Source organism: Cyrtonyx montezumae, unplaced genomic scaffold, assembly GCF_038088225.1.
Source record: "Cyrtonyx montezumae isolate F1298 unplaced genomic scaffold, pur_monq_1.0 scaffold_8, whole genome shotgun sequence".
In the NCBI taxonomy this organism is placed as follows: domain Eukaryota; kingdom Metazoa; phylum Chordata; class Aves; order Galliformes; family Odontophoridae; genus Cyrtonyx; species Cyrtonyx montezumae.
Window position 1 is genome coordinate 40,697,081 of NW_027072089.1, and position 72,089 is coordinate 40,769,169.

Genomic DNA, 72,089 nt, shown 5'->3' on the forward strand with positions numbered 1-72,089 from the left:
ATGACGTTCATTTATGAGTTTTTAGATGGTTCCCAAAAAAGTTGAAAAATATCATAATTCTCTCCTTATATAGATAAATCTATGTGTTCAGCTCAGCTTGTTTTGTGCGAATTTGTGAGTGGACACTGAAAGGGAGAATTCAGAAAACAGCAGAAAAATCCAACCATCATATGAAGTAGTCTGTCCCATTCTTTCCTCTGCAGTCCTCAGCAGGAGAGAGAGACTGAGCTTGCATTGGTTCGCTCCTGCTGTGGGTGGGGGAGGATGCATACAGTAAAACTCCAATAAGAAAGTCCAGTAAGGGGGCATCCCCAGAAAAAGGCCTACAAAAAAGAGTGGAGAAAAAACAGGGTGGTGAAGCAGTGCTGCCCTTTCTGGAGCCTCCACACAATCACTGAGCTGCTCTATTGAGACAGCTCTATTGAGTCTCCTCCTGTATCTCCCCTAGAAATGGTCCCAGATCCTATGAGGTGAACTGTGTCTGCTCCCAGTGACACTTCTTCAGCATCCTCTGCTGATGTGCCTATAAAGCTGGCAGACCAGACACAGTTACCCAGTGTTTGCAGCTGAAAGGCTGTCTTCTGGCTGATTTGAGGCAGGTCCAGGGAAAGATACAGAAATAAAGCATGAGAAGGTTCTAGCAAGTGATAGCTTGAAGGTACTGATGTTTGCCTGATAGGATGACATCAGCCATGGTTATCAAAGCCAAGAAATTTACAGAATGTAGTCTCTTGTGAAGATATATGAGCATAATCTTGAAAGAGAAGGACTAGAAACATCACAACACAGGGCTGTGTGAAAAAAAAAAGACACATTTTTCCCTCTTGGCCCTTAAATGTGGCTGGCTTCATGAGTCTCTTTAGTCAAGGACAAGCATACTTCACTCAGCCTATGATCACAGATTGTCTGACTAAAATTGCATTAAGGAAAGTGGGATATCAGAAGGAGACTGGATACAGAGAGAATGTTCCAGAGCAAAGGCTCTGGGATAAATTTTCCGTTGTATATCTTGAACATGCATATAATGAATATTGCTCCTGAACTACAGCACATTTTCCCACCCTCACATATACCATGGGTTTGCAGTTGAAAATACTTTTTCAAGAGCAAATATTTGTTGACAGGCCTAAGAAGAGCCCACTGAGCTGCCTTTCCTTCTTGTTCCCTGTCACTATTTGAGAAAGTAATCTCCAACAATGATATTATTTAGCATAGACTTCAAAAACATTAACCTTTGCTATAGTCAGTCATAAAATAAAGTAATTGATTAAGATCAATTAGACAAAACCTGCTGGGTGACATGTATTGTCATTACGCTTGTTTTGTAAAATAGCTTTGCAATCTCTAATATGTACTTGTGCCTTGAAGAACTACAGAGTTTCCCCAGGAAAAACCCTGCTACATATATTGTAATTGCTAGCATTTTAAGAGAAAGAATAAAATCTTCTTGTTAGTTCATGAGATTTCTTAATTTCCATGCTTCTTTCAAGGAGGAGCAGCAATGAAAAAAAACAGTACCTAAAATTTATTTTTCATTGTCAACATACAGAAAAATAATCTATTGAAAGCCAAATAACTTTAAAAACCTCATTTAGTATAAAAATATATCTTAGTTCCTTTTGTCTGATGCAGAATGTATGTGAGGCTTCCTTGTAGAACAACCAAACCTTCTGCCAGAGCCACAAGGTCTTACCATCCTGTTTAATCTTTCTACCCTGAAACCATTATTGTGCCCTGTTCATCTAATTGGAGATTTGGATCCAATGCTTTTTCCTGACAGTACTGCCCTTCCAGATGCAGATTTGTACATTTTGTTGTTTTTGTTTTCCTTGGTGTTTCTTTGTAAACTGGTAATTCATGCCAGTTTATCTTCCTACATTGCCTCATACTGTTTTATTTATGCACTATTGCCTCATCAGTAACAATCGCTGCTTTCCTGATCAATCTGAAGAATTAGAGAATCACAGAACTGTAGGGATTGGAAAGGACCTCTAGAGATCATCTAGTCCAACCCCCTGCCAAAGCAGCTCCCTAGCCCAGGTTGCACAGGTAGGCGTCCAGGTGGGTCTTGAACGTCTCCAGAGAAGGAGACTCCACCACCTTTCTGTGCAGCTGTGCCACTGCTCTGTCACTGCACTGAGAAGAAGTTCCCACGCACATTTGTGCGGGACTTCCTATGCTTCAGGAAGAAGAAATGATTTGTAACAAATCATTTGGTTTTCTTTTGGACTTCACTTTGTCAAGTCTGGTACAAAAAACAAGAAGTGGAAGAGATTATATCCCTTAGTCATGATTTTCTAGTTTAGGAACCAACACTATCAGACTCCATCTAACGTACTTTTTCTTCCTATATTTCCCTTCCTTCCCAAATAGAAAAATTATATGTTCAGTTCTAGTTCCTAACAGTGTAGATGACTCTCTTGTAAGTACAGTGCTATCTGGAAGCTCCTGAAAGAGGATTCTGAATCTTTCTCCTTGCCTTCTATCTCTTCCCAACCTGAGGCTTACATCCCTACAAATACCAGAGACGAAATAATTCAGATCAGAGTTAATTTCTTTATGCTTCAGGTGATAGTGCATCTCCAGAACTTGAAAAATATAGCAGAATGTAAGTAATATTTCTTTCATTCACCAGGAAGACTTATGGGGAAAAATAAATATTATTAAACAGAGTTACACATACTCTGTTTCTCTGTTGTCAGCTTTTTGACTGAGGAAAAACATTAGCAGTGCTTTCAGTGCACCAGAAATGACTGAAGTTACCCCCAGAGAGGAAGGCATAGCTGTGTCTGTATTTGCAATTAGTGCAGCCTGGGAGTAAATTCTGTAGATTGGATCAGCTGATGTTTTTTGACTTGGGGGCTGAGTGAACACAATGATTGCACCCATAGAAAGCACATTATAGTTCAGTTCATTCCTTCATATGAACCCAAAACATGCATACTTCTTATCCAAACCAAAACACTGACAAAGTTATATCCCGTGTGTTGTCCCTGCATGCCCATTTCGTGCCAAGGAAGGTTTCCTCAGCTCCCTGGTGTTTCTGCAGATGGCTGAGGTCGCTCACAGCCCTGGTTTGCTTTGCAAGGCCTGGTCCCAGCTCCTGCCCTGAGCCACTGCTTTCTTCTGTTGGTGCAACTCTGGGCAATTTTTTAAAAACAGTGTTAATTTTTGGATGTCTTAGATCTTTTCTCCAGACTATGGAGCATTGTACATCTGCTTGAGAAGCAGCGCCGGATTTATGGAGGTACAAAGAGGACATCAGGTTTTGTTGTTGTTGTTTTTAGTCAGTGAATGAGGATTAAGTTGGCTTGAATGTCTTTGTGAATCTACTCCTTAAGTAGATATGCACATGGTTGCTTCTAAGATAAACAGGAACGCCCTGTAGTTAATTTTATTGTTTATTTGATTCAGCTACAAATAGGGTTGAAAGAATTATTAAACTGGTTATAGCTCAAAGGTGTTACATGCGATTTGAACTGTTTCAAGCTTTCCACGCACTCTCCAAACACACAAAATGCAGGGAACATGGAACTTAAAATAATTTTTTTTCCAAGAGAAATGGGCTCATGCTCTAAATCTGAAAAATCTGTGTTTCTCTTTCCCCTTTCTCATTTAAATTTTTTTCCCAAAAGCAATGATCTACTCTCACAGAGAAAGTCTAAACGGAGTACTTTCAGGGAATAGTGTGAACTCAAACAACAAAAAGTTGATTTGAAAATATTACTTGTCGCATCTTTTTGCATACAACGGAGGCTGGCTTTGGCTTTTTTTTTCTTCTCAATTTGCATGTCTTCCTCCTCAGTTGGCCTGAGTTGAAACGACCTTTCTATGGCTCTTTAATTGTTTGCAATGTATTAAGATATGTTTTGCAGTCAAAAATTCCACCATTGCTTTAAATACATATTTATTTATTTATTTATTTATTATGATAAGGAAATGTTGTTTAATCTGCTTGCTTGGTTTGGCCTATTTTATTAATTGATTGATTGATATGTATGTAATGTTGTGAAAAATAATATGTTTGTGGAAAGACAGGAGATTCTTATCATGCAAAACAAAGGAAATCTCAAATTGATTTTATCCTCAGGAGTATTATCTGGTGAACAATAGAAAACAGCCAGTATTGTTCTGAGGCATTTATTATTATTGTAGGATTTTGCACTATATAGAGCATTATTTATGTAACTAAATAACTAGGAAAAACACCCTTTGTGATCCAGGAAATAGTTGTTAAGTGAGAATCTACTGTTTGAATCATTTTTGTCTTCTTCTAATGCCACCAACAGTAATTACTTAAATATGTATAAAAGGAGAATTAGAAAATCCGTTTTGATAAAACAATAGTTTTATGCTATTCCCTTTTTAGAGAAAGATTACTGTTAAGAAATCTTTGTGAATTCCTCTGTATTAAGCACATTGCTGACTCAGAATATTAAAATTTAACTGAATAGAAAAAAATATAACAAAATAGAAAAATAGAAAAAGCATGTAACTTAAGGGAATTATTTCTTCTGCTGACTGTCAGTACTAGACACAACGTGTCAAAACTTAATTTTTGTGTGACTAGCACAATTCCAGGATATTGTATATGTATGTTGCTACCTTCCTAAAGAGAAACTAAGGCTGCAGTGCTGTTTCTTAAATTCATCCCCACTGAGATACATCGATAGGACTGCTTCCTTTCCCACAGTGGGCAGCAGGCTTATTGATGTTGGTTGCTCCAGTCTGGCTGAGGTTTGTAGTTCTACTTTGTCTTGGAGTAATAAACAAAACAAAATCAAAACAAACCCCGACCAGCCAACCCACCTCCACATAAACTAGCGACAAACTTTACCTCTTCTGCTATCTCACCTATATGCCTGCATAAGCTGTATCTGTTTCTTACACAAATACATATAGGACATATATTGTCCATTCTTGTCCCATCTCTAAATCTACAATTCAGATAAATAATCCAGACAGCTAGCGCTTGGATTTAGGACTTCTTATCAGCCCCTCTCTAATTCTGTCAACTGTTTATCTTATTTATTAACAGGCTGGCTTTAAAAGCAAGAATTTGCACCCAAATTGGCAGGCTTGGGAATTATGTAAGTAATTAAAGATAATATATTACATTTGTTCTGATGTACCTTCTGCCTTGTAAATAATGTTATTTGAATCTCCTGACAGTGCTATTTTTAGCAAACAAATATCATATACAACACCCTGAGCTACTATGTTCCTTAAAGTTGGGGTTGTTTTTCTCTCGTTGATAGAGCAAACAAGTCAGAGGCTGAATCAAAAGTCCTAAGCCATGGGAAAACATGGGAAGTGAAACTGAACCTCTGCTAAAAAGGCGTCGGATGTTCAGCATTTAAAAATTGCTTTTAATGTCAAACCAGTTGTGGTTAGGATTGGGACTTTTTTGTTCCATGCCAATCTACCAGCTGTAATCTGTATGATGTTCTGAAGCACACGATTAAGTGGGATAATGGGAAAAGCACTGTTGTTTCCATATGCCAGGTGGAGGTCCCACTTCATCTCTGGAAACGTTATTTTGGACTCTCTTTGGAGAGCTTCCAAACCAGGAAAAAGCATAAATATTTGCACAAAGCTGGCCTTTGACTTGTTCTAGTGTCTATCAAAACCAAAATATATTTTATGCCATCTTGAGTAGCTTTTGGATAATATTTCCGAGATTAGCTGTTGAAGTGCACCTAAAGGAGGGCCATGACTGGAAGGCTGGAGCACCTCTACTATGAAGGTAGGTTGAGGGAGCTGAGGTTGACCAGTCTGGAGAAGAGAAGGCGCTGGGGGAGACCTCACTGCACTCAGGAGGCGCCGCCCCCGCCGGAACGCACTGTGCGCCCCACGGCCACCGTCGCCTCCCCCGCCTCGGCCCCGCCCCTCGCGGCCAATCACATGAGCGAGCGCGGAGGCCGCCGGGACGGGCGCTACCCGAGGGGCTCGGCGGAGGCGCGACATGGCGGCTGGGTCCGCTTGCTGAGCGCTCGGCCGACTGCGGCCTCGGCGGGAGAAGCGGAACGAGGTGACGGGTCCGGCTCGGGCTCCCCGACGGCGGCGGCCATGGCCCAGTGCGTGCAGTCGGTGCAGGAGTTCATCCAGGACTCGTTCGTGCCCTTGGTGGCCGCGCTGTGCAGCGAGGAGGCGGAGCGGCTGACCCGCAGGAACAACCTGAGTTTCGCCGAGCTGGTGAAGCCCTTCTGCCGCCTCACCTCGGAAGGTCGGTGCCGGCCGTGGGGGCAGGGAAGGCGGTGTCGTTGCTCCCTTCTTCCCGCGGGGGCGACGGGCAGGGCGGGGACGAGCAGCCTTCCCCCGGCAGTACCGGGCTGGCCTTTGGCTGGGCTGCTGCCGTTCGTTTGGCTTCTGTTTTTGCTCTGTATACCCTCGGGAGCTGAGCTTTTCTTGCAGACATCGCAAAGGACGGCAGGGTCAAGGGGAAGTGTGCTTTTAAAGCGAGCTCGCCCGAAGCTGCTGTCTGCATCGTGCTATAGCTATGTGCTTTCTTGCTGCCCGGCTTTCTCTTACAGCTGAAATCGCAACCAGCGTTCTGGGAGGTGTTTACATGGGTAGGTAATGATAAGACAAGGGGGAATGGCTTGAAACTAAAGGAAGGGTTGTCAGGGTGGAGCTTTTTACTGAGAGAGTGGTGAGGTGCTGGAGCATGCTGCCTAGAGAGGCTGAGGTTGCCTCGTATCTAGAGGTGTTTAAGGCTGGGTTGGATGGGGCCCTGGACAATTAGATCTGATAGTTGGTGTAGCAGCTGGCAACCCTGCCTGTTACTAAAGGGTTGGAACTTATGGTCTTTGGGGTCCCTTCTATGGTTCTCACACCTGATGTTTTGTCATATGTACTTTGTTGATGCACCTGTGAATGGGAGCTGTGCCGACAGAATGGGAGAACTGTACTGGTTACATGTCATAGATAAAAACAGCCATAAAGAATCCCAGTTAAACTAGGAGTTGGCCTCTTTGAAGAGTAAATCAGGTTCTTTAATGTGTAAAACAGGCAATAACTTAATTAACTTAATATAAGCTATGCTTCTCAGTCCACTCTTTATCAGAAAAGAACTGCAGAGCCGCTCACCAGTGTGGCAATGCAGTGGCTTTTTTTCAGATTAGGTTTTTGGCAGACACTTGGCTCAGAGAGACTTCAGCTTTGCATCTTGTATAGAGAAAACAGCAAAAAGATGAGTCTTGAGCTGTCTCTCAAGCTAGGTGTTTGCGTTGTTGCTCAAGTGAGTGACAACAACTTGAAAGCTAGTTTGTGTGAAAGTTTACCTTTATTTTGTGGCAAGTCTAGAAACCATAATGATCATATTCAATATTTATAGAGAAGTTTTTTTTGTCTATCAACACTCGTGAGCTATGTGGAATGCAGCACAGATTAAATAAAAACAAAACCACAAAGGCAAAAGCTTAGACCCTTGGAGTTTCTAAGTTTCTAAAATTACTTAGACATCTGTTTTGGTTCTTTAGTTAAAAGTAGTGCATATAGAAAACAAAACCAGACAGACTGTTCAAAGTGGAGTGCTCATTTTGAGGAACACTTAGTTTTCTTGTTGCTCACTTGTAACTATTTTTGTTCTGACTGTTGTAGCAGTTAAGGAACTCTCAAACCTGGATCATCCCCAGTGTTCCAGTGTAAGTGCAGATCTCTGTGCCATATCAGTGCTTATAAACTGAACTGTTGTTCCCCCAATTTTTGCTCCCTAAAGGCATTGGTTGTGGCTGAAGTTTAAATTCCCTCAATGTGCTGTAAGACTTTGATCTTGTTAGTTGGGGTACTGATTCTGTTTTTCTGTATTCCTCTGAAAACTTGCGTAGGGAAGCTCTACTGTTTGCATGTTATCAACTCATACCTTTTGATACTTCTGTGATAGGTGTTCTGTAGGTCCTATAGTGTAATTGTATAAATAAACGTGCTTATTGTTACCTTAATCGCCATGATACAGTTTTCATTTCTTAATCTCACACTTGTGCCTATCATGAGGAACGTTTGGGAACAGGCATCCTTATTGTTCTCTCTAAGCTGCCAAACTGACAGCGAGAACTACCCTTCAAGGCCTGACCCAGGCTGGGAGGATGGAGACATTAAAGCTAGGAGCAGTGGATTTGTGGCCACCCTACTGTATGTCACAGTCATGCAGTTATTCACTCCAAGTGTGACTTCCTCTGCCAGTTTCTTGGATAATGCATTGCTGTGTGCAGTAAGAAGCTTCTTGAGATGAAAGCTGGTATGCATGTGAGGGTGGGGAGATTAGTACTTGGTGCTGACTTCAGGCAGAAAACTAGTTATGTGCAGTAAAATTGTTGGCACAATAGTATAAACAGTTTCTCTATCTTCCAAATACAAGGAGGTCAGTGACAGGAAAGAATGCTTGTTGCAGTCTGCACAGTCACTGTTGCATGAATTCTGCTAACTGTATCCCATGTATGAGACTCTGGGAACTGTAGAAGTTGTTGAATTGCTGTGTGGTAATAGGCTTGACCAGGCATTAAAGCTTTTCCGTGGTGTTTTTCATTTCCAGTTGAGAGAGAGGCATCATATAGCACAGCAGATTGTGTGCTTGTGCACTTGCCTCCAGTGTCTATGTTTTACTACTTAAGGTTGCTTTGCTGTCTTCAGTTTTAAGCCCTGATTTTCTTAATAGAGAGAAGGAAATATGGTATAGTTTTCTTACTTTTCTTTACCTAGCGCTGACTTCACTGAATTTATAATGTAAACTCTTTGTGCACCTTGTTAGAGCACATGTGTTCTTGAACTCTGCAATTTGATGAGGTAATTCACTGGTTTGCTACTGTGTTCTTGGTCCAGTTAGAATATAGATTTTTCCCTGCAGTCTAGGATTTCTGTAATGTAACAAAGGCTGCATGTTCATCAGTGCTGTCTCCCTTAGAATAGGAAATGAAACTCCTGATCCATGTGCAAAACTGTTTTGATGACACTCATTCTATAGTCGTTAAGAGATGTGAAGGCCCAGACTGCTGCTTGGCTCTTGGTGGTACTGAACCAGCAACCTGCTGTTGCTGAGGCTGAGGTCAGATTACAGCTGATTTCAAACAAGCCCAAACAGGGAGTTAGATGCAGTGGGCCTCTGCACTAAGTACTGGTCAGTCCTAATCTACTGATGAACTTCTGCCCCTGAATGACTTGATAGATTGCAAGGGTATTTTTGGCTACTACATCAGCATACGCCAGTAGTGATGTTAGGAAATCCTGAGTGCAAGCTAAGAGTGCTTCTTAGTGTAGTAGTGTAGATGTTGACAATTAAATTACATTTCTTATTGAATGATAAGTTATTAAAAAAAAAAAAGGCAAGAGAATAACTTTATCCTTCCAGTTAAGTTTTGACTTTAAACAAAAACAAAATACCAAACTTTCTTAAAATAAACAAGGTTATTACAGAGTTTATTGTAGATTTTATACCTTCACATTTCTTCTCAAAGCAGTGTTCTTTTTTGGCTGCTATGTTGGTGGTGTTCGCTGGCTAATTTAACAAATATATTTTGTGTAGGCAAATTTTAACAGCAGGTTTTTTTTTTTAAGGTGCTCTAAAAATGCTATGTGACCTAATGCTGTCTTGTTGAAGAAAGTAGCATATACTTCAGGGAGCAAGTGCTGTTTCAAGATAGCTTTGATTTCTCTTTAACTAGAGGGTTTTTTTTTTCCCTTGAAGTGTAAAGGGGTAACTTCTCATAGCTACCTGATTCTAAGCCTTAAATAAGGAAGTGTAGTGGGAAGACTGTTTATTTGGTGAGCTTAGTTTGATGTTAAAATTCTTTTTATGAGCGTTTTAGCCAGTGCTCGAGTTTTCTCAACTTGTGCATTAGAAAATCTTTCCTATCACGTTACTATTTGGGCAAAATATTTTCTTAGCTCTCATTATAATTTTTCCTTCAGAAGTCCACAATATATTGTAATAGATGAAAATATTATAGATGTAATATTGTAATAAATTTTCCTTAGGGTTTAAGGCAAGAATTCTGAACTTCCAGGTATGTTCTTTCTGTTAGTCCTTAGGACTGCATATAGACAATTATTTTTGGCATATATCTTGTATATACATTTGTATGCTTCCCACATTTATGGCTATTGTATTCTAGGAGCGACAGCAAGGATGAGTTTTCTTGGAGCTGCAATGGTGAAGACAAATTGATCTCTTTAGTTCTGTGTCCCTGCTGATTCCTCTTGCATTTAATCTTTCCAGTAATCATGTGTCTGTAGTGTTAGTAATTTGAGGATTAATAATTCATTTATCTGTTATGGTAGGGGGAAGAATGTAGAATTCCACAAGTGGAGCTCTGCATTTACAAATCATGTTATTGCACCTGGTAAAATGTATTGCTCTCTGTAAGATACAAAAGAGATTGTAGCCTGGATGCTTTTCAGGAAAGAATCAAAGAGCTAGACCTTGAACTGGAAGGTGGGCCAGCACAGATAAATGTAAAAACTAATTTTCTTGTTAAGGTTTTGCTTTTCAAGAGACCGAGAGGTCTTCTAATGCCCACTCTCATACTCTCCCCTCCCAAAAACAAATAAACAAAAAAAGCAAACGGAAAACCACAAAATGAGAGCAGGGAAGTGGGGATTAAAAGTAGTTTTATATTATTAAAGGAAGAAAGTATGATCTTTGCCTATGTTAGTTTAGCTTTTAATATATGGAGAACAAAGGAAACTACATATGTGCATTTGTGTGCTGTTTCAGCATTAACATTCTGTGAAATATTCTTAGTCATCTTTGTTGAACTTTGCTGACCTGTCCTTTAGACTTGGTTCTGGAATTCATATGTTTGGTTCCAGTGGGCTTGAGGCTGTTTCTTTCACAGTGTTCTCTGTTTGGTGGAGCTCTTAGAGAAGTACCTCTTAAAGAGAGGGAATTATTTTGGAGATGAGTAACACAGAACCCAAACAGTGTAAACTATGATGTGCTGTTAAACATGAAGCTCATTTTAATAATGAATCTGCTTATCTTTTGGAGTATGGTTTACTGGCAAGCATCTAGTTAACTTTCTTTAGACGAGCAGTCTCTCTGTACTAACTTAAACACTTGTCATCAGTTTGTGGTTCTTGCACAAACATTATTATGTCCATGGACTTGACCTGTGTTGTCAGGGTGGTGTTTTTGTGGCTGCATGCAATAACCCACTATTTCATGCAGAATTCTGCATAATTTTGAAACCAATATGCAATGTTCATATCATTTCTTTCTGGTTTTAAACAAACATTTGAAGGTGAGTCATGTTGTTGTTATTACTGTTTACTTTGTTTTAATTGATCTACCAAAAGTTTACCACTCAAGAAATGTAACTTTCAATAACACTTTTTAGAAGTTAATCAGTTATGTGATGTTACTTGGAGAATAGTAGAGTTCTGGAACTAGTATTTAAAAAAAGTAAATAACCCACAAGGTGATCACACTTTGGGCATATCCTTTAATTCCACTCCTTGGAACATGAGGTGTGTATTCCACATATATTTTAGAAGCTTTCAGTGCAAGTATATTCCACAAGGACGAGGGTGTACAGCAGTATAGGCTATTGGTTTTATGGATACCTTGTTTCTTGGAGTGGACATTCTTCTGAACTGAACTCTGCTTACATTTTTGTCAGCTTGTCTAAATGAACTTTATGCTGAATATTAAGTAAATTCTTCCTTCTCCCTAGTCCCTGCTCCATTTTTTGATACTCAGGTATTATGCATTGAGGTATTAAATTGATAGTGAGGTTCAATGGAGAACTGGAGAAATGCTTATTTATGATAATTATTGTAGTAACTATACTTTTTTCTTTTAGTTCACATGAGAGATCCTAATAACCAGCTTCACATAATTAAAAATCTGAAGATTGCTGTCAACAACATTATTACTCACCCACCTCAGCATGGTGCCATTCGAAAGCTTCTGAATGATGTTGTGTCTATCAGTCAGCCTGCTGAAGGACTAGTAGCTAACGTAATCACAGCTGGAGATTATGATCTGAACATTAGTGGTAAGTAATGATACCGTATTTTTCTGTAGTTCAAATTAGATGCTACTGTAAGTTTTCTAATCACGCTATCAAGTTTGTAGCATACATTAAAGTTCCTTTGAGGGTTGATCAGTTTTGATAATTGAAACTTCAGCATAAAAATTGACTCAGATAGCTTTGTTTTTTATATACTTCAAAAGAATAGTTGAAATCAATTAAAAATTCCTAAGTTAAATTTGTTTTCCAGTGTTGTTTCTGTGAACTTCGGTAGAAATATCATACTATAGAAAATGACCTCAGTTTGTTTTTTCTAATTAACTTATCAGATCAGAGGGCCTTTACTTTTTTTTTTGACAAATTTGAGATACTAACATTTTACCCTTGGTTGGTTGAATAACAATGAGGTATTACTGATGTATGGGCTTATTTTGTTTGTCCCTTCCTGCTTAGTGCTTTAGAGTTCATAAAGTCATCATAAACAGTTGAAGGATAAAAGGGTTTTGAGGAAAAATGAGTAAATCTTTGCCTCACACTTTTTTTGTTGAACTCAGTGTTTCATATTTCACTGTCAAAATGATTAGAAGAATGGTCTAACAATGTTTTTTCTTTTCCTCAGTCTCCAGGGGTAAGACATAGTGAATAATATCAATTGAGATCTGATCTTGAGAGCTGAGAAGATTAAGCTCCTCCCAGTTAAGACCCTAATCCATTAAGGCCTTTGAGTACATACTTAATTCAAAGCATATATGCAGTGCCCTATTTAAAGATAAGTCATTTGTTGTACATAATTTAGCTTAGTTGTACGTAGTTTGGCATGCAATGAGGAAGTTGAATCTGTTATAGGGGAAGACAGAGGGCTTTCATACTTTCTTTTTAGCAGAAAATTCATGAAGACTAGTAGCTGATATTTTTTTCAATGTTGATAATGAAAAAATGCATAATTCTACAACTTCAGTTCATAATGTGAGAAGCTATGTCTTCAACTCAGTTGGATATATCAACAGTAAGAGAAAAGACTTGGCTCTTGAAAACTTGAAAGCAGCTCTCAGAAATGTTTCCATGCCTCCTTATCTAAGAAGTTGGTCTGTTTGCATTCTGGAGATTGGAAGACTCCCAAGAAAGCAGAATTGTTTTAGTCCAGAGGATGTCTTAATATTTCTGTTAACCTCAGTTTAGATGCAGGGGGAGAGGGTGATAGTGAATTTGTCATTCCACTTATTTGTAGCGTTGGAAGAAAATACCTCTCCTTTTGTTGTTCGTATCACATCCGAGGCTTCAGCAGTAAATAATTCTCACTCATGGCCATATTGTCTCTCAATGATTAGGTTCTTATTTCCGTTTGGATTGACCATACGCAGAAGGTGGACAGGGAATAATCTGTTGAGTGTCATACAGAAATATAGAAGCACTTCTTGGCTTTTGTAGTTTTGTGGTCCACTTCCTTAGGGCTTTAGCACAAAACATGAGCACAGTACACTTGATCATGAAATCTGGTTCTCGTTACAATGTAGGAGGATGTATGGAAGTCTAGCTTGTCAGATAGTTGTTTTTCTACACAGGAAATGTCATGTTTCCTAAGAAACGTTTTTTTTCTATGTTGTTAGAGTATCTTATTAAAAATGGGTGAAGTGTTTAATTTCTGACCAGAAAACAAACATACATATATATATTTTTTCCCATGGAAGTGTGACATACTCTGATCAGATTTGCTTCTCTTTTTTTCTTTTGGTAAATTAGTTTTCTGGGATGGTAGTATTGAAACATATTTACTTGATCTTTAATGATGATGAAGTGTAACATATTATAAAGAGATGGTTCAACAAAGCCAGGTGTGAGTATTTCCTGGGATTGTAATACTGCTCTAAGCAAAAAAATAAAAGCTTGGAAACTGCTGTGGTGTATTGGTTTAATTGTTTACAACCCTTCTTTGTTACAATTGTTAATAGTTTCAATCATAAATCTGTGATCTTGTACTGATGGATCTGGTTCATTGCTGACAGCATTGCTGATGCTTGCCTTCAGTCATGCATGTCCCTCCCATATACTGGTGCATGTGGAGAATGAGGGAAAGTGAACCCACTAAAGGCTGAGTCTTTTTTCTTCTGAGTATGCTTTCAGCTGCATCACTTCCATGACTGTTTGTTTAGGGCTGCATGATGCTAACTCTGGCATTCAGCCCTTCAAGGATATGACAGATAGAAGTTAGAATGTTGAGGCAACCATCCAGCAGCAAGCCTCTTAATTGTGTTAATTGCAGGCTGAGAGATCTCAGAAATTGGTGGCTTACTCCTACTAGAAAAATAGAAATGTATTTACATATAACTCTGTTTCACATTGTGGAACGTGGAGAAGCCTGAAATGTTCATGACTTCTCCAGAGTTAAATGTCTTCAGTCCCTGATGGTCCTGAATGATATAGATTTTTCTCCTTCATGCTACCAGAGCGTAAAAACCATTATTGTGTTTGAACCTGACCTGTTTTAGTGTAATAATACCATGTTTTTTCTATCAGATCGCTCAGTTAAAGCTAGTGTCCCTTGGTACAGTAATTGGAAAAAGACATTGATGGAACTGAACACATCCACGGTTTATTCAGGTATCTTTTGTGGTTGGAGCCAATTTGCCAAATTGCCCTTTTTTCCTTTCTCTACATGCCCCATCCACCTCTTCTTACCATCTTCTACAACTGTTTAGCACTTATCTTGATGTAGATATGTGTACCTCCATTTTTTTCCATAAAATAAATAAAGTGCTGGGTGGTGGTTGATTTTTTCTCTTTTAGTTACATTTCTGCTGCTGATTTAACCTAAATCATTTGGCCTTTCCATAGCATTCTATGAGTGCATAGTGGTGATGGTGGTGAGGAAGTGATCTGATGCTGTAAAAGCACTGCCTTGTTTGGTCCTATGGAGATATGTACGATCACTGTTCTATATTTCAAACATGTTTTCTTGCTTCTCCATAGATTTCTTTTTTCCTCTTACTGAATAGTGGTGCTTTGCAAATTGGAACTGAACTATTAACTGTACCAGAGCACATGTGTCTGTTATGCTGATATTCTTTCTGGTGTATGACTTCCTTATAAACAAGAAGCCTTGTGACATGTGACTTGTTTCTGCCAAGATGCATTGGCTATTGTCCTCTGAACTTATGTGAAGCTTGATGTTGTGATGTATAAAATGGACAGTTTTTGGTGTTTTTCATTTTTTAACAGTAGCAAAGCTTGTGCCTTCAGTTAGTAATAGCTGTCATTTCAAAGGTGTCCAGTGGTGTGCTGCTAAATACTTTTTCTGGAATACTGGTATCCATGAAATCCATCTTACTTAGTGAAGTAGCTAAAAATACTGAGACTAAAAATGCTACTTCTAGTGAAGTAGACTTCTTAGTCTTAAGCTGATATATATGAAAAGGAACTACCAATTTTCTTTCTTAACAATTCTGAACAAATTAGCAAGCTGCTTAAATTCAGCTCCTCTTGTTTAACCTCCTGTAAACACACACTGGAAAACTGAAAAGCATACAGGTCTGTGTTTCTGAATGACAAGCATTACTGTGAATTGCTGAAATGTTAAATAATTATATATGAAATTTTTATTTAATACTGTTTTTATTTTGAATAGAATGCATGTTTATTTAGATGTCTAATGTAAATGGTTACAGCCCTGAGCAAATACTGTTTATTTTGGATGTGGTGAGGGAGTTCAGTTACGTTTACTGGGCTGATTGAAAGGCTGAGAAATAGGTGTAGTGCATTCCTGTTTGTGGATCTGTCAGATTTCTTAAACTTCTGTGCTTGAGTTCGACAGAAAGGGAAAACTGAAATTAGAGCTTGAAATGAAAATGGAGTTAACACTTGATTAACTTAGAATGTGAGTTAGAGAAGCTGTGGATGCCTCATCCCTGGAGGTGCTGAAGGCCAGGTTGGATGGGGCCCTGGACAGCTAATCTAGTAGGTGGCAGCCCTACCTGTGGCAGGAGATGGAACTGGATGGGCTTTTATGGTCCCTTCCAATCGAAGCTGTCCTATGATACTTATTTCTGCTATTTTTTACCCCAATAGTTTGTTTGATGTGAACCCTACAAGGCTGTATTATACTTCTGAAAAATATTCTTGAGTCATTTTCTCATGGCTTGTTCTAGTAACAAACCGTACTTTCTTTTATTCAAATACCTGGAAAATATACATATGTGATAGACTTAGTTAAACCAAAATTTTTTCATACCATCAATCAAAGAGCAGATACATAGAAAGATGATATGTGAATGCTAGAAATTTGCCTTCTATTGGTTTACTTATAATGTGAGATGTTCTGAGTAGTAGACTGAGTTCAGCTGTGCAGTGTGAATATGTCTGATTCCTCTGTGGATGAAGCTGATAGCAGATGGCTGGACAACAGAAGATGAAGTGAAAAGCATTAACTTAGTGCACTGGAGGAAAGTTGCAATGTATGAATTGAATTCAGTTTTTTGAAGTCAGCCAGTAGATTAAGGGCTTGAGAGGTGGCAGGAAGAAATCAGCTTTAGAGGGTCTTCACGTGAGTTGAATCAGGGAATGTTCTTGGTGCCCTATAAGGAGAACAAATACTTTCAGGAATTAGTGTGTATTTCTGTATCAGTTATTGTTTTCTAGTTTGCAGGTGAGTTTACTCTGGGTTCTAACCTTTCACTGTAAAGTCAGGTAATTAAAGATGGAATAATTTATATCTAGGGTCATTTTTTTCTGCATAGGTAAGGGAGATGCAGAATTATGATAGTAAAGCATTTCCTAAAGGAACAAGTGTTTCATGGCTGGATTGTGGGAAGAATCAGACAAAACTCTTGTTTACGTTCTTTGAATATCTCCAGACATGCTTCACTTCTTTCAAGCTGATGTTCTTAAACATTAAGGACCCCGTTGTAAAAGAGTGGGTGTACATGACAGGTTAATGTAATAAGGCACTAATGGCACAACATAGATCTGAACTTCTAGCTTTTTGTATCTCTGCATGGTCAGATGACAACTAAACTGTTGCTGTGGCTTTATCCAGAAGGAGGAAGAGGACTGCTGCGGAGCCAAGTAACAAAGCTTTCAGGAAGCTTCAGAAAAACTGTCAGGATAGGGTTTTGGTAATTCTTGGTTCCTTTACATAGTTAAAAATTAAATTTGCTTCTCAGTTGTTGCATTCCTACAGTAGGCAAATACAATGATAGAGGAATTTTGTAATTTTTATGTTCCCAAGCTTCTGTTTTTAGAGGGGTGGTAAGGAGTTAACTGAATAATGCTGAGGAAGTTGATACTTAAGATGCTGTTCAATATCACGAGATTTGATTGAGAGAGTTATTTTTTCCTCCTTGTATATATTTTGATGTTTCCTTTTTAGATTCTCTTCCTTTATTTGCCATGCAAACTTTGTCAGAGTTTGCAAGATTTACTTTTAGGTGTAGTATTTCATGTTTCCTTTTTATAAATGACTATTCAGAAGTATGGTTAAATAATTAAATTTCATATTACCTTATTGTGTATTTCAGCTACTACTCCTTGGTTTGAGTCTTACAGAGAGTGCTTTCTTCAGTCCATGCCCGCATCAGATCATGAGTTTCTAAACCACTATGTTGCATGTATCCTTCAAGTGTTACACACCTCTTTACTGCTGGCTGCAGTAATGCAGGAGACTTTGACATTTTAGAATTGTTTTCTTGCCACAGTGCTTTGAAGTATGTGCTTTTATGTTTGAGTGTACAAGATAATTTTGTTAAGAGGTCAGGTTTTTCTTTGTAGTAAAACCCATACCTGTTTGTGTCAAACTGAACACAAAGCTTGTACATGTAACTTAAACTTACTTATCCTAAATTATTTTCTGCTGTAGCTCTTTAGGTGTCTGCTAACTGTACCCTAAGCACTATAAAGATCTGTGTGCCTGGGATGAACCTGCAGACTTTTACAGCATTGCTAGCAGATTGAAGGTGGGGAGGTCAGAAAGTACGTGTCAAAGGAAAAAATCAAAAACAAAAAACCATACTTTTAACTGTTTGGGACAAAAAGAGGAAAAGAAGTCTGGAAAGATGCCTAAATGTGTTCATAGTGTTTTTGCTACTGTAACTTAACCCTGATTTGCTTGTCTGCAGGGAAAATTAAAATATACTGTTTTATTTGTAGCTGATGTTAGGTTTCACAAATGTAATGCTGTGGGTCTTGTAACATGTACTCTGTTTCTAATTAATAACTAATTCATTACACTGAATCCCTTACCCTGTTCCACTGTGGTGGATATGTTGGTTGCCATTTAAAAGAAGCTTGTACAGAAATCTGGCAAAAAAAAAAAGATTCTGACCCTGGCTACCTTAACCTTGTTGGTTAAGTGACTGTCTAAATGCTACTTCTATTGAGGCATAGATCAAATTCAAGCTATATGTGCTGTTATGGTAGTGCATTTCACTGATTTAAGGTAAATAGGATGTGTGCAATGTTTATTTTATACTCTGCCTATTTTATTATCATTGGCTGTTCCTGAGTTCTTTTGGTTAATGTCCTTAACATGAGTTTAGGTATGCTTGTAGTTTCTTCTAGTGAACCAGAGCCCATGGAGCAATTTCTGAAGCTGTCGCAAGAACAACATCGAATTCAGCATAGTAGTGAATACTCTTATCCAAAATGGTTTATACCAAACACACTCAAGTACTATGTGTTACTGCATGATGTAAGCTCAGGTGAAGAGCAAAGGTAGGTCTTCTGCTATCAGATAAATAATTTTAAATGCTTGAATTTATAAATTATTGGTTGGATTAGACATGCAGTGTAATCTATTAACCTGTATGCGGTTATCAAGGCAGCCTTCTTTAAGTAGTACTTTTTATGTAGTTCTTGTGTTATGTAAAAAAAATAAATAAATTAGTTTTTTCTTCTTGAAGTAGAAACTTTCCTTGCTGGCTCACTGAATTAGTTCTTGGATTGTTGATTTTATTCTTGTGCAAGGCATCCATTTAAAAACATGCGTTTTTTTATTATAAATCCTGTGGATAATAGTCTAGGGTAGACTATTGTGATAAGCACTTAAAATAGAATCGGTTGATTATCAAGACAGGCTAGATGTTACCATTTCTTTTTTCAGAGCTGACTCCATTTATGAAGAGATGAAGCAGAGGTACGGAACTCAGGGTTGCTATTTGCTGAAAATAAATTCTCGAGTATCTAACAGAGGAACAGATGAACAAATACCAGATCCTTGGAGCCAGTACCTTCAGAAAAACTCCATCCAGAACCAGGTATTTCAGTGTTTCAAAAACAACTTATAAGGTACATACAAATGCCAATGGGACTGTTTGTTCTGTAGGCTTAATGGGGACCTTATCATTCTCTACAACTCCCTGAAAGGAGGTTGTGCTGAGGTGGAGGTCAGCCTCTTCTCCCATGTAACTAGTGACATGAGAGGGAATGGCCTCAATCTGTGCTGGAGGAGATTCAGGTTGAATGTTAGGAAAAAATCTCTTCTCCAAAAGTGGTCAGGTGCTGGAATGGGTTGCCCAGGGAGTCAGTTGAGTCACCACTCCAGGAGGTGTTCAGGAAACATCTAGATGTTATATTGAAGCACATGATTAAGTGTGGAAATATAAGGTGGATGGTTGGACTGTGGATGGTCTTAGGTGTTTTCCAACTGTAGTAATTTTATGATTTTTAGTTGTTAAATTTTTCTTTAGTTCTGTGTATGTGGTTCTTCAGAATAGGCTAATAAGTAGTCAAGCTATGTAAAAGATTTTTTTTAACTTGACCTTTGTGTGAGGATGGAAGGTGAGTCCTTTTCCTAAGAGCTGAGTCTGTGCAATTCAGAGTCACTGCAAGAGACACAGAAGCACTCATCTACCTGAGATGAGAGAATGGAAGGGAAACTGAAATAATAAGTTACTGTTGCTTGCAATGGATGTGCCCATTCATACCTTCATTTTTATTCTTACAGTTTCAGGAATCTTGTTTTTCCTACTGTCCTGTGCTTTGCTATTTGTTTCTTTGTAGTAATTTCTTGCAGTCAAATCTAGTCTGTCGTAATACAAGAGTGGCAAACAATCATGTATGCTAGTTCAGAGTACTGATTTCTGTTTTCCATAAGAGTCTGTGTTTTTGACTTCAAGACCAAAAATACGCCTCCTAAATTTTACTTTTGACTGTCTTGCATAACTGTATGCAATTAAAACATATGTGAATCATAGGTCCTTACTTAAATCTAGTTGGCACTGGTAAGTCAAAGCTATTTGTATTCTATGTGCTGTTAAGAGGGCCTGTAAGTAATGTTCCAACATAAATTAGTTTTTTTCTTTTCCATGTCAGCTATTCCCCATTGTTGCTTTTTTTTTGAGCTTGTTCAGGAGTTGCTTTGGGGATCAGCACATATTTACTGCTGTAGACATTGCTATGTAAGTAGCTTCAATAACTGACTGGAAGCCTTCCTTTGGTTGACAGCTATTTTGAGCAAGCCAGAAAATACTTGCTTTATCTGTTGTTGATCATAACTTTTGTCTTTACAATTGGATGGGACCTTAAGGACTCAACAAATTCCTTGAATATATATGAACATCTAGCTGAGTGTGTCTTCTTGGTATCTAGTGAACTTATTCAGTAAACAATAGCTGTTAACTTCATTTTTTTAAAAATGTTCTCATATTCTTAGCCCTAACTTTTTTTTGCCTCCTGATAGGATTGCTATGAAGACTGTCCTTATACTGTCATTTCAAACAAGAATACTGATCACTTGATATCAGATGGCTTAGATAATGAAATTAAAGGTATTTTTACAACTTCCTTCAAAACTTCAGTGTGATAGTTTTTATAGAGCTGCCTTGCATGCAATATTGTCCTGAGTGGTGAAGTTCTGATATGCGCCTACATGTAGTGCTACATTACAAGTATTAAATGGGTTTGAGACTTAAATGTATTCAGTTACTTTCAAAAACTATTGTAGAGTAATACACAGATGAATAATACCGATTGGCATAGTTAATCAAAAATAGATGGAATATGTTAGCTGGATTATCCAGATGGTAAGGAGACAAACAGTAATAGGAAGAATGCTCACCTGTCTCCAAAGATTGAGGCTTGCAAAGGAAACTCTGCAAGGGAGGGATCTCCAACAAGAGGTCCTTCCCTGATGGTGGTCAGCTTTTAAATGGGGTCTAGGAGAGGTGGAGCCAGATTCCACCCCTTCCAGTCACACAGGTGCATTGCCTTCACCTGTGCTCCTGCAGCTGACTCAGTGTGTACCTCAGGTGATCAGTAGTTCAGACTGAGATTCAGCAGTTCCCATACTATTATTCATGAGGATAAATGTTTCAAATCTACAAGTTTAATCAAGGTATAGAGTAAATGTAAGGTAGTCTATAAACTGAAATTGAAAAAATAGTGACTAAAACATTTTTCTTAAGTAATTTCAAGTAATAATTTTCTAAACACAAAAAGGTATGTAAACCTCATGTCCACAAAGCAAAACACTGTAAAACACTGTTATTGGATCTACTAGATTGATGTTAACTGGGAGATGTTCAAGGAACAATGTTGTGTTGAGGGACGTGGTTTACTGAGAACTATAGATGGTAGGTGGGTGGTTGGACTGAATGATCTTAGAGGTCTTTTCTAACCTTGGTGATTTTATTATTTTATTTCATGAAGATTAGATGAATATTGATGTATTAAGCTTGTCTAGGCTAGTATACCACAATGGAAGTTGTCTTTTTTTTTTCTTTTCAAATTAAAAGACATGAAAAATTAAAACTTCTAATAGAAACACAGAAGCAATTGTATCCAATGTATGTACTGTAGCAATAGCTGCATTTCCATCTTTTCATGAATGTTTGACTTTGAATTTAATGCTTACATTAGTTTCCTAGCAGAATTTTGAGTAGGGAAAGCACTGAAGGAAATTAATTTAATAAAAATGACACTCAAAACCACAAATATTTAAGTAACTTCATATTTATGGGGGTTTTGATGTTTCAATCTTTTCATAGATGGCCTGTCAAACAACTTCAAGACTCATCCCCTTCAACTGGATCATCCCAGCAACAGTTTGGATAGCACTGATTATGTGAAGGCTACTGCATCATTGCAAGAATCAAAGAAATCAAACTCTGGAACACCTCATGGTGCTTGTTTAACGCTCACGGATCATGATCGAATTAGGCAGTTCATACAGGAATTCACATTTAGGGGACTTTTGCCACACATAGAGAAGACAATTCGGCAACTCAATGATCAGGTCAGTTCACATCTTAAAAGCAGAACTTAGTTGAAAGGTGGCTTCTTGTGAAAGCCTGCCTAAGCTGTTACAGGCATATTTCTTTGCTTCTAAAATCTTTGTTTCTTCTAGACTATTCTAGCATGAGGACCAAAATGCATTTTTCATTTCAACATTTGAACACATCACCAAGGCTAGGATGTGTTTTTCCAGAAAAGCTGCATGCTCTGATTTCCAAGAGGAATGCATGGACATCCTAAGTCATGCAGTTCTGTTTGGATATCAGTAGCTGAGAATTCATCTCTCAAACTGTGTTTTTTGGAAGTGTGGTATCAAGCATTGATTCTTTGGAAGTGTGATATTTATGTGATATCATACCTATGTTAAGGGAAGGACACGCATTAAAATTGTTTTCATCACAGTAAGATCCTTTCTTTTTTGGGTATGTCACTTCTATTTGGTCCTAAAGGGCTGGAGCAATTGATTGACTTAAACTAGTACAGTCAAATAACTGGGTTTAGCAGTTGGCTTGTACCCAAATATCAGCATGTTAAGTGAACTCTCAGTATTAACTGAATTGTCTGATTAAGCTTTAGTTTTCAGTGTGAGGCTTGCTGATACTACACAGCTGCCCTAATTTGAGTTCTAGGATTTTGTGTATGCTGGCTGCTATCTTACACTGTGGAAGTTTTAGAATGAAATAAAACATATACCAAATGGCCTTATGGGTAGGAATGTAGCATTATATTCCTAATAACTGTAGGAAAAACACATTTAAAAAAAAACCCAAACCATTAATGACCTTTTAAAAGAGATGTAGCTTTATTAGATCAGGGGAGTGGTAATTCCCTGTTCTCAGTGAGGTGGTAGGTACTTCACATGCTGATGGGAAGAATGTTCTCTCTTGATACATATCTATTTAGTGTAGTTTTCACGTTAAACCAGTACCAGAAAATAGATACTCTGTAAGGTTCTTGCAAGTGCATCAAATATTTGCTTTTTTCTTGATTGAAATATCATGGAGTCATAGAATGATTTGGGTTGGAAGGGTCCTTTAAGATCATCTAGATTTAAGTTCTTAGTCTCTGATGTTTGCAGCAACGGTAGTCAGTTTCGAACAGTTCAGTTTGAGTCAGCTGATGTTCATTACATACGTGAACTGCAGCTTGAATCTGTGTCAGTGATTCATTCAATGTAGTTTGTTGCTTTACTGGTTTTTACTGGCTTGGGTTTGTTGTTGGGCTTAAATTGTTTGTATTTCTTTTTCAGTGTAGTACTCTTAATTCGTTGTCTCTTTGCAGTTAATATCCAGGAAAGGCTTGAGTCGATCATTGTTTTCTGCTACTAGAAAGTGGTTTAGTGGCAGTAAGGTTCCAGAGAAAAGCATAAATGAACTGAAGAATACTTCTGGTTTGCTGTAAGTTATTTCAGTCATTACTTTTAAATCTAAAATGGAAATGCCCCTCTTTCTTGCAAGGGAAATCCTGTGTTAATGGTGTTCTGCAAAGCAGACTGAAGCAGCAGTGTTGTAAGAGGCTTGGAATGGTGGAGGAGTGCTATGCCTACATTGAATGATAAAGGCATAGGAAGAACTTAAAAGGGATGAGAGAAAGTGTTTACTGAGCCATCTTTCTGCTATATTTACAGTGAACCTTTCTAAGGTATGAAATGCATACTTTTCAGAGTAATACTCATAAGTGGAAGAGGATGGCCTCCCATAAGGGTTTTAAAAATCTGTATGAGTCTTTTTTATTGTTCAAGCCATACACAAGGGTGTTCTTATGCTTGTTCATGTGGTTCTGTAACTTAATCCGGTTGAGTATTGAATACGTTACTTTTGCTGGTGCATTTTAGAGGTAAATTAAGGTGTATATCATACTTTACACAGCTGTTTTTACGCTAAATACACGCCTTGAATTTTACCAGAATATTTGTTCTTTATCCTTTCTAATATAATTCTCTTTATGAATGATTATTTCTATTAATGGAAAGAATTGTTTTTGCTGTCTGATTGTCACTGCCAAAATCTCAATAGTTCTTGGGCTCTACTTCAAACTCAGTATTCCTGAAACTTGCATGCAACTTCAAGTTTGTGTACTTTGTCTTAAAACTCACGAGCAAACTGTTGTTAATTTCAGAGTCTTTAGAGTTTTATTCTTCCTTCTTCTTTAGCTCTAGCAGTTAATAATACTGAGCAGTTTCAGTGATAACTACTTGCTTTAGTGTTTCATTCATAGGAATGCTTTCTTTAAAAGTTAGTGGGATAGCAAGTCTTGTTTTCACTGCTTACTTGCTGATCAACCAAGTAACCAATTACCATGACAGAAAGGAAGTAGCTGTACTTTCCTTTATAAATTTCTTCTGTGAAAGGTTGAAGCAATGTTGATTTATTCCTTTTCTTTGAATAGAAATTAAGGTGAGCAGAGAGTAGTATATCTTGCTCTATTTGTTGCAATCATGACTTTGAATATAAGTATTTGAATTTATAGGTATCCCCCAGAAGCACCAGAGCTTCAGATCCGGAAAATGGCAGACTTATGCTTTTTGGTGCAACACTATGAACTTGCATACAGCTGTTATCATACAGCAAAGAAGGACTTCTTAAATGATCAGGCAATGCTTTATGCAGCTGGAGCACTGGTTGGTACTTCATATAACCTAAATGTGTTTTCATAGTAATCTCTGTTATTTGTCTGAAAGAAACAAAGTGCAGTCTCTTCTCTCTGCCTCCAATTCTATAAGGGTTTTGCTGAACTTGCCTTATCTTCAGCAAGTCCTAAGGTGCTTTGAAAACTGGTAGCTGCTATTTTACAATGGGAAAAATTGGAGATTTAATTCTTAAAATATGAAATACAGAAAGGAGAATACCTGTAATTAAACTCCCAGTAATAATGGATCTTGCCTAATAACTCATGAATAAGTGGGAAATAATATTATAGTGTTACTTTTAGACTTTGCCAGGAAGTCAGTGTTTTGCTAAAAACATCTCTCTTAGTCATGGTGGTGTACCTTTTTTTTTTAATTACAGAATTCTGTGGGATGTACTTTTGAGTGCATTACAGTGTAGTTTATCAGCAGTAACATTCTTGTTCATTAATTCTGCTTGTAAATGGAGAGGTATGAGACTAGAATATCTTCCTGTAGGATAAGTTGGAACACTAGAGAAAACAAAAAAGTAGTTTTAACAATTTTGAGAAGCTATTTTCTGGACTTTAGTCTGTTTAACTCAAACTTTACTTCGTCGATCTATGAAAGTGTTCTTTTCAGAGTCCTAGTCTGAATGAAAACCAATAAGTTGATGTGTATTTTTAGAGTACAGACAGTTACACTGCATTTTGCTAATCACAGAAGTCATCAGCCATTCATTAAGAGAGCTCTAAATGATTACATTTTGAAATTTAAAATCTTTAGTTGCCATAGAAGAACTTTGCTATTCTGTCTCCATAAGAAAGGAGCTGTTAGAGCAGAAACTTAAAATTTCCTTGGAAGCAGAAGAATGTAATGTCTCTTAAAAAAAAAACAAAATAAAAAAACCTAGATGACCTCATTTTGAAAGAGATGCAGTGTAATCAGAAAAATTATTCCTGCAATAGAAAATTGACTCTTGGACTTATAAAGCTGTGTTTAATCATTTTCTTCATACTATTGTGTGCTATCAACTGAAAATCTTCTATTAGTGTAACTTATGCTGCTGTCTGATAAATTACAAGCAAAGCCATAAATAGACTATTGTATTAAACCTTTTATCAGCTATAAAAGTGTGCTCTACACAGTGTATGTCAGCACTTAATTAAGTATTTTGAGCTAGTAGCTGTTGAAATGTTTCTTAATATTTTGATATTTACAATTTGTTGAAAACAACTATAGTCACTGTGCTGACTTGTCTTTGTAGGAAATGGCAGCAGTTTCAGCTTTTCTTCAGCCAGGAGCTCCTAGACCTTACCCTGCTCATTATATGGAAACAGCAATTCAGACTTACCGAGATATCTGCAAGTATGTTATTTTTTTTATGCCAACCTAATGAAATATGAAATGCCTGGTGGCTTAGCTTTCTTTCCCTGCACAGTGGTAGTGCCATATAAATAAAAGATCGGGGTTGATAACCTCTTAAAGTAAGATACTTAAGCTTGTCTAGGAAGGAGAGGCATGGTGTTTTTAAGAGAAAACTAATTAAACTTGTTTCTGGTGGTTGGGCTTCTTGTTTGTCAGGTGGTTTAGTTGATTAGGTTATTTTACTTGGTGTTCTGTAAACATCCAAAACCATTTTCTGGCTTTGACTTGTAAAAAGAAATAAATGCTCCTCTTATAGTAGGATGATGAATGTAATGATACAAGTGTCAGAATGTGTTTTGGAGGGGCAAATTTTTCTTAGTTTTTTTTATATGTATTTATTAATAATATTGTTTTTGCTTCAGGAACATGGTTCTGGCTGAACGCTGTGTACTGCTTAGTGCTGAAATCTTAAAAAGTCAAAGCAAATATTCAGAAGCAGCTGCTCTTCTGATTCGTTTAACCAGTGAGGTAAAACTAGCTTTTTCCACTTTTTTTTTTTCCACTATTGTCCTCCTCCTTTCCAAGTGCTTCTAGGTGACGTTTTAGTTCTTGTGCTGGGATACTTGTTATCCATGGCAACAAGTGATCAGGTATAAAGCTTGAAGTGAAGAAAATTGCTTATGCTGCATTTGAAGGAACTAATACTTTTATTGTTTTTTTCACACTGTGATTTGCTTGAACTCATTAAACACCTTCTGAATGTGCATTTGACTTCTGCTTATATTTTATATGTATTACGTTCAGCTTTAGAACTCATCACTTAAATGTATTAGTGTGGTTTACTATGCCTCTAATGAGTACTATCCCACATGTAATCACAAGTTCTCAGTAGTTCAAATAACCAAATTAAAAGTGCAGCTTAGTTGCTATGAATCATTAGAATCTTACTGTGTAAGTTACACTTCTGTAATACATTTAAACCAATGTTTAAGGCGTAGAAGTAGCACCAGAAAAGGTCTTGCTATGGTATTACTAGTGTTACATTTGTATCATGCTTTTTTCAAGTGTCTTCTGTGTAGCAGAAGATGTGTGAAAAGTTTGTCTGGCAGTTACTTTCTGGTTTTGTAGCTAACTGCCCAAGATGTGATACTTCTGAGTATTCTCTCAAGTGCCTTTGTAGCTGTATTTTTGCCTTTTCAACTGAAACTTGATAACAAAAATTGTGTGAGCATACATGTTAAAGTCAGAAATTTAAATTCTGCAAGTTGTAAGCAGCCATTTTACTACTTTAAATTTAATGTAGTGTGCTTGTGTTGCTGTTTAGCAGAATTAAGGGAAATCTCTGTAGGATACTGTAAAGCTGTCTCCAAGTATATTTGTAGTCCAAACACATACCTGGATGTTATTGTTAATAGTAATAGAGTTCAGTAGTGGTAAGTAGATCCTGTTTGGATTGGTTAAAGTAACATAGCTTTGTTTTAGACTGAGAGGAGATTGTAATGTTAAGAAGTGCAGTGTACTGTAAGAAAAAATCCTTGTTTTTGTTGTCTAAATTAACTAAGCTATATTTCATTCTGTTTTTCCTTAGTCCTACTAAAGCTTACAGTTTGTTTCTGCTATCTACAGAGGAGGGAGGGGGAAAAAGTAGAATGCTTCAGATTTGGGTTAGAAACTGTAGTGTGAGTAACTGAAGAGGCAGGAAGTTTTGTCTTGCCATTCATAAACAAGCAGGTTGATAAAGCAGTATCACAATGATTATACCTGTAACAATGAAAAATACTTTTTCTTTTATATGTATGCATAAAATATTCAAATGTAAAATGCTTCTCAATTTTGCAGTAGTTACAGCTTTTTTTTTCCTGTTAACATTAAAGTAAGACTACAGGTATACTTACATTTATATTTGACTTTGAGGCTAATTCTCCTTTTCTCTTATAAATAGGATTCAGATCTTCGTAGTGCACTTCTGTTAGAGCAGGCTGCGCACTGCTTCATAAACATGAAAAGTCCCATGGTCAGAAAGTTTGCATTTCATATGATACTTGCTGGCCATAGGTTTAGTAAAGCAGGACAGGTGAGTATTATCTTTCCAGATGGCAAATAAGATTGAGATTTTGTACTTGATCTAAATAGAATGTTATTATGCTTGGTTTTTGGTGTTTTTGTGTTAGAAGTATTGAACTCAGTGATCATCTAAAAATGATTTCCTCATTGATCTTTTACACCTGTATTTGAAGCGATGCTGAGGATCACTGACTTGAAATCTTGTAGTGTTTTTTTTATTTCTAGGTTTCAATTTTACACCCAAATCAAAAATCATGTATCTTACTGTATGAAGTAGCGTTTCTACTCTTGAGATGAATGAGTTGCAGAAGTTTAGGTTTTGCTGACAGCTATTAGAATAATAACAAAGTTTAGCTTGATTTTCTGGTGTCTTAGCTATATACAGTGGAGAGGTCAATGTGTATAAATGGTTAGTAAACAACAAACTGGAATCTAGTTAGAACTGCTTAGACTCAATTAACAATTAAACCAATGCAAATTGATTCTACTTTGACTCATATTACTGTGTTAGCAGCTTTAAGTCTGATTAAACTCAATTTGAGCATGTCATACGTGCTTCATATTGTCTCTATTGTGTAATAGATTCTACAGACACTTGTTTGATTTCTTTTGAAGTTAGTCTCTAGAGTTCAGTTATGGAGCTGTCTCTATATAGTCAATTTCAGTTCACTTGAGTTGAACTGTTCAGGTGCAAATATGTTATACAAATTGATTTGTATTGCGAGACAGTAATAATGCAAGAGTATCCAGGCATCAAAATTGTATTTAAAACAAACCCCTGTGTATTTGTGGAAGGTTGCTGTTTCCACACCAGTCCCCCCAACCCCCAAAATAGTGAGAGTATTCCCTGTCTTTTTCTTGTTTTGGTAGGTTCCCTTTCTATTACTGTTTGACAGTAGTACTGACAAGGAGCTGTTGATAGAGCTTTTTCAGTTGTTAATTTTTTTTTTAAATCTCAGTCCTCTGACTGGAAAATTGCATGCAATTTTATAAAACGTTGACTTTATATTCATGTAACAGCTCTCTTGTTGCTTGTCTAAGGATTCTGGTTTATCAGGAAATGCTTTTCAGTGTTCATTGTTGCAGGGGCCAAAATGTTAACTTCTGAAGAGAAGACGACTGCTGAGCTGTGTACTGTAATACCGTATTTTGAAATATCAGTAACATATGCTAATGTGAGAGAATTGCTGCTTGCATGCTGCTGTCTCACCATACCTATTGGAACTCCTATTGTACTATAGGAATCAGCAGTACTTCTGTGCTTAACATTGGCCAGATACTACGAAGTACAGTTCTTCAAGCTTAGCATAGTGGGGTTGGTGGCAAATACTTTTTTGGCTTGCTATTCAATCCTCCTGACACTGCAATTGTTTGATTTTATTTGCTTTTTCTTGCAGAAAAAACATGCCTTACGTTGCTACTGCCAAGCCATGCAGGTTTACAAGGGAAAAGGCTGGTCTCTTGCAGAAGATCACATTAACTTCACTATTGGTCGCCAGTCATTTACACTTCATCAGCTTGATAATGCTGTGTCTGCCTTCAGGCATATTTTGATCAATGATAGTAAACAACCTCCAGCTCAGCAAGGAGCTTTTTTAAGAGAGTATCTCTATGTTTATAAGGTAAATAGCATCTTCTTTTTTTTTCTTTAAAAAAAAATTCCTTGAGTGGTCAGCAATTCCATTTTCAGTAGCTCTGTATTATGTTATTAAATGATTTTTTTTGTCCTTCCTGCTTTTTGTGCCAGAGAGGAAATGGCCACAAGTTGTGCTGGGGAAGATTTAGATTAGATTTGAGGAAAATTTTTTCTCTGAAAGAGTGGTCAGGCACTGGAATGGCCTGCCTAGGGAGGTGGTTGAGGCACCATCCCTAGCGCTGTTCAAGAAGCGTTTAGATGAGGTGCTAAGGGATTTGATTTAGTAGTTCAGTGGGTAGGGATGGTGACAGGAGGATGGTTGGACTAGATGATCTTGTAGGTCCTTTCCAACCTAATGTATCTATGAATCTATGAGGGTCATTTTTTTTCCTTCAGATTTCAAAAAACAAACTTGCTGTATCTCATCAGTGCATTAAGTTCATTGCCAATGGTGTGTTTGTGTTTTTACTTAATTAACGATTCATGTTGAGGTCCATGGCTGAATTGCAACTTGTGGCTGATCACACTCTTAGAGGAAAGAGATCTGTTTTGTTTTGGTATCTTTATACTGAGTAAGTTTTTGGATATTAAATCTTTTAAAGGCTAGATAAATGTGTTACTTGCTGGTGCCACTGATAAAATACTTGGTATTGATTCTCATGGTGCCTTTTGTCCCCTATTCCTCCCATGTTTAGTGTTAAGCTTCACAGCAGTAGCAGGTTTTCTGAATTATAAACTGTTCTCAAATTATTTATCACATCATAATTCTGATTGGTACTGAAATTTGGGAAAAGTGGATGATCTTAAAGCTGGTGCATTTTGATTATTTGCTTAAGGTAAATAATTTCTGATCTACTTTGTGTAGATAAATATGATCTCAGAATTGCTTTTTCAAGAGGTAGACATTAAATTCATTTTTGTCCTAACAAATTCATCGGCCAATAGTCCTGCTTTCTTTTTCCTGTCTAAGAAGTGTAGTCTCAGCAGGAGGCTGCCACCTGTTTAGTGCATTGGTGTGAGTTGGATTTTTTTGATACCTTGAATTTTTACCTTTGTTAACAGACTACAGAATTGTAACTGTTGATAATAGCACCTATCCAAAGTGCAGGTTTTTACTGCAGGCACAGTTATTTGTCCACAAACATGCTTTATGACAGCCCCTTACCAGTTCAGTACCAAGAGATCAGCATTAACATTGCTGTAGAAAGCTGAGTTGAATCCATCCAACCTCGTCTTGTATTTCCAAGTACTCTCTCTCCATGTTCAAGTAAAATTTATTTTAAACTTGATTTAATGTGGAAGTTCATGGGTGTTTCTCCGTTGTAGAGTTTAGTAGTGTTAAGTCCACACAATTTGCGGCCTTGCAGCTGCTTTCTGTCTTTTAATACTTACAAGTAGGATTTCTGTCGTGTTTGCTAACTTGTGGTAGACCCTTCTTGAGACTGGTGTTTAAGCCCATAAGTCAGCTGTGCTGAGGGTATGTATAATGATGGTGGTATAGTGAACATTGCTTTTCAAATCTGGTGTTAAGACAAGCATTGCATCATTAAGTTTGCGACAGCCATAGGTTCACAGTGGTAATTAGAGTACTGGATTCAAATCTTTTTTATTTTTTTTGGAAAGAACATCATGTGCTTGAAGATACTACTGAGAGAAATTATTATTTAAGAGTGTCAAGGCATAATAAACTCTCAAAGCAGTTAATAGGAAATAAATCATTTCAATTAAAAGTACTTAACTGCTTAAACAGAGTGCATAAAACTGAAGTCTCCTTATCATTCGAACACTGGCAATGTGCAACATGTGTGTCAGATACTTGTGTAATGACATGACACTGTTTTCCTCCTTTACTCCAGAATGTAACCCAGCTGTCACCTGATGGTCCCTTACCACAACTTCCTTTGCCATATATTAACAGCTCAGCAACACGTGTTTTCTTTGGGCATGATCGAAGACCAGCTGAAGGTTAGAAAGTTTTTGTAAACAGCCTTAAATCCCTTATCTATAGGACTTAAGCATATGCACATTCTTCTTAGATCTGTTGTTACATGGAAACTAATGAAGCAAGGCAACTTATGTAGGATTTCAAAACTAGAAGCTTGAGCTTAGTATCGACTCTCTAAACATCTTTAGGCTTCCTATGTGGGTATGGACTCCACATAGGCAAATGTGCTGAATTGTTATTTTTCATAGCTTATAGGCTTCAATGCAAGCCTGTAATGAACTTCAGGAAAGGGATTTATAATGCTTTAACAAATGCTAAGTGATAGTGCCAGTACTAGAAGTTACCTTTCAGGTTAACTTCCTCTAGGTTGAAGTGTTTGAAACACTATGATTCCTGAATGCAGAGTGTATTGAGTGGGAATTCTTATGTAGGCTGTGGGACTGTATGCTGGTAAAAGGTGAAAAACTGTAAGCTGAGTGTACCACATAGCATGCTAAAATCATGGGATTCCACAGTTTGCAAATGAAAGTGTACTCACTGTCTTCCATACTTGCATTTCAAAATATCTGACAATCCAATGATTGATGAATAATGCAGACAGTGGTGGATGAGATTTTTTAGTGATATCTACCAAATTGTTAGTGCAGTCCTCTTTGCAACTCTTGAGTGCCATGTTTGCCTTATTCTTCATAGGTGAAAAGCAAGCAGCGACACATGTAAGTCTGGATCAGGAGTATGACTCAGAATCATCACAGCAGTGGAAGGAACTTGAGGAGCAGGTTGTGTCTGTGATAAACAAAGGAGTAATACCTTCAAACTTTCAACCAACACAGTTTTGTTTAAATCGCTATTCAGATAACTCCAGATTTCCACTTGCTGTGGTAGAAGGTAAAATTGGAATTTTTTCATTTAACTCACTGTATTCTTGAATTATATTTATACAGTGTTTCCTGTACTGTTGTAGATCGAAACCAAACTTGTTATGAAATTGGCCTTTTGAATTGATTGACTTTCAGATTGTGATAGGGGTAGCTCATTATCATTATTTTCTTGCACTCCTTTAATAGAACCTATAACTGTAGAAGTCTCCTTCCGAAACCCACTGAAGGTTCCTCTTCTGTTGACTGACCTTTCACTGCTGTGGAAATTTCAGCCAAGAGACTTCAGTGCTAAATGTGAGGGAGAAACAAAAGATCCGGTAAGGAAAAGTTTTGTCTTTTTCAATCTAAACCTAACAACAATATTTACAGAGTTCAGGTTTTTCAAATTTTCATAGTGTAACAACAGCCAACTTAAGTGTAAATTTAGAAGAGGTGGAGGAGGGAAGTTAACTACTATGGATCTTTAAAGTTTCCCTTATCCACTGGGCACAAAGCAACCAATTTAACAATTTTTCTTTGAGTATTGCAAAGCCTAACACAAAGCAAAGTACTTCAAGTTTAATAGGTATATCTCACATACAACAAACCAAAATAGGCACCTTGACCAACAGAAATGACTGGCAGAGTTAATGAATGTTTTTATCTAAACCTCTTTCTTTTGCTCACTACGTTGAATGTAATGAAGACAGTGTGTTCTGTGAAATAGTGCTGGTGCTACACAGGAACATCTAGATACCTCTACTGGAATTTGAAATTAGTATTTTTAGAGTTTTGGGTGGTCTACTAGTTACTGTTTAATTTGGCACTTAAACTAATATTGCCAAAACTTCTATTTTAAGGACTTGTCTAAACATTGTATTCTTAAGATTTTAATACATTCTAATACTAAGAATTACAATAAAATTGTTAATAATGAGGGTTCTTAAATTTTTTTTTTTGTTATGTAGTCTTCTACAGACATGCTGCAGGTTAGACATCTGAAGTTTCGTATGAATAAGTCTTAATGACTACCATATGTCTGCCTTCTATTCTTGTTTATGCAATAAATACTTCTGTATCATTGAAAATGCAAGCCATTCCTAATCACCAGTAGGTCTTAAATTTCTTTCTTACATAAATATTTGCTGAGGTCTCAGCTGCTACTTCAGTTCAGAAAGCCAGTCTGCTATCTGAAACATTTATGCTTTTTTTCCTTGAATGTTCTAGAATATTGCAAGAAATAATATTGTCACTCTTTCTGCTCAGGAGTAATATCTGAAAAGGTTTTTCTTTTCAGGGAACATGTGATGATGATATGATAGGAACAGAAGCAATAGCAGAATTTCTAATTAATAGTGAGGAGACAAGAATGGTAAGTATTGTACTTCAATCAGTGCTGAAAAGACCATTTTTAAAACTTAAGGTAAAGACTTGCAACCTGAAATCATGGTAAACTTTTGGAGACACTACTGATGTGTGAAGAACTGGATCTTTTAAATCTTATCCAGAAGATTTGTTTATATTATATTTGTGTATAAATATCCAGAGGGGAAATGTAATAGGATGAGAGGTATTGGGTATGAGCTGAAACATGGAATGTTCTGTCTGAACATTAGAAAATACTCTTTACTGTGCAGGTGACAGAGCACTGGCACAGGCTACCCAGAGAGATTGTGGAGTCTTGCTCAGAGATATTCAACACCTAACTGGGCAAGCAGCTCTAGGGCCCCTGCTTAAGTGGAGTTGTTGGGCAAGATGACCTCCAGAGGTCCCTTCCAACCAAAGCAATTCTGATATTCTCTCTCTGCTCAAGTTCATTTTTGTTACAACTTAAGAGTCTTTCCTAATGTAACAGACAATTCCCAATAAATGACTTAGTTATTGAATGTGGTTGCATCTAACACAACTGAAAATTATCAAAAGTAGACATGAATCTCTTTAGTAATTGGGCATTTAAATGTAATAATACTTCTTTAGTAGCAACAACAACAAAAATTTAACGTATCTCCACAGGCGAGACTAAAGCTCTTTCCCCATCAAACAGGGGAGCTACATATTCTGGGAGTCGTTTATAATCTTGGCACTGTTCAGGGTACTGTGACATTAGATGGGATAGATCCTTCTATTGGATTACAGACAGGTAAGTACATTATTCCCTCAAGTGTGTCTCTGGAAAGGGGAGATGTGGATTCCATGGATTAGAACTAAATTCTGTTCAGTGTTTGACTGTTTTGATGCAAGGCCTGTCTTCAGAGAAAGACACAGAAATGGGAAATAACTGAAACAGTTAAGTGATGAATTGACATCTGTAAGAATTCCATGAGAAAGGAAATGATTTCTGCTATAAACGCATTCTTGTGCTACTTTTAAATCTATAGGAATTTTGAAACTTTTAAATCAAAGTTCGAACGTTCCATCTGGGATATGTGTAACAATTTTTGACTCCTTTGCCATTTTTTTTCTCCCACTTTCTTTCAACTTTTGTCTGTGTTGCACTAAACTTCTTGGTGTAGATAGCGCCATTTAAATTTAACTAATAAATTTTGTTTTTTTCTTTCCTTTATATTAATGTTTAAATGCTTTAATGGCATGCTGCATAATCTGCTTTGTTGAGATGTTCATCTGACACTGAAGAAAATTTAGTTATTGAATTAAATTGGGGTTAAAGTATATGGAAGTGTCTAAAAGAAACAGTGTAGCTTGATTAGCTATCTCTGAAGTGGAAATCTTATTGCTAAGTCTCCAGAATAAAAATAATTTGAAGAGTGGTGGCCTATTTTTAAAAGGAAGTGGTTGGTGGTATTTTTCTGGCTTGGAAATTAGGTGATTAAATAAACGGATCAAATTCACTTAGTCATTTTTCCACTCTGTCTGGGGTTCCTATTCTTTATGCTGCCAGGATTGTAAACAATTATAGTCAAACTTAGCGGCCGTTAGTCTACAATGTGTGGCTGTCTCTCTTAAGTTGCAGTAACAATGTTTTCTGTGTCACGTTAGTTAATTGTCAGTGATGCAGTTTAGTCACTGAACACTGCGTGTTCAGTGTTTCCCCCCCCCCCCCCCCACAAAAATAAAACAAAGCAACCTAAGAATATGGGAAGTTCTGATACTTTTTCAGAAAACGTTACTTTATATATTTAAAAAAAAAGCTTTTAAATTCTTTCAGGGAAATTTGTCTCAAATGGATTATCTGTACGAGGACGACAAGACTTAGAAATCCAAGGACCTCGACTTAACAACACAAAAGAAGAAAAAACGTCTATTAAGTATGGACCTGATCGACGTTTAGATCCCATTATTACAGAAGAAATGCCTTTGTTGGAGGTATGCAGTAATTTTTGTATTCATAGTTTTGAGCAAACTGCTGTATCAGGAGCTAGTGTTTCAAACAACAAATTCATAAGCTTTGTTGATGTTTAAATTTTTCCTGCTAATCTCTGACCTGTTAATGCCAAGTCTGTTTGTTTTCAAAGGGAAACTTGAAGCCTTTCAACTAATGTTATTCTGAAATTGGCATAGTCCCTTTAGAATGTTTATATTGCACTTTTTGTAGCCAAATTACTATGGGATATAGGCAAGAGGCAAATACGGGTTGTTTTTTGTTTGCCATAAGTTCAGAATACTTCCAGTTGGTTAATTAAAGTGTTCTGAATTCTTCCTACAGTTATTAATGGTCTACCTGGTTAATTAAAGCACTTATCATTTGTGTGTTGTTACTTTTTAATGAATATTTGTATTTGGGTTCAGTGTTAATATTTTTTCCTCTTGTTCTCTCCAATACAGGTGTTCTTTATAAACTTTCCTACAGGACTTCTGTGCGGAGAAATCAGAAAAGCATATGTAGAGTTTGTAAATGTAAGCAAGTGTCCTCTTACAGCGCTGAAAGTTGTGTCCAAGCATCCAGATTTTTTTACTTTTGGTGCAAATACTGCTGTTCTAACGCCATTGAGTCCTTCAGCATCTGAGAACTGTAGTGCTTACAAGACTGTTGTGACAGATCCTACCTCTGTGCGTACAGCACTGCTATCTTCAGCTTCTTCTGTAGACTTTGGGGTTGGCGCAGGAGGTCAGCCTGAAGTAATACATGTCCCACTTCCTGACTCTGTTCTTCTTCCTGGGGCATCAGTGCAGCTGCCAATGTGGTTACGGGGACCAGATGAAGAAGGAGTTCACGAAATAAACTTTTTATTTTACTATGAAGGTATTAAAAGACACTCAAAAATGTGGTAAGTTTTCTACATTTTTCCTGTCCTGCTCATTAGGCTGTTAATAATATACACGTGAACATGAGCTTTAAATTTTTTTGAGTTACAATAAAGATGTTCAAGTGGCTTGTCTGTAACTTTCTACAGTGTTGTCTGATTTTTATGTGAAGCTTGATTTGAACACTGTTTTTTAGCTCCTTTTTGAAATATTCTTGGGACAGCAGAGTTTGATAAAAACAAGTTAACGAACAGTATTTTCATTGAATTGAACTTTACTTATTCTTAAATTCCACCCTTGCCCCAAGCTATAAAGGGTCAGGAGAACTTTTCTGAGAAACCTGTTCTTCAAAGATTCTGGAGTAAATAGTTATTTGTTCAGAAAGTGAAGGCATGAACATTTAGGAAGCCGTAGCACAGTTTTAACAGATAAATCAAGAAATGGAGACTGTCTTCCTCCTTTCTTCAGCCTTTCTACACTGTTTTTACAAGACTACTTTACAGCTGTTATGGTTCAAAACTGGAGCTGAATATTAAGTTTTAGCAAGCTTTATTTAGTTTTCTGCCTTGTTATCCAAACTGGTTATGGACTTGAATGTAATTATTTTTCTGTGGGATAATTCTAATACAGAGTTGCATTTTAGATTTGTTGGGAGAAATGTGCCTTAGCCTGCATTAAATAACAGCACAGACTAGGAGGAATGCATCTTGCAGGATCAGGACTGAGAACCTGTCTGCTATAGTATGCAGATTCAGGATGATGGTACCTTAGGTGAACTGTAGTCGTTTGTACTTAATGTCAGGTTGTGGCTGGAGCTTGTTTTCCAGGTTAGCTCTGACAGGGAAGCCAAGCACATTGCAAGATTGCTTCATCATGTAAACTAAAGCAAAGTAAGCTGAAGATGGTCAAGAGTGGATCAGCATGTTTCTGAAATCAAATTACAAGTTGTTCCTTCATTATTCCTTCAGACTTAAAACTGCCATTTTGGAAAATATAGATGAATTTTCATTTGGCTTTATTCTCTATTCCTACAGATTAGCTTATAGTTTTTTTTAATTATTACTTTTTTTTTCTGTGGAGGCATTCAAGGCAAGGCTGGATGTGGTACTGGGCAGCCTGCTCTCTGGTGGTTTGCAACTCTACCCACGGCAGGGGGATGAAACTCAATGGTCTTCAAGGTCCTTTTCAACCCAGGCCATTCTGTGATTCTGTTATTCTATGAATTCAGGAAGTGAGGTGTTTGAGAGATGGAATATGGTTAATTAGAGACTGTATTTGTTCCCCACTGTATTGGAGTTTCTAGGGAGACTTAAATGATGTCAGTTCTGTAGACTGACCATGGTTCTTAAATTTTCAGAAAGTGGTTTAATTTGTTCTATGAATTGTGATATCATGAAATACAGTTTAGGAAACCATTTGTTTATTTTACCATCTTGAGACAGAAGTATCGGACTCACATATTTAGCAGATATTGTATGTCAAATGTGTATACACCTGTTTCCATATGGATGTTACTGTAATGAAAAATCTTGTGTGTTTCTATGGTATCCAAGAGTACAAGTTTACTTATCTTTAGTAATACAGGAAGGTAACTTTATGGAAGGTCTTGCTGACGTCAGATTTAAGTGCCTCTGGAAGGAATAGTGCTGGTTCTAAAAGTAAACTTTGAAAACTGTGATTTTGTCAGAATCTGTTGAACGCAATAATATTCCAAGAGCTTTAGTGAATGTTTCTGCAGGAGATGTGACTTAACTAGTGAGCCTTCTATGGCTTATTTGCTGGAAAAAAAAAAAGTATTTTGTTGTGACATTAAATGGACTAATCTCTTCCCTGTGACTTACCTGAAATAACAAGGTGGTTTTCAACATGGTATCGTGAAACCACCATTTCTCCAGTATTCTGAACTGGATAAGAATGTGTATATTTGATGAGTGCCTACCCAATGCAATATGAATTAGCTTTGTATTAAAAGTGTTTAATAGAAAAATGTATTATTGATGACTGAGCAAAATAAATTGTCTAATGGCTTTAGTATTGATGTGATATGTAAAAGCTGGACTTGATGAGGTGCTCTGTGCAGTAGTCTTCGTTCTTCAGTGTGTCTTTTTCTTCTCTTTTTTCCATTTCCCAGTCACAGAGTACTAAGGCACACTGCAGTTATTTGTACTAGCCGGTCTCTGCATATTCGAGCCACTGTCTGCAGAAGTAATGCACTTGAAGATGAAGAAGGCAGAGGGGATAATATGTTGGTGTTCGTGGATGTAGAAAATATCAATACTGTAAGTTGTTATTTTTCATAGTGATACTGTTCTTAACTTCAGCATGGGTGTAAATGTCTCCAGTGGAACCAATACTTTATGGAAAGCTTTTTTGTACTACAACTTTGACTGGAAATGTTAAGTAAGCCTTGCATACTTAATCGTTCCAATTAATGTTAGTGCAGGAATGTGCTATAAAGCATTTATCAAATTTACAGATGACACTACATGAAACTTAATTTTCCCCTGTCATCTCCCTCTTTCCATGAAAGAAAACCAACACTGGATGTAGTTTTTCATCATATGTATAAATGTAATAGAAATCCTGAATTCTTGGGATCTGAGATCTTGCAAGGATACTAAAGTAATCTTAAAAACTAAATGCTCTTGTGGTCAATGGTCTCCTTTGGAGGGTTTTTTATAATAGCTATAGTCTAAAATGCTGCCTTGGGGAAATTTTACTTTAGGATTTTCTTTCTTTCTTTGTGTAGTTTTATTTACCAGAATTAAATTTCGAGGTTTATTTCACAATATAGTGGGCCTTCAGTCCCTTCTTGTCTTTCCTTTGTGTTGTATTGCACATGGTTTGAAATGAGACTCCAGCAGGGCCATTTTGTGACAGACACTTTGTATTGAAGAACATGACAACTATGGCTGATCTTCTCTGACATCATTTTTGTTTTCTTCGCAGAGTGAGACCGGAGTAAAAGAATTTCACATAGTACAAGTTTCAAGTAATAGTAAGCACTGGAAGCTTCAAAAATCTGTTAACATCTCAGAAGACAAAGGTGTGTATCCCTATTATCAAAAGGACAACAAGTCCAGCTTCTGCCTGATGAGAAAATTAATTTTACAAGGGGCTGAATTTTGAGAATTACAGAGTTGTAAAAGTTGTATGCCTCTTTTGAACATATTAAAGTGACCTTAAACCTTAATTAAAAAAAAAACCCAAAACAAAAGAACTTAATTTACAGGTAAATTATTCAGGTGGTGTAGAGTCTAGATTGGCTGATAAGTTGCTGCACAGGAGTAATGTTTCACAGGATTCCTTTACTTTCATGTATTTATATTATCATTGCATTTAGCTGATCAGTAAAATATTTGACAAGTGCTCTCTTCTATTATTAGAAATATGCCAGAATTGCTAGTACTATGTATCCTGCATTAGTAATATAATTGTCTAATTTTTGAAGAGATAAACACAGATAACAAAAAAAGACAACTATTAACTCTATCTAACAAATGGTATCTTTTCATGTATGCTGATGCTTTTTGTACTTAAAATGGATCTAGATATGTCATATATGTCATCTTGCATTAATGATGAAGGTGAACTAGGTATACTTTTGTCATCTCTTCTTTCTTTCTCAGCATCTCCTTTATGTATTACAGCTTACATCTCCCTCCAGAAGTAGGTGGGATAGGTTAGCAGATCATTTGCTGAATAGATATGCTACTTGAGTGCAATCAGAGTGCTCTTTATATGTGAGGTTCAGAGGCTGACTTGTGGTTAATAAGGGATTCTATGTGATTATATTGAGGGGCAAAAAAAAAAGTGTTACTTTTTCTTTCAGACACTAAACTTGCTAGCAGAGAGAAAGCAAAGTTGTGCTTTAAAGCAGTGAGATGCAAAAACTCAGAAGGTAGGTTTCTCTGAATGTGGTAACATTTATGAAAAATTAGTCAAAGTTATGTTGAAGTTGTGACTTGTCATGATGCTGAGAGGATTTTTTTTTTTATCCCTTAGAAAATTACACGTTTGCAGACATCGTCTTTGGAAATGAACAGGCAAGTGATCTGATGCAACTACATACTTGTGCAACTGTCCTATTGAAAGCCTCTTTTTTAATGTAAAAACACTAACAGCTCCACTTTTACAAAGCAGATTATAGGGTAGTATGGTATTTTTGGTTGCTGACTCAACAGTTGAAGTCTTTTAGGGAGTGCATTGAGATGCTAGCCTTTTTCCTTCTTTTCCTACTCTCAAGAGCATTTTTCTCCTAGATAACTACTAGAAATCTATGAATTTCATTTTTCTATTGCTTTTTCTTAGTTATCTTTCTATTAACATAAATTAAAACGTGTAACTCCAGATGATTGTGAAAATCTGGAAATCTCAAGTAGGTACCAGAATTTCAAAGCCGCTTAATTTAGGTTTCAATCAATGCAGGTAGTCTGTTTCTCTGATTTACTGAAAGATGGTTGAAAGCTCCTGTGCCCTGCTCTTTTAATCTGTTTAATCTATTTTAATCTAAGCATGAAAATGTTTCAGGAAAAATCCTTTTAGCATATACTCTTGGTATGCAGAATGCTTTTCCAAAACTTGAGAAAATAGTATGCTGGTATCAGACTAGAAATCTACACTAAGACAGTGGGTGTGGTTGGTTGGATGTCAGTACTAGATTGCTTGTTTTTATTCTCTGTATGCTGACTTTAAAGAGTTAAACAGATTGAGTTTAGGACTAAAAAAATCTGGATAAGATTCTCTAATGAAATACTTCCTTGTAAGAAAAGGTCCTCTGTACTGTGTTCCTTCTTTTCTAGGAAGTTATGCCAGAAGTAGTTTATTTTCTCTTTGGGTGTGAATATTCTTCTGATGCAGAAATGAGCAGCTCTCCAACAGCATATTCTTGAATGCCTGACACTTTTTAAATTAAGGGATTAGGAAATTAACATTTATTTACCATGTTTTGTTGAAGTAATGTTGCTGTCAATCTTAAAACCACCAGTTCCATAGCAAGCTTTTGATGTTTGGAAATGCTTAGCAAGAGTGATAACAAACAGCCCAGTACTTCTGGCTGGGCTACTTATAACATGAAATATACTCTGCAATCTCTAATCTTTGCTATTGCTAGCTAAATGTACATTCCTAACTCTTACAAATGCTTCTAGTTAACTAACCTGAGGAAAATGTTATAGCAATAATGATTTGCATGTGAGTTAGCTGGAAAATCCCCTCTAGTCTCTCTTTGCCATACTTGATTGTGTAGTGGCACATCTGGTGGAAATAATGGAAGACCTTATTTTTAAGTTCAGTCTTAGATTTTAGGGCAGTGGTCTGTAGCTGTATGTTGTGTTCCCTTGGAGGTTTATCTACATAGTGCTGACCTCTGAAACAGGGCAGGCATAGTAGCCAAAATGTGTGGTATCCTCTGGGTTTGCAGAGAGCTGCTTGAGAATGGAACCAAAATACTATGAATTCTGTTAAGTGATAAACTTGTTAGTTTGCATCCTGTTCTGAGAGCTTTGCTCTTTTTCTTGCAGATAATAAGTTCAGCCAGTCCGTGTGCAGACTTCTTTTTTCAAAGTTTATCCTCTGAATTGAAAAGAACTCATGTGCAATCTCAAACCTATGCATCTCAAAAGGCTGTGAAGCAATCATTTGATGAGGCAGTCAGATTGATACAGAGGTGTAGTGAAGTGGACTTGAACATTGTTGTACTATGGAAGGTATGTATTTTTGTAAGATTTGAGGAGTTAAGTTATGAAAGTAGGTAGAAAATAATATGCATCTGGAATTTTGAAGTGTGCTTATATAAAACTGAAGATAAAGTTTCTAAAATCAGTGTAATGAGCTAACGTGTTGGTAAGCAGACGTGGTCTTAATACTTGTTAGTTTAATAACTGATTTTTCCAATGCATCCAGTTCTTAACATACTTTTTAAAATAATATTTTCAGATTCTTAAATTTTGTTATGCTTGCTTTTGTCTGAGAATTAGAAGAATGACTGTCTGCTTAAAAGAGGACCCAATTATTCAGAATTTAAATATTATGTATGACAGTTAACGTTGTGAGCCTGAGTTGTTTGCTTACAAAATGAAAAGTATAAACATAAATATGTAAGTCACACTAGCATTTGAACAACACATCTTCCACTTCAGGAGGAAGTCAGTAATTCTGTATTATGAAGCTTGTCTTTTTTTTTAATCTGTTAATATCTTTTTCTTTTTTCTATAGGCATATGTTGTGGAAGATAGCAAGCAGCTTATTTTGGAAGGCCAACATCATATTGCCCTTAACACAGTTGGGAAGGAGGCATTTTCATTTCCTCAGAAGCAGGTAATCTACTATGAATTCTTTCTTGCAAGTGCTTTTTTCCCCAAAATGGGCTTGATGTGCCTTCTTGTAAGTGGAAGTAAGTGGAACCACTTTTTGTAAAATGTAAGCTAAGACTTGAGTAAGGTGTAACTATGCAGTTGTTTTATTAACTGTTCTGTGTTATTTCAGACTGGATCTAAAAGGTGATTAATATTATTATGTCAAGGTAATAGTTATAGGGTAATGCAGGGTGATGACCCAGAATGAGTAATACCCAAACAGTATAATCAAGGTGGACAGTATATTTTTTGGATGGCTTATCCAGATGGTATAAAGACACCTGATAAATTAGGAAGGGCGCACCTGGAACTCCACATGGGAAAGATCTCCAGCAAGAGATGCTTCCCCAGTGGTGGTCAGTCCTCAAATGGGGTCTGGGAGAGGTGCAGCCAGACTCCACCCCTTCCAGTCACACAGTGCATTGCCTTCACCTGTGCTCCTGTGGCTGACTCAGTGCTCACCTCAGATGATCAATCAGTGGTTCAGGCCGTGATTCAACAGTTCCCATACAGTAGTAAAATGATGGAATTATTTTAAGAATTAGAAAATTAAAAAATTCTTCTACACAACTTCTGATGGAAGATATTACAAATCTTAAACAAAGAGCAGAAGTACTGGGAAAAGTAGCAAGTCACTGAAAGTTTCATTGGAATATATGAAGTAATAGTTTACTATTTCATGTTAAATTGTTATAGCCTATTTGTTTATATTAAGAAATTAACGTCTATAAGGAACTTCTGGGTATGTCTTGGTATGTGAAACAGTAATAACTATGGAAGTTAAAGATAAATCGGTGTAAAAACATGTTAGATGTAATTTTTGCATGAAGATGACTAATATGCAGAACAAAACTTTAGTGTTCTGTTAACCAGTATAATGCTGTGTTTTTCCTTGCTTTGGTACCAGTTTCCTTATGTTTTTACCAGTGTTGCAAGTGTGCAATTTTCAGTCAGCTCTTCTTTTTGATAAGAAAAAACCTAAGACAAATGTGATTCTCTATAAAAATTGTTTGGTGCTATAAGTAGTGCATTTTTCAGTGCTCTGAACCTGTTCATTTGGTTTAGGTTCATAAGCCTGTGTTTATACCATTAAAATATTCCTTTTAGTCCTTTTGTACTTTGGAATAGGTTGGATGGGATGTGGAGTTTATAGCTAAACTTTGCATGTGTGAACTCAAGCTATGCTGAATAGTATTTTACTGTATTGGTCTAATAACATCTACTCATTTTGAAGCTGTCATCCCTCCCAAGGTTTGTACGTAGAGCAGTCAGTAATATTTTAAGTATCTGAAGTGAGGAGGCAGAATTCTGTCAACTTCTGCTCTTTATCTCATTGAGGTCTGCTTTTAGCAAATGACTGGGGAAAAAAGCCATAGGAATGAATCACACTTGCATCCTAAAACAAACATGGCATTGATCATTAGAACAGCCAGGGATGGGGTTTTGCAGTTTTTTTCTTATATTAGGCAGGCAGGACCTGCCTTTAATAGACCCATGCTGACTGCTTCTGATCAGTTGATTATCTTGTATAATAAATGATTGAGACTTTGCAGCAGTTAATAAATGCAGAGTGTGAGTGAAGTAAGGAATTTAAAGAATCCCCAAAATAGGATTAAATTAGCCTGTGCAGAGTACTTCATCTGTTAATGTTTGCATATTCTCTTTGGAATACTTTGCTCTTGAATTAAGGTTACCCAAGCAGTAAAAATGGGATGAGGGATATCCCAAATTCAAACTGTACTTCTGACTTGATATTTTCAGTATGTAATTTCCAAACTTCCAGCAGTCAAACAACATCTTTATAAATCTGTGTTCATTCCATACTAGTCATCCAGCAGGGCTGGAAGGTAGACTGTTCCTGAGTGTCTTGGGCTGACGCTGTATAAATTCTCTTTTCTAAGGATCAGACAGCAGAGGGAGATGGAGATGCATGCTTTTTACTATTTCTTTATACAGTTCGTTAGAGGGCTGCTTAGTTCTGCAAAATAAGTCTATCTGCAGATTCTGAACAGTGGAGTCAACTCGGGTGCAAATGTCTTCACTCCTTGTATTTTTTTTGTCATTGTTGCTCTTTGACTATTTTATTCTTTTCTTGAGGAAGTTTTTTCTTGCTTTAGTAATCTGCAAAAGAGCTGTTACTTCTAGCAATGCAGCAATTCCCAACCAAGAGCAGTCTCTCAGTAGATTTGGAGAAAATATAATTAAGACTATACCCATCTCCATTGTTTTGATTTATTTTAACCCTATGGGCAATTACTGCAATCTTAACTGAATTCTTCAAATAACTTGCTCTTAATTTTTTGAGGGGTTAATTTTTGTGTACTTACTGATCTCTGCTTTGTCAACTATTGTCTCTCAGACTAATTCTTTGTCTTCCCCTAAGGGCTTGGTTTGGATCTGTCCAAACTTCTAGGTCCTGTTGGGGAAACAAAGCTTCAGTAAATGTCTGTAGTAGAGAAGCACTAAATTTGTTTTCATTGATTTCTTTGGTTTCTCAAGTTCTTCAGGCTGTTGCTTGTAGCTTGTTAACTGGGTGTTCTGATACATAATCGTCTTAAAGCTTCTAAGATAAAATGTTAAGACTGCTGACTGAGATGTGAGGACAGTTAACTTCTGTTTTGTTTGTTATGGTACACGTTAATGCATATAACCGGGGACATGGAATAGGCCACAGGATGTGGTTATTCATGTTATATAACAGCATAGCTTGCCAGAGCATTTGTTAAAATGAAGATAAAACCTCTGGTTTCCATAAAGCACAAGATAGTGGGATTGAGGGAAGGTTTAAAATGTTTCTGGCTAAAATTTCTATATGTATGTGCATTAAAAATGGTAAAAGGATAAAGTAAAATTCTGTACACACTTTACTTGAAAGCTCAAATATGCATGTTTGATTCCTGTGGGAATAAAATAATAGAATCATAGAATGTTTTGGGTTGGAAGAAACTATTAAGATCTAGTTTCATCCCTGCCTGCTATAGGTAGGGGCACCTCCCACTAGACCAGCTTGCTCAGAGTCCCATCCAGCCTGGCCTTAAATGTTTCCAGGGAGGGGGCATCCATGTGGGCAACCTGTTCCAGTGTCTCACTACTCTCACAATAAAGAGTTTCATCCTGATACTCACTTCCAGATAAAAGCCTTTTCCCCTTGTCCTGTTACTACCTGTCCTTGTTTAAAAAAAAAAAATAATAATAATAAAAAAAACTTGTCCCCAGATTTCCTGTAGGCCCCCATCAGGTACTGGAAGGCAGCTAAAAGGTCCTCCTGGAGCCTTCACCAGGCTGAAGAGCCCCAGCTCTCTCAGCCTGCCTTCGTAGGGGAGGTGCTGCAGCCCTCTGATCATTTTTGTGGCCCTCCTTCAGACTTGCTCCAACAGCTTGATGTCCTTCTTGTGCTGAGGGCTCCAGAATTGGATGCAGTACTCCAGGTGGGGTCTCACAAGAGCAGAATAGAGGGGCAGAATCACTTCCCTCAACCTGTTGGTCATGTTTCTCTTGATGCAGCCCAGGATACGCTTGGCCTTCTGGGCTGCAAGCACTCATTGCCAGCTGTTGAGTCTTGAGTCTTTTGTCAACTGACACCTCCAGATCACTTTTCCTTAAGACTGCTATCAAGTCAGTCCCCACTCAACCTGTATCTGTGCTTGGGATTTCACTGATCCAGGTGCAGGACTTTGTACTTGGCCTTGTTGAACTTCAATCACATGAAAAATACATCATTTTGCAAGTGTGAATAAGGATAATACGCAATTTTGCTTCAAAGTAGCAAAGAAACTCTTAATGCTTAAGGTCCTTTTTCCTTTTTTTGTAACTACTGAACAAATGAAGATGGGAAAATTAATCCACTTGAACAGTAACCTTGTTTTGTTCTAGGTGTATATGTTTGAATTATGGCCTTCATAGATGATGGCTTTAGGCAACAAAAAGCTTTCTAAAAACTTTACTAGAACAAGTTGTAGTTTGAAGCCATGGGTAGGCAATTGTGGGAACATTGTGGTTCTGTTTCTACTGTCTATTTCATGCTTCCAGTTCAGAAGCCAACAAACTTAAATGCAGCTGTGTATCTTGACTTTGCAGTCAATCTTGTCTGTGCCACTACCATTATGTATGGATGAGATTTTCAAATTACATCTAATTACATCTACATTCTTGGAGGGAATACCTTGAACATTGTGACCTTTCTGTATGGAATATATGGTGCTTGCTGTCTCATTGCTAAGTCTCCATGGACCCAAGTAACTGTAATGGGTCAAGAAGCTGGCTTTAGGTCTCAGAACTTTTTTTAAAGCAAAACTTCATTTGAATTAGTATTCTAGGAGCTGATCAACGAAAATTGTTTAATTTTTCATGTTAAATTTTTAGTTCAGTTTACTTTCCTTCTGAGTGTAAATGGCTGAATATCTTGAGGCTGTTACGTGCTTGGTGCATTTTTGAAGGTAGAGTACAGGTCCACAGGTGGATGTAGGCACCATTTTTGTAGCCTTGATTCAATTTCTGGAACCCCACAGTAGGGAAGGAATTTAATGCATCTTTTAACTTAGTATTTTATTAGATATGTCTCCAAGTAGCTCCCTGATCTCTATGCAGATCTTCTTGGTTACTGTTCGAAAGTCCGTATTTCTTTCCTGAAGCGTTAGGTAAGAGAACAATGTGCTAAATGTCATCTTGTAGTCTTTGTTCCAGATTAACAATAAATAAATGACAAAAACTGGACTCTGAGCAGCTCAAAATGGAGAAACAGACATTGTCAGCTGAATCTGATGTCTAGAGGGTGACTGGAATTAAAAGTTAGCCCTGTTATGGTGAATTGTTAATCTTGCTGCCTTCCAGTCTTCCAGTAGAAGAGTAGTATTAGAACTGAAGATTCTGAAATATTAACAGCGTTTTGCACTTTCACCAGTGAATGTTGTGTCATGATGTCTTTGTATATTTGTAGAGATAAACCTTCGTATTTGTCTCTTGTAGGGTTTAAAAAAAGTACTCGGGAGTTCTGATTGGGAGGACTTGGAACAGGTAATTCACTCTAGGGCACGTTACAGTGTGTAGGATGCTGGCATGTGGTTGAAGTGGGAGTTAAATTATATGAGAAATTAAAAAAAAAAATCTGAACTCTAGAAGCCAGTGTTTTCCATTCTGTTAATTTCCTTCAAATTAGGTACCCATAAGGTAGGGAGGAAATACCAAATTCATTAAAACATGTGAGGAGGGAGAAATATATTTCATACTGTTAATGAAATATACCTGGAGAAAACTAATTCAAGAGTGAAGAATTGCAGGGCTATCACAAGCATTTAGTTTGCATAGCATTTCAGCAAAGATTTACAAACTATTTGCTGACTTGATTGAGCCCAGTGTGTGTTTGAGTCGTGTTTTGTTGTCCATACAATTTATCTTTTAACTTACGTGCAACTCAGCAGTGTTAATTGAAAAAGATTACTTTGTGCAGTGTACTCACTTATTGGTGTGTTTAAATCTTCCTTCACTCTCTAAGATTAGCATTTATTGCTGCAAAAATTTCTTTTCCTAAAGGGGGACTTTTTGCAGAACAGGTTCATAAGGCTTTTTCCACAGCAAATCCTTCTTGAAAAATAGATTAAATTATGTTGAACACTGTTCAACAGAGTGGTGCTGTAATGCTGGACCAAATGCAGCTGGATTGACTCATTTGGTATTGCATCTTTCTGTCATTTGATTTCTTCTGCTTCAGAGATGGGGGTTCACCCTAATCTTATAAGCAGAATCAAAGTAGTTCCGTGCTTTACTTGGGCCTTCAGCTGGGGATGAGGAAAGGCAACTTGTTTAGCAAAGTCTTGCAAATCTAATTTTTAAGATATCCTGCCTTTTAAAATCCTTCTGTTGTTGTTAGCATGTTGTCATAAACTTGTTTTTTTTCTTTTCCTGCAGATCTGTTTGGAAAACTTGCCTATTAGCATTTGTTTTGTTCTCTTTCCAGAGTAGGTGATAGGCTTTTTATGCTACAGCTGTTGAATTAGGGAACTGTCTAAATGTTATCCCTTTTTCTTAAAACAAAACTAAATCTCAGCAAATCACTGCAGCGCTAGCATACTTCTGTAAAGCTTGCACAGATGTGTTCACGTGCAACTGTGAAATCTCTCTCAAAAGAGAAGGTAGCAAAAGTTGTATCGCCTCCTCATTTAGTATGCTTAAATACAATATACATTGGGAAAAAGTTGAGCTTTGTGATGCCATTGTAGTTCCAGGAACGTAAGCCACTTGTTAACTTGTAAATTCTGGGACTGGATTTCCTGTGCTGTTTTGTTGCCCCTTGTGTCTATGTTTTAAATGTCATTCTGAATTTATTCCAGGAATTACCAGAAACAGCACTTCTAAAGTTTTTTCGACCAGAAAGTGCACCAGTACCTGCAAGACCAACACCAGAACAGCTTTCCAATCTTATCAAGACAAGTTTTCATTACCCAGAGTCTTTCAATCACTCTTTCCACCAAAAAAGGTTAGCGGGTTGTTTTATTTATAATCTTTTGGAATATTATTAATTTGACATAAATCCTATTGACACATGCAACATAGATCGTAGTGCATAAGATGAAACAAAATGAGTGCTTCAGTTCAAGGAAGACAGGAAAGTGCTGGGGAGGGCTGCAAAGATGATGAGAAGCCTGGACCACCTCCCTCATGGGGAAAGGCTGAGAGACCTGGGTCTGTTCAGCCTGGAGAAGGCTGGGGGGGTCGAGAGGACTCCTGTCAGTGCTTGTAAATATCTAAAGGACAGGTGTCAAGTGGGTGGGGACAGACTTTTCTGTGGTGCCTGAAACAGGACAGTGGGTGCAAACTGGAACACAGGAAGGTTCTGTAGGTGCATGAGGATAGCATTTCTTTACTTTGAGGGTGACAGAGCCCTGGATCAGGCTGCATAGGGAGTTCGTGGAGTTGTCTTCTCTGGATATACAGTGCTTGCCTGGATGTTTTCCTAGGGATTCTATTGTAGGGAACCTGTGTTAGCATTAAAGTTGTACCAATTGATCTTCAAAGGTCCCTTCTAACCCCTACAACACTGTGATGTGCAAGGGTGAAATCTTGCTGAGTTCCTGTACATATTGTTTCAGGAATGTAGAGATAAACTCAAAGTTCAGTGTAGTGAAACAAGCTGCAGTATTACAGTTTGCAGTTGTAGTCTTAATTACAGCTGTCATTAAACTTAGTAAAAGCAAAATAGATGTTCTGCTGAGTTTGTATTTTTGGGGAGTGTCAAAGGAAGAAGCAGTGTAACTACTTTGAACAGCTATGCAGAACATTAGCAGGTAATTCTAAGTCTTGTGTTAAGAGCTGTTATGTCTAAAGTACCAAACTTGACAAGATAACTGGAACTGTAGCTGGAACTTATTTCAGAAAGGAATACAGTAACAGTTTCTGTCACTTGGTATTTTCTCTTGGAAGAATCTCAAAATTAACTTGTCAGAAAGTAGACTGCTGGAGTGAATTAGTTGCAGCCTGTAAGATCTTTGACTCTTCCCAATAGAAAATGATGTTCATTTCCAGACAGGAAATGAATTGTACTTACAACGATAGCTGTTTAGATTTGAGTTGTGTTTTTCTGAGATCTCTGCTGTGTTATACTTTCACTTACTTTGCTTTCTGACAATATAAGTTGCCAGCAGGGGTAATACTTTATTTACATAATCTTAACATGTTCAACATTTTATAAGATGGCATATTTTAATGACAGTTACGAAGTGTGCATCATTCCAGAAACAAGTTCATGTCTTACTCATGATATTTGTAGTAGCTCTCTTCTTAGGGTCGAGTTTAGAATAATTAACTATTCAGCAATGGTGAGGACTTCCAGTGAAACAAATCACTTATTGCAGCTGACGTAGTTATTTATGCAACAGTTAATATGACTGTCTGTAAAGCACCTTATATTCCTCTTTCTGCAGGATTATTTATAAAAACAATCATACTAGTTGTGAGCAAGCATATCTACTAATCTATTCAGGATAAGGGCTTAACTTAACACTAAACATATGTACTGTTTGATGTGCAACTACTTTTTCTTTGCAGCCTCTGTCTGGTACCTGTTACTCTCCTACTTTCCAATTGTTCCCAGGCTGTTGTAGATGTGATGATTGATTTGCGGCATAAAACAACAAGGTAATGCATTTATGTTGATAAAATCAATTTTTCTTCCTAGTTCTAGGAAATCTTTCAGTTTAACTACTGAATGTCTAGAGTAAGATCTCCTTTAAACAGCAGTGGCTTCTGTGAAAGAATGCAGAGCGACCAAAGCTTCATGTGATTGAATGGGAGTCTTCAGTCCTCAATTTTTGCTTTCCTTCTGACTGTTGCTGAGATGTGCTCCATGAGCTGTGACTTTGAAGTGGATGAACTTTGCAGATCTTTTTCAGAAGTGTTGAAATGCAGAAGTGTTTTTGAACTTGCAGAATGCCAGCTTCAGCAAATTTGTTATTAAACATTATTTAAGCATCAAGTTACATGTAGAGAATAAGAACTTTTGAAATATAAACCTAAGTATTTTCTCCTATAGTGTAACTTAATATAAAATGTCGTCAAAGAACCTCAAGTATTCTTAAGAATCCACCTGGATGTTTTTAATCAGCTTATAATTATTACTAGCTTTTTGTTTAGAGCTAGAGTATTATGTGAGAAAATAATAGTATGGGGAAAACGTGTTGTGAAGTTTTACAAAGAATTTCAGTCATGGGGAATACTTTATTTCTTGCTTGCTTTGCCAGTCTGTTGGCGAAAAGTAGAAGCCCAGAGTCTTACACATTTTCAGAAATAAAACAGAACATTTAAGTCTGTTTTATGTATTAATTGAAACTGGGAAGCTATTTACTGAATCTTGTGTGTTTTTACAAGGTGACCACTTTGTCACAGCATTGTAAGACATGTCTCTGGCTGGGTAATGCAGACATGTGCCTTGAAACTTCTTCAACAAAAAAACAAACAACAAACCACACAAAAACACCAAACCACCTCCCTCCACAGCAACGAGCAGATCACTGAGATATCTGAGTAGTGTGTATCTGCTGGAACATTTCCATGTGATGTGCACTCTGATTTATCTCTATTTGATGGGACAGGCTTTATGCAGTAGTTTCCAGAACAGTTTGGATTTCATTATCATGTCCATTGTTATGTCTCAATTCTTGAAAGAACTGTGAGTATGCTGAAATTTGTACAAGTACTTTACAGTCATACAATTTTGTATATGGTATACTGGGAAACAATGCTTTAAAGATCTGTACTGATCCACCTGAGTCACAGTTTTAAGGGAAATTGTTGTAGGCAGACAGTCAAAAAGAGTCATTGACTTCCCGGATTCCAAAGAAGGCTGAGAGTTGGTACTCTTACATCTGAAGGCTGCTGGAATAGTGAGTTAGTTCTCTAATTCCTGATGCCTGAGAAGTTTTCAGAAAGCACAAACAAGCTTCTGTAAGGACCTGATGATGGACAATAAGTACCTTCTGAGATTTTGGAAAAATGTTAAATAAGGGATTTGTATGAACTGCTGACATTTCAAACGCAGAGAAATAATGTTTATCACCTTCTTTTTCAGCCCAGAAGCACTAGAAATCCATGGATCTTTTACATGGCTTGGGCAAACACAGTACAAGCTTCAACTGAAGAGCCAGGAGGTCTATAGCTTGCAGCTAAAAGCTTGCTTTGTTCATACCGGTGTCTATAATCTTGGAACTCCCAGAGTATTTGCCAAGCTAGTGGACCAAGCTACTTTGTTTGAAACAAGTCAGCAGAACTCTATGCCTGCACTGATTATTATCAATAATATTTGACCACTTCCTGAAAAATCATACTAAAAGACAAAATAAATCGGATTCTTTTCTTATATCGCTGGTTGATATTTTGCTGCAGTTTTTTGAAATAGCACCTCCAACATCTAACTTGTTACTAGAGATTGTGTAGAAAAGAAAATAGCAAAATACTCAGACTTGTCAATTTGTTTCTCAATGCAACGCACGTTGGACTGAAAATGTTTTTCCTTTTATATAATGTATTTCTTCTCTGGTAATTAAGGTATTCATAACACAAAGTAATTTTCAGCTCCAAATCTGAACATATTTCTATGTCCTATGCCCTGTCAAAAAAGCAGCTTGGCTGCTGTTACAACTTCCAGCATGGCGTGTTTAATATTTGTGGCTGTATTAGGATATGGTTCAGGAAGAAACCCTCACTGGTTTTTTTTTTCCTGTCTAAAGCTGTTAGTCATAATAAATCCCCACCTTACCGTGAAGTTCAATAGGGTGTCTCCAATCTGTTTCTCAGCCTTTTAGTTTAAAAGTTTTAGAGTTTTCATGTTTATGAAAACTGGTAACCATTCGAGGTTTACATACAAGTCTCACCTAGGGTGTTTCAAAAATAATTTCTTCAACCAGTTTGAGTACTTTTCTCACTCATCTCAACACAGAATGCACTATTTCACAACCATGAGATTGTCATTTAAATTGTCACTTGCTTTATTATGTAACTATAACAACTGATCTGTTTTAAAAATTAAATCTACTCAAGATTTTCAAGAAATGTATTATATTTATAACAAATGTGCTGTAAATAGAATAAAACATGCATCATATTCACTGTATGAGTTGTTGCCCTTGGATTTTTTGCTTTCCTTTTATATAGCTGTAGCGATCTACAGGTGCTGATTTTGTATGAGAATTCAGTTGTGTACTATTTTATCCTTGTCCTTTTTGCTCAGCTGAGGCTCTTTTCTTTTTCCCATATGTAGCACTGGTGTACATGGGGAAAATGCAGGTGTCAGTGTATTTGCCTTTTAATTTCTTAGTGTTTCTGGGAGCAAACCTCAGTTCTGCTTGGGGAACACATCCATTAGTATGTGATTAGGATTTTTAGTTTGAGTAATAATTGCACTTGATTGCTTCACACAGCAACAGAACCAGTCTGAAGAGTTAGGAGGTGTGGCTTATGATGGATTACCTGAATACAAGGAAGTCTGAAGTACCTCATGAAACCTAAACTTGGGGCTGTCTACTGTATCTTGCAGCTGAAGAAGATTCCATCATAGGACAGCAGTGAATTCTGAAGGTAGATCAACTGCTTTCATAACATTTTTCTAGACGCTTTTTCAACTCTTATACAGTACTGTTTGACTGTCTCCTGGATTTAAAACTTCCTCAGAAGTCTGTGGATCTGGTCATGGCACGTGACCTTCTGTAGTCGTGCTTAGTGACTGGATTATGCTGACTCTTCAGCAGACTAGTTGGATATTCTGTACCAATAAAGGTGTTGCTTCTGGGACTGAGTGCTTTTCTGCTACCAGACAGATTTTGAAGGTTACCTTTCTTGAAATGTTTCTTGGCCTAGTGGTCTTATACTGTGTCATGAGTTTGGGCACACCTTTTAGAAAAGAGATCATGGTGCCCACCAGTGATCAGCTGCGGGTTGCAATGTTTTATCGCAGCTGATGTGTCCTCAGCACTTCTTCGAAATACTTCAGTGGCAGAAGTTGTGTATTTCAGAGGGCAGTTCCACAAGAGTTCTGTGACATGAGTCAAAATTGGACTGATTTTCAGACCCTCAGAAAAAACTACAGTGAAATGGTTTCTCCTTGTGATTTGGAAGATCTACTGCTGTAAAGGGAAGGCTTACTGCAGGCTTCACTACAACAGAAGCTAACCAGGCTGTGCTTGCCTGGTATATCGCTTCTCAGTGATCCTGATTTTGTAGATAAACTAAACTACTACTTGCTGCTTCTATTAGTGCATAGGTGGGTTTTGGAAAAACAAGCAAACAAAAAACCCTGTTATAAGATGCATGATGTAGCTTGGCTTGAAAGAAACAGAGTTTAGGTGGACCTTTCATGTTCCTTGACGTTTATAGGGTTATAAGCTACTGATGTGGCAGAGGGCTAAAGGGGCTAGAGTATTGTTTCATGCATCCCAGGTAAACTAGCAGTGTTTTCAGTATGAAGTTAGGAGGTGCTTTTTTTGTCTGTGTATCTGGATGTGAACTTTGTCTACCAATTATTCTAGAAGTGCTCAACTTGTCAAAGCTCAGTAGTATAAGTTGTTTCAATCTCATAGATTTCATAGTGCATTTAGTAGTTCCCTGAATGTGACTTAGAAAGTGTGCAACTTTTCAAGGCATGTTTTTAGGATGGAAAGAACATCAGACCATGCATTTTATGGTTTTATGCTTTGCACTACTTCCTTAATCTCTAGAGAGAATACTAATTGTGTATATGAATAAATGACATTCATTGTATTGTAGCTAAACTATTTACGTGCTCTTCCTCACTTTCCCTTGTAAGGGAAAGCCGGTTCTGTATTCCTAACTGCTGTAGAGCAGTGAAAATCTTTGGTTAGTTTTCATGTTAAAATTACAACCGGATTAATTGTATTCCCTATGTTTGTAATTTTCTTGTAGAACTTGGATATGAGATTTGGTGCAATATCTAGAGTTTTTCAGCTATGAACATGTCCAGGTGCTTTTAAAGATGCTTAAGAACATTAGAAAGAAACAGGTATGCTGCAGGAATTAAAAGGGGAATGTAGAAAGTGCAGTCTATCAATGAGGGAGGGGAAGGTAGGCAGAGAAAATAGGCTGAATACAACTGCAAACAAGCAGTAGAAAACAGCTAATGAGAGTGGAAGGAGGAAAAGAGGACAGAGCTGCTAAGGACCTCAGTGAAAATGAAGATCGGGAACAATGTCAAGATCGTGTCTGCAGGCAATGATTACAAAAATGAAGGTAGAAAGTTGATAGCCGTCGGTCAGGCAAGATGAGTAAAGCGAGCAAATGTGCAGTGTGCCCGGGAAAACAGAAGGGGGCAGATTCAGTGAAACTGGAAAGCAGAAGGATGAGATCGCACAGAAACCAGATAAAAAGGAAGAAACTGAGCAGCACTAGGGCATGCTGAGGGAGGCAAAATTCAGTGCCTTTCCTAAAGGTGGAGGAGTCTCCTTCTATGGAGACATTCCAGACCTGTCTGGACACCTACCTGTGCAACCTGGGCTAGGGAGCTGCTTTGGCAGGGACTCGATGATCTCTGGAGATCCCTTCCAACCCCTACAGTTCTGTGATTCTGGTTCAAATCCAACTATACTGGCTGACAGCATAAGAGAAGGAATGTCCAGAATGTCCTATGCTTCACAGGGAGTCTCCATTCTGAGTTTCAGTTACAGTGCTTACCTGCAGGGAGATTTATTTGAACTTACTGATAAAGCAGATGACTGAAAGAGCAGGAAAGTGACCATCCTTCTGTAGCTCCGGTGAGGCCATACCTTAAGTGCTGCGTTCAGTTTTGGCCCCTTCACTACAAGGCCCTGGAGTGTGTCCAGAGAAGGACAACAAAGCTGGTGAAAAATCTGGAACACAAATACGAAGATTTTATGAGGAGCAGCTGAGGGATCTGGGGATGTTCAGTCTGGAGAAGAGGAAACTTAGGAGAAACCTTATTACTCTCTACAACTGCCTGATAGGAGGTTGTGGTGAGGTGGGGGTTGACCTCTTCTCCTGTGTAATTAGCAATAGAATGAGAGGGAAGTGCCTCAAGTTGCACCAGGGGAGATGCAGGTTATGTATTAAAAATTTATTCCCCAAGAGCAGTGATGCATTAGAACAGGCTGCCCAGCACTGTACTGAGGGTCACGGATCAGTGAGGAAAACTGGTGGTAAGTGGGTGGTTGGACTGGATGATCTTTGCCAACTTTGGTGATTCTTTGGATTCTTAGATATTATGAAATTATAGCAGGGTATAGAGTCTTTTTGTTTTGTTTTGTAGAGCGTCAATCCCTTGTCTGCTTTAAATTACAATCCAAATTACTTGTAATGGAAACACATTTAATGTCTGTATTTTTTCACTATGTTATTTAAATCTTCTTTAAACATACAGTTAAATAGAGTAAGCCTGTAACTAGCAGTGGATACCAAAAAATCAAATTTTACAAATTCATTTTACAATTAGCTGATTTAGAAGCAAAATGACTTTTATACCATTTTTTACTTTCTACCAATTTATTTTAAATACATTGTCTATCTGTATGATGGATTTAGAAATTGTACCAAATGCTTTCACAATGCATTTATTAGACAGGTGATGTCCTGCTACTGAGCACAAGTGAAAAGCTGTATTCTCCATCTCTGTTGGTAACAACTTTTGAGTTGGGAAGTTTTAAAGTCAACTGATTTGTCACACGGCTTTTATTCTTACTATTTATTCTTACTGTCATATTTCTGAAGTCATATGGTTGTATTGGGAAATCCTTTATACTCTGCCTCTACAGTGAAATGGTAGGACTTGCCACACAGGCTCAATGGCAAGTTTAGAATGATATACAAGGGTGGGGTAGGGGTGGGGGGGGAGAAGGAGAAAACTGATTAACAAATTAAAAATATTAAGAAGTTAACTATTTTTACATCTTCAAAACAATGCAAGGTTATCTTCCTAATTAGAAAAAGAACTCTGGGCTAGTTTTTCCATCAGATATGTATGATGACGACAAAACTTTCTTAAGGAAAAGGGATCTTTGTAATTAAACATCATAGAAGCTTAAGCAAAAAAAAAAAAAACAATCAACAATCAAAAAGCCACTGCAAATGCCTTTTTTTGGCCTGCTTTTTTTTTTTTAGACTGATAAATGATGTAGGTAGCATTGTCAAAATTGCAAATAAAATCAGATCTCTTGTCAGTGCTACCCCAAATCTTTGATAGCTCATGGGAAAAGCACCGTGTGCATATACTGAGAGGTTAAAGATAAATCACAATGACTATAAGACATATCTACTACAATGGCTTTAAAAATATATGAACCTTAATATGAAGGGAAAATGCTCATGTTTTTATCTTCATGAAGTATCTGATACTTGACTGAGTGCTGCTTCAACTCAGGCCCGCTCCTATTACAGCTCATGTCGTTTCTTCTGATCCATGCAGTATATGGATCTGTCAATTCCTGTTCTGCTAGCAAAAAAGTCCAAGTTTGAGGTTGAGAGAAACATTTGGCATCATATGCAGTCAAAACATGATCACAGTCATGCATTGCATGTATTTCAATCATAACAAAGTCAACAGTGATACGATCCTGATATTTACCATTTTCCCATAACTCAAGAATAGATACCTAAGGATTTTTATAATGCACAGGAAGAAGTCATCCCAGGTTTGTAAGGTCATATTTTTATATTTTTGTCTATCATCCTGTTGTATGTTTTCTCCAGCAAGAAATGCTGGGTCATACATGTTATGGCTGACTGTATAACTGAAATTATTTCTCAGCCTTTCTTTCCAAAAGTTGCCTTTTTCACATGTGGTTAGTTTTTTAAAAGTTAAACTGTGCTTTGTTTGTGGGCAGGTCAAAACGGATAACAGTATCGTCACAGATGTCCACAGCGACAGTGCACAGCTCTCCCCATTATATGTCATCATGGAAACCAGCCTCAACAAATGCAGAGAACTGCTGCTCCAGAAGTAGATATATCTGATGTTTCCATCAAATGTAAATCCCACTGCTGTTGTATCTGTGTTGACACATGTATATACACGTGGGCATTGCTGGCTGTCACTAAAAGCATTATTTTATTTCAGGTTGATTACTGTTATACTGCTCAAAAATGTTTTTCTTTTTTTCTTTTTTTTTCTTTGATTCTGTCCTGGTGTAACAGTGGAACAAGTCTGAGACAATCTCATGAAACTGAATGTATATATAAGTAGATGGGACCAGATGATATGAATCCCAGGGTTCTGAGGTAGATGGCTGATGTGGTTGCTGAGACTTTATCATATTTGAAAAAATCACAACTGTTGGTTGAAGTTCCCAGTGAATGAAAAATGGGAACATTACTCCCATTTTTAAGACAGGGAGAAAGGATGACCTGGGGAACTACAGGGCAGTGAGCCTCACCTCTGTGCCTGGGAAGATCATGGATTGGGCTCTCCTGGTTACCATGTTAAGGCATGTATGAGACAAAGAGGTGATCTGAGACAGCCAGCATGGCTTCACTAAAGGCAGATCTTGCCTGACCAATCTGGTGGCCTCCTACAATGGAGTGACAACATTGTTGGACAGGGGAAGAGTGATGAATGTCATCTACCTGGACTTCCTCAAAGTCTTTGACATGGTCCTTGGTAGCTGTAGGGCTGAGAGCTGCCACAAGTGACAGTGGTGACAGTTAGGCCTGGCAGTTGGAGTGGGAATGGTTGGCTGGCTTTGGCTGAGGATGTGCTGAGGAAAGGAGTTCTTAAAGGAAAAAAGCACTGTCTTTATGGAGGTTTTCTACAGTAGCACAATTTCCTCCTTTACTTCTCTGTCATTGCCTGAGTACAGCTGCACTGTACAGCTTCGCTTCTGGGTGTTGATTTTTTTTATGTACAATTCAATTAGCATAAAGGAGGATGTGATTCAAGCTGAAGTTGGAGCTCAGCTTTGCTGTCTTCTTGTAGGACAGCCTCTAAATACAGTGCTGTGAGTCCAAGTCCCTTTTCATATGAGGTGACTAGAGATACATTCTTTGCATTTGTTGATGTTAAGAGGGCAGCAGCATGGCAGCTTTGAAGACTTTGCCTCCAGACCAGCTTACCTGAAAGAAGATGTCTGGATAGATTTAGAAATGAATCTACAAAATGCAGTGCAGTTGTGCAAGAAAACAATCTGACTTGTATTCCCTCAGGTTCTTTGCCATGCGAAGATAAATGGATTTTTTTTTTTGTGGAAAAATACCCACAGATTTTGTGCATACTGCTCTGTTCCTCAGATACAAATTCCTTAGTGTTAGCCTTCACACTCCTGCTTAGCCTTCCTGAATTGCCTAGATGCTGGCCTTGTTTTGAAGAACTTGAAGGCCACTTACTTATAGTCTTCCCAGTGTCTGAGTATCCTTGGGCATCTCGGGCAGTGGAGAAGCAGCAGCTGCTCTGAGGCTCAAGCACCAGGATTCTGGCTGCCTCAGTACACAACCCAGAGCCTGGGCTCTCCTCACGGATTGGTAGGAATACTCACAGGTCTGTGGAGCCCTGCCTTCTTCAGTGCCTACCAGCTCCAGTGCCACATCTTGTCCCTTCTCAAAGAGGAGCCAACTGATTCCTAAGCACGCTGATGCCAATGTGCCCAGACTTGTTGAGGTTGCCTACCCACTGCCCTCTGCAGCTGTTGGGTGGGACCCAATGGCTGCTGCTGAGGAGATGCTGCCCATGCAGCAGCCAGGCAGTGTTAGAGGCCCAGCAGCTGAATGCTGTATGGAGTTGAGGACCCACACTGTTATCCCAAATGGGATTTGTGCCTGGGAGAAGAGGCTGACCCCCACCTCACCACAACCTCCATTCAGATAGTTGTAGAGATCAGTAAGGTCTCTTGTGAGTCTCCTCCAGATTGAACAATCCCAGCTCCCTCAGCCACTCCCCATAAGTTTTGTGCTCCAGACCTTTGACAGCTTCATGGCCATTCTCATGTTTATGGTCAATTGCTTCTATTTGCTTGCTGATCTATGTTTTCACTCTGTTGGTGAAAAAACAAAATCAAGATTTCCAACGTTCTTCTCTTGGAAAATGCAGGTATGGTTGCCTGATATAAAGCAGTGCTCCTGTCAGTCAAACTGCTTGGAGGAGATGGAATTCTATGTGGTAAAACTGTAGGTATGCTCAGATTAACTGGGACAGAATTTATCTTCAAAATTATAACCAGGTTATTATATTATGTTTATAACCAGGCTTCCAATTTCACTCAAGAGATTCAATGTGAAGAATATTTGAGTATGTTAAAATGGAAATATGTTTGTAGAAATGGAATTTCACTGAAGGAACTTCAACTTTTCTTCATGTGCACATTGCCATTATTTCTGTCAATGTTTGCTGTCTTTTCAAATGTATTATCCTTGCATAACTTCATGGGGAAAAAAAAAAACAAACTTCACAGGGTAAGAGCTAGACTAATTCGGAAGATACTTCTCAATGTATTGTTTTTTCAGACCACAAGTGCTGATTAAACATATTCCAGGTTGATTTCCTGATCCCATTTAAATCAAGATTTATTTACTATGCATTTTTATAACTTTACACAAGTGAATCACTAATTTGTAAAATGTCACTTGGATAATGAATTCTGCTAATTGCTTTATTAGTGGCTGAAAATGTGAAAAATTAATGCTTTTAAAATGTTGCTTGTAGACCACAGCAATGTATAAATCAGTTCAGCTGATGCTTTTGCATATTAGTCTCTTGTCTTTTCCATCTTTTTAAGTTACAATAGGTGTGGTGTGCTCCACATCTTTCTCTACCCTGTTTCCACCAAAACAATGAAAATCTTGCTAAATAAAATAAAATAAAACCAAATCAGACCATAACTTTAGATTCTTACTTTCCTGAGGAAATAATGCAGTGATAGTCCTTAAAGAAATGTCTCCCAGCCGCTAGGTATTTTGAAGCCCTTGGATTCAGAAGATACTCTGTGTGTGCTAAGGAGGTTGCAGGGGAAGTCACAGACACTTACGACCAAGAAAATAAATACTTACACTTAAAAACACGATTTGAGTGTACCAAAAGTTCTGTGGCCACAAGATAAATTAAAAACAAACAAACACACAAACCTGCGGCATCTCTCCCTGTTGAGCTGCCATGGGCAACCAACGGGAGATGCTGTAGATGGCAAAGGGCAGTGGTGGCCCAAAGCACTTCTGGTTCTGCCTGGGAGAAACAGTAGGAGGAAGGAGGACCCCAGAATATTTCCCTGTTGTGACAGAATGGATTGAATACATCACTCAAGTTCAGGGGACATGGCTCAGGAATCACAACTAATACAATTTTTCTTCTTTACATCTGTCCTTAAAGATCACAGTTTTGTTCTCCAGACCACAGGGGGAGATGCCTTAGAGGTTCAATGTCCTGTTTCTGTTGCTTTTCAAATCCACTCTGATTATCTATAGGTCAAGAGAGCCCTAAGCATTCAGAATGAACTGTATTCTCAGCTACACTAAAAGCACTGTTAAATTGCTTTATTTTTGTATGGATGCAAATTAAAGCAGAGCTTGTCTTTTACTTACTGAAATGCCATTTAGCTATATATATATAATTTTTTTTTTTTGAAATAGTACATGAAGTTTTTCAGTAATAAGGCCTTAAAAAAAACAGGGAATGTATTGTTTCTCATTGTGTTTTATTTATTTATTTTTTTCTACCAGGTGAGGATTTTTTCTTCTGCAAGCTAGAATTCAGAGAACATGAATGGGTGCTGAACATACAATTCAGAAAAGCTTTCTTCTTCGCTGTCCAAAATTTCACTAGTTTTGTTCAGTATTTTAGGAAGCTGGCTACTAGCTACAATTGGCACGCACTTTTAGTATTCTATAATATCCTTTCTGAGTGTGAAACTTGACATTGATGAAGATTGCCACGAAAATACTTTAATTTTCTTAGTATTGAGAACTTGCCATTAAAAATCAGATGTTTAAATTCATTGAATGCCTTTGCAAGCTGATATGCCTTTGCCACACAAGTCGCTGTCTTTCTCCTCACTTTGACCACTATGGATTCATAGAAATGAGGGGTATTTGAGAAAAAACAGCCTTTTTTGGCCTATTTTCTTTTGTCTTGAACAGAATCTTTACAATGCAAACCTGTCAATTTAAATGCGTCGATTTAAAACTAACAGACTTTCTGTCTGGCATAACGCTGTGCCTGAGCTGTCAGTACTCTGAATCTCAGTGTGATTAAGAACACTGAGTGACAAGAAGGTGCCTGCCTTCCAGAAGTACTGCAGTGCCAAGCAGCATTTAACAAGAGTATGAAAACAAGAGCTCAAGATCCTGCTCTTATATTCAGCGTATGTTGAAATGAGCCAGCTGTACCCACCACCAGACCATCTTTAGGATGCTTGGAAGCAAACAGGACCAGCGTCCGGGAATCTATGCTTGGTAGCAGAGCATAAAGAATCATAGAATCATTAAGGTTGGAGAAGATCATCTAGTCCACAAATCAAGCCATCACCACCATGCCCACCAACCCATGTCCCTCAGTTGCTACTTTGTCTGGTGTTAAATGAAAAGGGGAATGTACTCTCCACACTCTCAATTAGTTTGAGCAGTTTACTAAATGGAACTGTCTCCTGAATATATGGCTCTGCTTGTAGTGTCCTACACCAACCATCTAAGCACAAATCCTAGTTGTTGCAGTAGACTGTTAGGTTAGTTAGATAGGTAATTATTCTTGTTAGGAGGATTTAGTCAGGTCTGGCTCCTTAGGAGTGACGCAGTTTCAGTGCACTGTTACTTACACAGCAGATGCACCATAGATGCATTGATCAGTGTAGCATTTCCAAAGACACAGAAATGAGAAATAGTTCCAACCTTGACAACCCCGCAGTGGACACTGACTTCCAGCTGAGGAGAATAAATGTCAGTATCATCATTTCAAGAACCTGTTTCTATGCAGAGAATCATAAAGGTTGGAAAAAACCTCAAAGATCATCTGGTCCAACTGTCAAGCAAAAACAACTCTTTGACACACTACTGTGGTTTGACACTGGACACCGCTGACTAATGGAGTCCCTGTGTCTATAAAATGAATTTGAAATTTGCTATATTTATTTAAGCAACAAAGAGAGGAAATGCTAAGTCCTTTCTTTGGTTCAAATTTTTTCAAAGGGAGATTTGTCTCAATGAAAGTTGATTAAAATATTCAAGATTTGGAGCAATGTGCAGCCATGGTAATCCTCTCCCTCCAGCAATTTCTTTCTGTTTTCCTAACATCTTGACATTTTTCTACATGTAATTCCTCATTTCTGGTGTAGCTAATATATTTCTGGTACAACTAATAACATGATTTCTGAAACAGAACTATCTTTTATTGAATCTTGTTTCATATTTCATATTTGATTTTAGTTGTTGGTACTTGGTATAATTTTTTGAGAAGGAATAGTGCTGTGAATTGTTCTATACAGAGCTCAGTATTTATTTGCATATAGAGGTGTTCCTGTTTAGAGGATGAGATGCAACATTACTCAAAGTGAAATGAAAGGATCTATAGATCACTCTGAGCTTCTTAGTGGAACAGAATTTCCACATTTCATCAGCTTGTTTTAAGGATGCTCTGGAAGACAGTGTCAAATGCCTTGCTGAAATCAAGGAAGACTACATCCACTGCTCTCCCCCCACCACCCAACCAGTAATGACATCATAGAAGGCCAGCAGATTGGTCGAGCATGACCTCCCTACTGGTGAAACCATGCTGACTACTTCTGATAACCTTCTTCTCTTCCAACTGCCTGGAGATTGCATCCAGAATAAACTGTTCCATCACCTTTCCAGGGATGGAGGTGACTGGCCTGCAGTTCCCTGGGTCCTCCTTCTTGCCCTTTTTGAAGACTGGAGTGACATTGGCTATCCTCCAGTTTTCAGGCACCTCTCCCATTCTCTAAGAATTTTCAAAGATGAATTTTCAGGGAGTCTGGTTTGCTAACACAATTGTCCAGCAAATGTTTTTAATTGCAGAACTTCACAGGCTCCAGCAATTAGTATGGAAATGTAGTTTTATTATAGGCATTCTGCACAGGGAGGGCGTATTTCTCTATTACACTGTAGGCTTCATTTGCTTGTATGTCATCAATCATTAAGTGATTCCCCCCAAATAATTCAAAATATTTTACTTAAGCAATTGCTAAAATGTTTTGCAATATATATAGCACATATTCCTTAGGGAAATCTTCCAATCCTTGCCTGATGGTGTTCTCTTTCATTTTGTCCGTGTCTTGTGAGCACAAGAAGAAAATCCAGAAGAAATAGTTCAGATCTCTGACTTTAAGATCATTGAATTGCTTCCAAAGATAGAGTACACAGTATTATTTTTGCTTTTTCTTGAGTAATGGGTTATCATTTATTACAGTATAGTTATTCAAATCTGAAAATCTCCACTTCAGATGCCAGATGTCTCATCATTTGCTGCATTTGGCAGGAGATGGATCCTCAGCTGGCGAAAACTATGGTGAAATCATTCAAGTAAATGAAAGACTGTCCCATTAATGTTTCCTCTGAACACTGATGCATCCAATGGAGGTAGATGATGAGAATAAAGCCACAGCTACATAATACATCTCAACAGCAGAAGCAATGTGGCTACCTCCCATTGTTTGGGTTTCTCTTTAAAACCTCTTTTTAGCATCTGAAAAATACAGATGTACTAAATGGGGGGGATCACACCAGAGTCTAAAGCACAAAACGTTTTGTGATGTATGCCATCTTATTCTTGGAGGTTACAGAACACATGGATGGGAGATTTTGATCCTATTAGCACTGCATGAATGAATTGGAAGTCAGCAAGAAAATGGAGCCTCAAGTGATGACAATGGGAACATAAGTTACATAAGTAATTATCTACAAACATAGGAAAAATACCATTTAATTTACAAGGAAGTAAGTTTATCCATGGCCAACTGAAAGACAACATTAGTCCTTTGCATCCAGTGCCGCTTGAGCTTCTTATGCCATTTTCGATCCCAGATTACCAAAAGAGCAGCAACAAACATAATCTTGTTCAGACAAACCAAGATACTGTCCATTAGAATATGGAGTAGCTGTCCTGTGACATGGGCCACTCCGTGGGGTCTAATATGTCTTCTGTTTTCTTGTGTGCAAAAAATAGCTTTCCATCTGCACATGTTTTCTGAGAATATGGATACAGAACTTCCAGCTAAATATTTCTGAAATTATTTAAGATCCAGAGGAGATTTAATGTGAGGATCTGCTACAACAGCAAACACCACCTGGGGCTGCTTACTATCCAGTGAAGATTAGATAGATTTAGCAGATAATAAAAAGACTCTAGACAATTTGCTCCAGATACTACAGATACATCCCCAAACAGAAAATCTAAGAAAAACACAATGCCTGAGTATGAGGACTTAGCGGCCATTGGCAAATCAGCTCTCTCACTCTGGCTCTGAGTAATGATTTGTGTCCTTCTGAAATCTTTAAAACACTGTGTGCGTTGGTGCCTCTGTGTTATAGAAAGAGGAAAGAAAGCGGCAGATTAAATAATTTGTTTACTATGATAGAAAGAATGGGTCACCAAGCCAAGGAAGGTAGTGCAGAATTTAATCTCAGCTGACTGAAGCTTACAGGTTTTTCTGTCCTTGGGACAGTTCCTGCTAGGTGCAGAGCAAACATCCCCAAACTGCTTTAGTTGACCACCACCATTGGTGGCAGCAGTAGCCACCGTCACCACCATGAAGTTAGTGCTTGAGGTTATGGAACCTACCCATTTTTTAAAAAACCATTTCTAGTTTTTTAAATAAAGGAGTGCATCCCAATTTCACAACCATAAGTAGACTAAAAATGAATAAATATAACTAAATTATCTTAAATACTCTGCATCGGCTTACTTAACTGAGAATGGTATCTATGACTTGAGTAAGAAGGATTTTCACTCTTCGGGTCTTTAAAAGCCAGAAGCAAAGCATGCTCAAGAGATGAGCAATAGGTTTGTGTGTGGATATTATTCTCCCACAAAAAAAAAAAAAAAAAAAAAAAAGAGAAAGAAAAAAACCAGAATAAAAAAAACCACCTAATCAATTTAAATTAAAAAGAAAGATAAATTGATAAATACACCTAAAAGTGATGAGTGAGGCCAAAGTTACATTCAGTTTAATGAAACTACCAGATACACAGCTCCTGTGTAGCTAACAGTGCTGGCTCTGTTATAATTCATGATCTGAAAAATAGTAATATAATTACAAGTCTATTACAAAGTCTGTAAATAGTATATATGTTATTATGCTTCTCAAAGCAATGCAGTGGATTATATGTTATGTTTTACGTTTCCATAGCAATGATCTGTTAACTGTTTAAAACTTACCAAACAACTACAATCCTTTTTTTTTTTTTTTCCCAAAGTAACTTAAAAAACAGCATTTTGTTTTTTTTTTTTTTCTTCAGATTTCCATCCCAGAAGTTCAGCAACATTACAGCAAAAAGACTCGTTCTCGCCTTGGCTAATTTCAGCTTTCAAGGAAAAGACCTAAAACATATATGGCCTTCCAAATTACATTTCAAGAAGTAAAACTGCAAAGCTGATTAAGAAATGGCAAACTGTGATTGAATGCTATGCACTTAATTTGAGTCTTACATCTGTTTTATTCACCTGAATTACCATTGACTTTGATTGAATTGCTGCTGATACAAATGGTAGCCCTCTAATTCTGCATTTAACAAAGCCAATGGTAGATGTTATTTCAGTGGGTGCAATTATCCTCTGTTTGTGGAACAGCATGAAATCTGTATGGTTGAAAGAGCAGAACTGAGACGTTCAGGTCTGCCCACACATCTGGCTGTGGTGCCAAGGAATGATTTTAAGTGTGCTCTATACAGCTCCTGAAGGAGCATGAAGGGTTAAGGCAGCTACTCCACATCAGAGGCCCACCTGTGCTCATGTTCCACAAATGCTGTCACAGATGACTTAACCACCTACCTGCTCCTGCCTTTGGCCTGCCTCATTCATTTAATGAAGGGGTGAAGAACTTTTGTTCATATCCAGTCTGATTAGCCAAATGTCACCTTCTGCCTGCTGAAGTTCTACACAGAGAAGCAAGCATCGACCTCTGCAGTTGCAGAGGTTGAGGAAGAAGCTCACTTTGATAGGAGTAAGTGCTGCTAAGCTAAGGAGAACTGGTCTCAGAGACTGGGGAACCTGGAAAAGCTCTGGAAAATCCTCATGTGGAGTCACAGAAAAAAAACTGGTGAGCATGCTGGTATTCTGTGACAGCTGCAAGAGAGTGCTTGGGTATCTGTAAGGTGAGGTTCAGAGGGTGGTGGTCTTTTGGAAGTTGGCTGAAAGAGGTCGAAGAATCAGAGCAGTTCCCAGGTATGTATTTGGTTTGGAAAAAGCTTGAAGTATTCTGGGAGATGTCCTTGTATTTGGGAATTGCATATCATCCCTTAGTTATCTTTGTAACATCAACAGCCTGCATGACCTCTTCCTTTGTAGAAATGAGAATTAATATAATTTCATATCTAAATGAAAATTTGAAGAAATGGGATAAGGTTTCAACTAGCATCCTCCTCTATTTCACCATCAGAGTTTTACAGGAACGAGCGTAAATTAAAAACAAAATTTTATATATATATATGTATATATATATATATTTCTGCATGAATTCTGTGTGAGAGCAGTTTTGGGTAGAGAGTATTTCTATGAATTTGTGTTGTTTGGAATTTCTTGAGACTATATGGCTGTCAAGGAGCAAATATTTAAAATTTGTGTCTGTGGATTGCTGCTTGGAGGAGGCTCAGAAAGAGTCTCAAAAGAAGGGCAGTGAAGCAGGTGAGGAGTCTGTAGCAGTCTTAATGGGAAGCAGCTGAGGGAACTGACTGCTCTCTCCAAATACTTGAAGAGGGTGTGGTGAGGGTTGATGTCCTAGATCACAGTGATAGAATGAGAGATTGCACTGGGGGAGGTTCAGGTTGAATGTTAGGAATAATTTCTTCTCAGAAAGGTGGTAAGTCGTTGGAACAGGCTGTCTAGGGAGGTGGTGGAAGCACTATCCCTGGAGGTGTTCAAGAACTGTGTGGATGTGACAACTGAGGGAGATGGTTAGTGGGCATGGTGGGGTTGGGCTGATGGTTGGACTGGATAATAATAGTGAGCTTTTCCAACCTTAATGATTCTATGAAATGATTCTGTGGGGTTGATGAGGCAGACATGAACTCCTCCACTATCCCCTGTATTGCTGTTTTTAGTGCTGCTAGATGTATGCGTGTTAGTTTCACAGTTTTGTATTTGACTTGTTGTGGAACATGGGGAATCCAGAAGATGTCTCCAGCAGACCCCATGGCACTGTTACTTGGTGGATCAAGGCTCCCTGCAAGAGTCTGTGGAGCAGCCTCAGTTTCTTCACAGCCAATACGGAGTGTTTGGGCCTATGTGTAGCTATGAGTAGAGCCGAAGTCTGAGTTGTGCACACTTTGGGTTTGCCCAGTTTATGGCAGCCAGATAGGCTGTCTCTTCCCCTCTCCATATGAAGAATCATGGAATCAGCAAGGCTAGAAAAGACCTACAAGTTCATCCAGTCCAACCATCATCTTCAACGGAAAATGATCTTGGGATCTTGACCTGGTGTAGGGAACCTGCTTTGGCAGGGGGGTTGGACTCGATGACCTCTTGAGGTCCCTTCCAACCCCTGTGATTCTATGATATGATATGATGATCTTGGGGATTGGCTTTTAAAGAAGCCCGGAGAACATCCCAGTTTTTGTGGTTGACATAAGGGGGTTTGGCTTGGTTTTGCTTTTTTATTTTTTTTTTCACCCTAGTGCTCTGGAGTTTAGAGTCGAGATTTTTCTTTTGTTTTTCCTTTTTTTTTTTTTTTTTTTCCAGCGAGATAGGGACGGCTAGAGATCTGCCTTGCAAGAGTCGCGTCATGTGGCTTTAGGAACGGAACATCCCCTCAGCCGGACACAAGCCTCACGGCCACAGCCCCTCTGCTCAGCGGAGCGCTGCCTCCCAGCTCTCCCGCAGCTTCCCGCCCGGCAGCACCGCCGCGGGCCGGCTCTACCTGCCCGAGGTCAGCGCGGGAGGGGCGGCTGGAGGCGGCCCGAAGCCCGCGGGGCCGCGGCTACCTCTTCCCCGCTTATCCTTGCCCGCCCCGCAGCTCCAGGTGCTGCTGCTGCACGGGGGTCGGAGTTTGTTCGTCACCCGCCGGGGCTGGGATGCATGACGTCGACGATACAGGTACGGGAGCAGCGGAACTTTTAAAAGAGAGAGATTTTGTGTTGTGCGTCTGCTCCATCCTTCGATTTATTTATTTGTTTGCTTTGCCACGTTTGGAACCGCGGGTCCAGGATTCAGGGAAAGTAGTAGATTGACTTCAGGTAGGCTGCTGTCCACCCAGCTGGGCTGTGGGTGTTGTTTCTTACGATGAGACTCAAAACAAAGCGTGAAAATCTTTTATGTACTCTCTGAAAATTCCACGATTTATAAAAAAAAAAAAAAATTAAAAGGTAGCAGGGGGAAGGAGTGCATGAATGGGATGCTCCTGAGGTTGGGAGGAAGGGTCACCGTAATTTATTCTGTCTGTAGTGGCTTTGAGTGTTTTGTTTTTGAATGTGTTGCTGCCTGTGACAGATTTGAAAATTGTTTCTTTGAGTCTTTGAGAATTTGTTAGGGAAGCTGACGTATGATTAGTGAAGGTGTGGGATGTGGATTTGTTCCTTAGGTAGACATCCTGTTCATTGCAGGAGAGCTGGACTAGGTGGCCTTTAGGGGTCTTTCATAAACCAGTGATGCTTTGATTTTTTTTGTTTTATTCTCATACGCAGATAAATCACTGTTTTTAGTATTTGTCTGCAGGCCAGTGTCAGCCTTTCTCTGGTAATCAGAAAGCACATGACTTCTGAATTAGGGTGCTGTGCAGCAGTGTGTGGTGCAGCCTGTTCGGGTAGTGGTGGTTTATGGAGGTAACTGTAGTCTTTGTATTGGAACAATTGGTCAATGCCCACTTAACCTTTAGTTTAACCTTGCCCACTTCTCCTTTAGGTTGTGAATTGCAAGTGATTCACTCTGGGACAGAAAACAGATTGTCAGACAGAACACGGAAGGAAACTATTCCATAAGGGAGAATTATTTGAGGTTGCTGAATACATATGTTGAGAAGACCGAACCTAAAATTAATTTCCCCCCCCCCCCCATCCCTTTTTGCCTAACCATTCTCCTTTTCTTCAAACCAGCTGAAGTAATTCTTCAAGAAATAACAACGGAAACACATGGGAGGAAATATAATCCAGAAATGATTCTTTTTGCTGGAAATATATTGCAAGGTTTAATGTAGGTCTGCAAGTGCGTTCCCTTTAGCACTCTGTAGTGTTTCCCTATGGCACTGAGTCAGGAATCACTTGAGTCATGCATTTTACTTCTTATAGGAAAGAGTCTTAAGGCAGCAAATTCCCCTGAGCCTGATGCTATGAAGAGGATCTGGGAGATCTGTTACAGCTGCCCCTGGGGAAGATCATGGAACAGGAGCTTTTTATGTTTTATTCCAGACACTTGACATGAGTACTATGATGTCAAGATACTACAGTCAATAGTAATGCAGTATGAGGGAGAAGACGTGACGGTCATATCTTGCTTTAACAAATGAAAAAGTGCAAAATATGTCAGGAGGGCAAGAAGGTAAATAAGGGACAACTGAAAGAAGCAGTTGAAGACAATGCAGACATAGATAGAATGCAGTTAGATAGCAGGATTGTACCTGACAAGAAACTGGACAAGGTAAATGAGAGCCAACAGAATTCCTTGATTATATACATACAGATCTCAAAGTGAAAACTGAGTATTTGTTGTTCAACGAAGTCTTTAAAGGGCTGTTGGAACCACAGTGTGAGAGTAGCTGTGACCCACCTACAGGCAGGAAAGGATATTTCCTCATCACCAAAGACAGATGGAAAGCTGTGCATGAAGAAAGCCTTTTCTAAGAATGTAGCCATGAGCTCCAAAGAAATGAGGAAAGGTCACAAGGATAAAGCAGATGTCCTCTGGAGAAAACTTAGCAGGACAGGCAGATTCTAAAAGAAGGGCTTTGCTGGGGTTGACTGTTACAAGTTTTCAATTTTGATTTAGAAAGAGAATGTTATGGAGAGTGGTCTTAGTACATTTAGCTGTCTAAAAAGATCTAATGCATTTTAATGTAGGGAACAACAAAGGCTAGGTCAGGTATTACTAGCAGCCTGCTGACAAACACATGTGGATGGCACCTTACTTCCTGGGAGTAAACCCACATCTCTCCTTCTGTGGGAGAGGATGCAAAAAGGGATTGTGGTGCTGATACAGAGGAGGCAGAAATGTCCTTGGACTGTGATGCATAATTCTGATAAAATGCTGGTACTGAGCTGAACAGTGAAGTACAAGATGG

The 72,089-nt window shown here is 38.0% G+C and overlaps 1 protein-coding gene across 4 annotated transcripts; it reads left to right on the forward strand.

The window, feature by feature from the left end:
- The first annotated feature begins 5,939 nt into the window (after nt 1–5,939).
- TRAPPC8 (trafficking protein particle complex subunit 8) lies at nt 5,940–53,840 on the forward strand. Of its 4 annotated transcripts, XM_065753435.1 has the most exons (31): nt 5,940–6,226; nt 11,799–11,993; nt 14,484–14,567; nt 17,480–17,569; nt 18,497–18,671; nt 19,060–19,213; nt 20,638–20,725; nt 21,944–22,191; nt 23,472–23,587; nt 24,660–24,810; nt 26,063–26,163; nt 26,586–26,691; nt 28,106–28,237; nt 29,625–29,849; nt 31,720–31,828; nt 32,502–32,696; nt 32,876–33,006; nt 33,966–34,040; nt 34,682–34,808; nt 35,835–35,992; nt 36,452–36,894; nt 39,003–39,150; nt 39,821–39,917; nt 40,704–40,772; nt 40,877–40,917; nt 42,394–42,579; nt 43,088–43,189; nt 48,193–48,240; nt 49,554–49,699; nt 51,268–51,357; nt 52,787–53,840. In XM_065753435.1, exons 1-31 carry the CDS (start codon nt 6,070–6,072, stop codon nt 53,019–53,021), a joined length of 4,422 nt encoding a protein of 1,473 aa, XP_065609507.1. In that variant the 5' UTR covers nt 5,940–6,069; the 3' UTR covers nt 53,022–53,840. The 4 variants fall into 4 exon arrangements, with proteins under 4 accessions (XP_065609507.1, XP_065609508.1, XP_065609509.1 ...); XM_065753436.1 differs by lacking the exon at nt 48,193–48,240; XM_065753437.1 differs by lacking the exon at nt 14,484–14,567.
- The last annotated feature ends 18,249 nt before the right edge of the window (nt 53,841–72,089 follow it).

What these genes read in the sequence shown, in the direction of transcription:
- TRAPPC8 (XM_065753435.1), top strand. Translation starts at nt 6,070, where the DNA reads ATGGCCCAGTGCGTGCAGTCGGTGCAGGAGTTCATCCAGGACTCGTTC. An exon ending in AAGAATACTTCTGGTTTGCT is followed by an intron (nt 23,588 to 24,659) that starts GTAAGTTATTTC and finishes TTGAATTTATAG; the next exon opens with GTATCCCCCAGAAGCACCAG. An exon ending in TTGCGGCATAAAACAACAAG is followed by an intron (nt 51,358 to 52,786) that starts GTAATGCATTTA and finishes CTTCTTTTTCAG; the next exon opens with CCCAGAAGCACTAGAAATCC.